General features: G+C 32.4%; 1 protein-coding gene across 4 annotated transcripts; it reads left to right on the top strand.

Moving 5' to 3' along the window:
- The first annotated feature begins 25,477 nt into the window (after positions 1–25,477).
- Positions 25,478–63,481, top strand: LOC130445931 (synaptic vesicle glycoprotein 2B-like). 4 transcript variants are annotated; one of them, XM_056781838.1, is made up of 11 exons: positions 25,478–25,758; positions 30,191–30,394; positions 33,538–33,700; positions 43,951–44,129; positions 48,514–48,698; positions 52,847–53,004; positions 55,882–56,029; positions 60,901–61,015; positions 62,954–63,113; positions 63,197–63,324; positions 63,380–63,481. In XM_056781838.1, exons 1-11 carry the CDS (start codon positions 25,740–25,742, stop codon positions 63,433–63,435), a joined length of 1,515 nt encoding a protein of 504 aa, XP_056637816.1. In that variant the 5' UTR covers positions 25,478–25,739; the 3' UTR covers positions 63,436–63,481. The 4 variants fall into 4 exon arrangements, with proteins under 4 accessions (XP_056637816.1, XP_056637818.1, XP_056637817.1 ...); XM_056781840.1 differs by having other exon boundaries at positions 25,535–25,758; positions 30,272–30,394; XM_056781839.1 differs by having other exon boundaries at positions 25,543–25,758; positions 62,978–63,113; positions 63,380–63,478.
- Positions 63,482–72,089: the final 8,608 nt, after the last annotated feature.

Here is a 72,089-nt window from a genome sequence, read left to right as displayed (position 1 = left end):
GTGCTCATTCCATTTTATCTTTCTATCCAGTACCCAGTCATTGATATTATCTATCCCGCATGTTCGTCTTATGTTTTCACTCCTTTCTCTATCCAGTAGTGTTCTTCCCGCTATTTCCCGAACTATTTTCATTTCTGTAGTCTCCAATATCCGTTTCGTTTTAGAGGTCTCAGGTCGGGTCTCTGCTGCATAGGATAATAAAGGTATGATTGTGGTCTTGTAAATGCGGGCTTTTACTTCAATTCGAATGTATTTATTTCGTCAGATTGTGTCATTTAGGTATGCTGCTGCTCTTGATGCTCTTGTAGCTTGGTTTCTTACTTCCGTCTCCACGTCCCCGTGTCCAGATATTTCGATTCCCAGATATTTAAATTTCAAGATTCAAGGTTTGTTTAGGAATATTCCAAAGATGGACGAATCTGGGCCTTGTAGAGGATCCGAAGCTATTGCGGAAAATATAGCTTTTTAGTCTTAAAGTTTTGTGATATAGCTAATTCAGCCAAGTGACTATGGAGGGATAAATTGCTTCCAACCTTAATACCCAACAAGCGAAAGGACCAAATCTTGAACTGCAATGCGAGCCGCATATGTAAAAACAACAGTTTGATTCTTTGCTACATTGAAAGTTATCAGTTTCTTCCACCCTACTACACAGTGTTTCCACGATCGGTATTGATGGTGGTTAGTTGTTGTTGCCTGCAGATTTTGGTGCTAACCGAGTTTATTTGGGCAGTGCTATATCAGTGTGCTCTAAATCGGGTTTCCAGTTCTGTTGAGAATATTGTAGATCTAGGTGATCCCTGCAGAGCTCCAGAAATGAATTCAAACCTTTCTGAGGAATGTACTAAGCCAGTCGATAAGTGAGAACAACAAACCGTACGATTTTGATTTATTTAAAAGGTTGGCATATCAAACTTGGTAAAAAGCCTTCAATATGTCTAGTGGGATTGCTCTGCTTAGTAGGTTAAAGATATCTCAAGATTTGCTTGTTTAAAATTTTCTCAATGACATTAGCAACGGTTGGGACTATAGCAATCGGACCGTAGTTGTTAGGAATATTTTTTGCATAGGTTACTTTTTAGTTTAGCTGTGCATTTCTTCAATGTGATATTCCATCTGGTCCAGTGGCTTCTTTGATGTCCAAGCTTTGAAGTTTGCAACATTTTGGTGTCGAATTTGTGTTTCTGTCATCAAGGTACCAACACTAGTTAAACTGGATGGTAGTTTTCCTCACGAATCAAGAGTTAGCGTTGAAGAAAACATGCAACCTAACAAGTCCGCATTTTCTTTGTAGTCACTGTGATCGATCCGTCTTTTCCAACCAAAGGTGGAATTTTTGACTTAAAAAAGCCTTTATTATAAGCTCATATACAAAGTGCGCAATTCTTCACATACATGACTTATACCTTGAATAAGTTTGATTTATGTATTTTTTTCTGAAATTCGATATGTTAGTTATTCAAATATACCTAGAACATAATTTTGATTTGAATTTATCTTGGATATTATTGTTCATCGTATATTTGACTCTTCTCTTACGTATAAATCTAACAAAATATAAATTATGCTTAAGCTCATACTTAAGTGGAAAGGCAATGGAAGAATGTAAAATTCATATTAATTGAAAGCTAGCAAGTACGTTAGATTGACTTGAAGTATTATAACGTCTAAACTACAAATCGATTACTGCATGACAAACCCATTATTGCTCATATAACATAGTTTACTTCATAAAAAATATTATTGCCTGTTATTAACTGATTGAATATATAATTGCATCGCATTGATTTTTTTCTTAATGGAATTAATATACCGTATCACGGACGTTTATTGTTAATCTCAATTAGGTGCGAGATAATAATATTGTACCAATACTGCGATTTTTATTTGATTTTAATTTAATCGCCATTTTGTTCGATTTGCTCCACTTCAGAAGCTCATTATATTTACTGTGGCGTGTCTACGGAACATTTAAAATTCAACTAAATGTTAATAGTTGTCACGATTACAATAAAATTCTCATTATTTGAACAACAAAATGATTCGGTTTACTGTTAGATTAATTGTGGGGCTCGTACGCAATACTCGTCCCCGATGCCAAGCTTGTGGAAAATGGCAATAAATAAATACGCTTTACTACTTTTAGATTCTGCTATTGTTGAGAATGGTTTTCGGTAACTTTTGATGATTTTTTCTAAAACCTTTTTTCAATTATATAATTGTATGGTCTCTTTTATGCACGCGTTTTTTGTCGTTGGTCGCGGGGCGACAAGAAACTTGCGTTATTTTATGAAACAATATCCAAGCGTTTCTTATCGCGTGCTAGTGGACCACTCAACGGCAGTGATTAAAAATGGATCCGTTTGTTTTTACGTATTTGATATGTAAAAATTTCATTGAAAAAATACACCAGACACGTTAGGATGTGCATTCAATCAATAGTACTAGAATTCTCAAAGGAAGGCACCTAAAATATTCCAAAACCACAGGAAGTAGCAGGTACAACACTGCCATATGTAATCATTGACGATGAGGCTTTTGAACTGACAAATAACTTAATGCGACCATATCCTGGAAAAGGATTAACAAAAAAAGAAGTAACAAGTAAATTTATGTTTTTTTTTGATCTTTCGTGGTTCGTTAATGCAGTTTTATTTTTTTTTATCGTATTGATAACCTTTAAATCTATTTCCTAAATACTGAAATGTCTGCTCTATGTAGACAGCGTCACAATTAGTACAAGGCATATTAGTACATACAAGAAATATTCAGTTAATGTATTGTGTCCTTTATGACTTATACTAATATAATATTTATTAAAATATTTTACCCAGCCAAGGATTTATCTGAGGAATACGCAGTAGCAATCATAAAATCATGTTGCGCATGATACAATTCTGTTCGTGTAAGGGATGGCTTCAAATTTGAGGATATTTTAATAATAAAAGGTTTTTCTGATAATCAAAAGACTCAACAAGATAACCGTGAACATAAGTCTGTTCACAAATATAGAGACCGACCATTTTAGTAGCCCTGCAGGAGCTGTTTCATGGCTGGACAACAAAATATAATTATATGTATATATTTTTATACTGTACTAATTTTAATTTCAATTTCTAATTTTGTATTATATATAATGTGTTGTTAAAATACAACCCTAGCGAATAGACTAATAAAATACAATGTTTTTCTTTCTCACGCACTTTTTTCAATTGCCTGTTGTTGTAATTTTCTGATGATGAATCCCACAAACATGTTTTTTTCTATTGCGTCAATAAAAAATTCAACGTCCAGATTTTCCATGGTATTTGTTCACACATCAATACAACTCTGGAAACTGACTGTTCAAAGTGACAACGACAAACGATAAAAAACGAGCTGCATAAAAGCACCAATTGAAATCGATGTACTTTTGAAACGCCTGTCGCGACGCGTTTTGTAATTCCACGCGACAAAATTTCAGTACGCCGCGACACAGGCGGCGGCCGACTGATTTAGGTCGATGCATAAAACCGCACATTTAACAACGTGCGACAATAAACGCGTGCATAAAAGAGGTCTACAAGTTTTGTGTCAAATATTAGAATAATTAGCGTGTATTATTTTGCCAATAAAAGAATTTCTTCGATATTTTACTAATAAAAAAAATGAGTGCTACATCGCAAAAACGTCACTGGAAATACGCTAAAGCAAACACAAGTTTTATAAGTTTCTTTTTCCATATTGTGGCATATCTAGAAGATCTTATACCAAGCCAACACGTAACAATTCAATAACTGTTTAAAGTTGTAGAATATACCAATGAAGACTTTGATAATAAGAAATATTCCTCTGCATTTTCCCTAAACATTGGCTAGGCTTTTGACAAAGTCTGGTATAAATGCCTATTATGTGAACTAAAATCTTGAAATCCTATATTAAACATACACCCAATAAATTTTAGCAAGATAAATCTGTTACTAGTCGAAGATCGGGTTTATAGAACAATTTATTCATTGGTTTATATAAACCAACAGGAAACGGGCAGATACTGATAATAGTACACATAGACAGCTCAAACTGTTTTTTTGCAGGTGGTTTAATGCCTTTTGAATCTACTCTAATATTAATATCCAGAACCATTAGACAATAATGAATTCTGATTTTTCGTATTATATTTTCTAAATTATGGTTTAGGTTTAGGATCCTGAGCTTCACTTTATTCAGTTTAGAGTGTGGAATTTTTTAAACAGTGAAGCCATTTCTTTTCATGAATAGATCTTCTAAACCAGATTTATTCCTTTTATGTCAAATTTACGCAAAATAGGTACTAGATATATAAAGTGGCGGAAATTTGTATTGTTATCCAAGCTTAATGTTAACACTATTATACTCACCTATAGTTATTGAAGATGTACAAATAATTGGTACTTACAGTTTTTGTACTAGTGATAATGCGATATTTTTTGACGCATTCCTTGATTATATATTTTTTGTTATTTTCATCTTCATAATCAAGAATTCAAGAATCTAACAGCAAATATTTAGAATTGGATATGGGTTAACTGCTATCCAACATATTCTCCATTATCAATACACTTTGTCATGCGTTTGATTTGTCGAAGCATATCTTCCATTCTGATTAAGGTACCTCCAAACAACTACTGTACAGCGTATGAACCCCTTAATTCGATGTTTTGACTGTTCAGAAACGTTTTTGTCTAAGCTGATGTGTGAGAGCTCGAATTGTCGTGGTAGAAAATGACTCGTCTTCTGCGATTGGTTTCCCTGATCTAATGGAATGGTGGCGATATATCAAATCAATAAATTATACAATTTGATATTCGTCTAGTACGCCAGTCAGATCAGTTTGCTAAATAAATTGTTTTTAAATGTTTTAAACAAGTTGGTGATTTGAGTTATTTAATAATATTGTAAGATGAAACATTGAGATTCTTTTCAAATGAGGTGTTATACGATATCCAATAGTATTTTATCACTAGATCGCTACATCATAGCTGATTACGTGATTATTGCCGAATGTAATCTAAGACATACTACGTGATTTTCACAAAAATGATTCCGTTTCTTGAATATCTATTACATTCTTCACATCAAACGTTCACTGTATAATCCGCAGGAACTTGTTTGTCAGTAATAACAGAGAATACCGTGGATTTGAAGTCTGAATAATAAGAAGCAATAAATTTTTATTATTATCTCATTTTACTTTTTTCGTTAACGTTTAAAATATCCTCACGACGTATACATCCAATATGTATAGCTAGTATTTGCGTGTGACTTATGGCCAAATGTTCGGTATTTTACAGACTCTTCATCTAGCGTACTGGCACTGGCAGGAATTAAAAATGAACATGGGTGCAGTACCGACGTACCACTGTACCATCGATTTATTAGATTAAGTGCGGAATGAATCTTCGCGTAATAGTCATGTTCGAGTAAGGAAACGACAACAATTTCTGATATATACAAATTGCCTACAAAACCAAGAGTGGATTTCTGGTGAGAGAAGATTATGTTGTGATGACATTCAATTGATAAAATATACAGAGTAAGTCATGAGGAACTTTACATACTTTGCCATATGTAGATCTCCTAAGGGAGGATATCATGAGGCTACTAAAAACTGCCAATTCATCTTCTTTATTAATTTATAGGGTGATTTGTGAAATTGACAATTTTAATTGGCTATAATGTTTACACAGATTATTTGATTTTTTGAATTTTTTCATGATGTAGTAGTACACTACTATCAAGCATTCGACTGGTATTATCTAAACCAAGAAATTACAATACTGTATAATATATTTTTCAATGTGATAAGTGATTTTCGAACTAAATAAATAAATAATGAAAACTACATATGCGACAAACTTGTCGCATTTTGATTAATTTTTTCTTCGCTCATCTGTGTAAAATCAAAAATCGATACTCTAAACTTAAGATTCTAAAACGAAAACGAGACGTTCATTTGTAGTACCAAAAACATTTTATACCATATTTCAAAAATACATGAATTTGCGTGCTGCTGAAATGGAATTTCTGGATATTTCTTAATTATAGAAATGGGCAATGCATAAAACAGGTTGTGGGGATAAACACAATCGGTTATATACCACGTAAAATTTTTAGTTTATGCAGGAAGTGATATGACATCATTAAAACCACTTGGTGGCTGGCAATCTTCAACAGTAGCGGAAGGCTGTGTGAATCAATCTCTTAAAAATAAAAATGACAACGCATTGCGAATATCGGAGGCAATTATCAATCTTCGTCTTCTGATGTACCCAGCAGTACTACAAATATTATAAATAACCGTTCATCACCATTAAATAATAAGGCACAATAGGTTTACAATAATTGTTCTATTGTTATTAACAACTATTATAATGAAGTTTAAATAATTGCGATGTATTTAATGGAAAAAATGAATGAGCTTAGAAAAAGCATAGTATGTTACACGAGTGCATAAAATTTCTCACTTTGTGCGTAATGGGTTACTTACAACTCTTGTTACGTAATATACTATTTAGTGAAGGGTCAAATCTTATCAAACATAGAACAATTGTAATGATGATGACGTATCAAACAATAATGTTTAATTTAAACAAATGTTATAAATTTTGAGTATTTCAAATGAAACGAGTACCTATAACATAATCAAATATGTATATATGTATTGAATTATTGATGAATTGAACTACACTTTTGCAAATACAGGAATTAATGTAAAATAGTCACGCTCGGCAATGCGCGTTACTAGATGATGGTAGTAGGGATTAGTACAGTCCCTCAAGCAGGCATACTTGACTACTATTGTCAGTTCTATTGTATCTGTTAAATAGTGAAGAGCACTACCTTTGTATTATCTCTAAAGCAAAATCATTAATTTCGATTTTTTAGACAAAAATCAAATTGGAGCATACCTCATGACTCATCCTATATACTCTGGATCAGAGTTATTAAATATTGAAATTAGATTCAATTATACAAGGTATTTCAAAGAAAGTGGAATTGGTCTCTACGAAACGTAACTCAAAAGGGGTTCGATCCGTAGAAAAATTTCGAAACGCTATATGTATTTAAGATAAGTGCGATTTATTCTTTCATATTCTTTTTATTTCATACACTTCCTTTTTATAGATAATACTCACTCATCTACGTTCAAATCTTCTTCATAGGAGGAAAGCATTCTAATTTCGTGTCCTTTGTGTTAAAATTATATTGAATGTACATAAACCAATTCGCGATTATTCAAATATTGAGAAAGACCACCCGCTCTTTCTACAGAAGTAACGTTCAGTATTGATATTCCTCTTGTTACTTTTACGATGACTCCTAAATCGAAGGTTGATTGTAAACTAGAGGCCAGTTTGTCATAAGTCCAGCAATCATGATTATCATTATCATCAGCATTCGAAGGTTATGGAATAATATCATTAATTATAAGAGAACCCGTACTGCTCCGTATAATTGAGTATGTTGATAATTACAGCGTCGTCTCAAAATCAATCAATACCAATGTCGTCAAAGGGATACAAAAAAGTATCAAGGCACAGTAAAAAATCAATCATCTTGTTTGATGTCCGCGCTTAACATTCCTTAGACTCAAACACTTCACTTATACTATATCTCAAATAAAAGTGCTTGATTTTCTGAGTACTCTTAGACCAAAACGAACATTCAACCTCAATTAAAACTCGAAATATGCAGCAAAAATCACAGAAAAATTTAAATGTGAAGTGGAATGTCCGCGTTTAACTCTCCTCATACTCAACAAATTTCAGTTATATCTCAAATGAAAGGCCTCGATTTGCTTAGTGTTCTTAGATCAAAACGAACAACTTACTTCAATCGGAACTTAAGATACGGAAAAAGAATTTAAGAATAACTTAAGGAGGGCATAAGTTGAGTGATTTCAAATGCTTGATGACAAATGTAGGCATAAATAACATGGAGTCAAGAAATAAATGGAAATCGGCAAGATAGAATGGCCAAGAGAACTACCATAAGATGACAATGAATTTCCGTAATATATAGATAATATACAGTTCGATAAAGACCGACTGGTCAATACGTCATCAATTCACCTTCTCCTTATTCTTCCTTTTTTTCCATAAAAGGTCTAACGTCTGTTCCTTCTTCGATATCTTTACTTATTCTGGCTCTAGATTGTCCATCTCTTTCGTGGTCGACCTCTACTTTATTTGTAACAAGTACTCTAGCAGTGGTAAGTATCAAAATAAGTGTCAAAATCTTATGAATTTTAGACCTCTAGGTCAAAAAACAAGTGCTATCAGACGGCAGTACCACCATCTACATTCTCTTTGTTAAACTAAGTCGATACATCGGTTTAATACAATTATAGTTACATTGGCGAGATGGATGCGAAAGTAGGGTTTAACAGCCTCACGTTAATAAAAAATAATTTTAATATGAAAAATCACCAGTATATGTAGAACCACTTCTTACAAATTCAAATCAGAATTAGAAGATAAACTGTCGCAACCAATATTCACAATAAGTGAATTGATCCTTTCATCAGTAATATTGTCCAAGTTCCTCATTTTCTTTTCTTCTTTAATCGTATTATTAACTGCCTTTTTCAGTTTTCTGGCTTCACTTATTTGCAGCGTCCAAAAATAACTATTTCACATCACTCATTCCAAAAGAATTATTTATTCTTCTTCTTCCTTTATCTGTGCCGGTTGCAGTTGTATCGGGTTTAGTTCGCAATAATGTGGTGGATATCAAAGAATATATTTATGTTTTCTCAGAGCCGGATGAAACTTAATATTGTTTGAATTGAGGTAATTCTGTAAATTTTTTTCAACCACTTGGTTATGGACAATTTTTTTTGAAGTCCTAAGTGATCATTTGCATTATCAATTGCTATTATACAGTTCGAAGCTCTCTTTGAAAATATCAGCATTCTTTTGTCTGGAACGAGTAGATTCAAAAGTCAATAAATCATCTCCAATAAAACCGTTTGATATACCGATATATGATACCATTTTCCCTGTACGTGGAATTAAACTAGTGGATTATGTTATTTACGTAACTAGTTATGAAAAGAGCAATATTATTCAACAAGATTAATATTTGCCAAAACGAGCGTCAGTGTCATAATGTGTTTATGTACAACGTTCACGCTTTTATAACGTTTGATAGAATCTTCAAATACAATGAAAATATTAATGTGGTATTAAATGGTGCTAGAAGTGTTGTTACTATGGAAGTAGGTCTTTTCAAAATAAGTCAAATTGAGTAATTACTTGAAATATCTTTAGATAGCGAATCAGATATTCCATTTGAAGTAAACATATACTGCAGAAAAATTAAGAAGTAGATACTCCCTATCTGAAATTTGAAAAATATGAAGAAAATCAACAAAAAGGTACTACTTGCTTATTTTGAAAAATTAAAAACATTAAAGGCGTCTATTTTGTCGACTATATATTCATTGTTGGGATCTGAACTCACCGTGCGCAAAAATTTACAGTATGCTTTTGGCTCGGTCGAAGAGCCAATTAGCGGGATACCATGCAAAAAAATCGGAGATTTTGACAGAGGAGAATGTATAAAGATTTATAAAAGATACTGGAGACGATATCTATTTGCAAAAATACGACTTAATTTACGATATATTCATAGTTTACTAGGATGTATTGATATATAGTTAGCCTAGACCATTTCCATGCATAAATAAAATAATGCGTAACCATAGCAACGAACAATAACTTACTGGAAGTGTCAGTGTGAAGTTTGACGTCAAAAAAGTAAACCAGAGCTACGCAATAAATCAAAAGAAAAAAGTTGTCCACCGAAATTGGGAAAATCGAAAAATTGGAGTATCGAGCCATCATCAAGTATCTGTATTTAAAAGGGTTAAGAGGTAAGCAGATTTACGAAGATACGCTTAATACCCTTGTTGATCATTTTCCTTCGTATGCGACTTTGGAAAATTGTTTGAATGTTGACCAAAAGCGTGCAAGGGTAGAAGCATCGCGTTCGATCTGTGCTCGACGTGAAAACGATGTAGACATCTTAAACCGAATTGTTACTATGGATGAGTCTTGCTTACATTTCCACGATCCAGAAACAAAGCAACAATCGATGGAATGGCGACACTCTGGTTCTCCAAGACCTAAGAATTTTCGAGTCCAAAAATCTGCTGGAAAAGTTCTTGCTTTAGCTTTTTGGAATTGCCATGGAGTAATTATGATTGATTTTTTGGATAAGGGTAGAACAATAACTGGAGATTACTATTCGACATTACTGACCACTCTACGGGAAAAAGTTAAAGAGAAAAGACGCGGAAAGCTGTCCAAAGGTGTTTTGTTTTTGCAGGACACCGCCCTTGCACACAAATTTCATGTTGCCATGCCAAAAATTCGTGATTTAGGGTTTGAATTACTAGAACATGCCCTTATTCACCAAATTTGGCTCCGTCCGACTATCATCTCTTTCCTCAACTGAAAAAAAGTTTGAAAGGTCGTAAGTTTTCTTCTAACGAGGAGGTAATAAAAGCTGCGGAGGTCTGGTTTGCAGTGTAAGAAGAAACATTTTTTTTTGTTGCAGGTTCGCTGTAATAAATGTATCCAATTAAGAGGAGAATATGTTAAGTAATCAAATATTTTGACATTGAAATTTTGTTTGGTTCTATAGTAGGTTAATAATTTTCCAATATATCCTCGTAGTATTGAATAAATTTGTTCCTTAGGTTGCAATAATGAAAGGGGTTGCGGGAGCCTGCAAGAATACTGAACTGACGTTCCTACGAGAGGGAGACGTATTTGATTTTTAAAATCACAATACCAGAAAAATTTTAATTTGTTGACATTGCTTGAAATATTGCTGGTGTCAATCTTGTTGATCTCAAAAAGTATTGAAATATTAGATCTCTTGCTGTAAAGCACGACATATTTTTTGTGCGATATTACAATGGAAAATGTGGCATGCAGCCCGTGAACATAAATACCATTGAAAAATTACCAGCAAAGACTACTCAGTAACTGGGTTTACCTAATGTTAAAGGATACACAAGATATTATTTCATATGCTCGTCAGCGTCTTTTCTGGCAGACTCAGGAGCAGACATTCTAAAAAACAACACAGAGGATGGATATCCATTCTGGGCCAAGCCCTTGGCATATACTTGTATGTAGATATTACAGCTTCAAATGAAACTAACATTAGTCAAGAAGTTCAAGAGAATATTTATCTAAAAAATGAACCTATTTCAAACAACTGTGTCTTCAGTAATGTGGTTTTCTACGTTTATATATCTCAAAATACTATTGAAACAAAATAATAAGTTAATTGTCAGTATACATAATGAAATAATTGTCAGTAATTAATAAATTATTCTTTGAAACTTATACAGTTAAGTAAAATTTTTCCACAACTACTTTTCATAATTAATATTTAACGATTATGAAAAATTTGACGTTTCGTAATGTCAAAGAGTGACTTTTGATAGCGGAATTAAATAAAGGAATTAAATAAATTATATAAAAAAGCTTTTATATTGCCATACTTATATGCAATACTTTTTCAGGCGAAAACCTATTTCTTTTAAAAGCTTCCATAGTGTATTACACCTCAGTCCAGACCAACAAAAGGTTGTATTAGCTCAGATACAATCCTGAAAAATTTAGGAAATATTTAGATTATTCTGTGATAAAATTTGAAAGTTTTGGAATAGTAAGTAGGTTTTTTTTCTCTCTCGTACATTAAAATAGACTATAGTAACCTTCACAGAGACTTGAACATGAAAACGGTTAGTAAAATCATTAAGAGTTTGCAGGGAGCTAAGAGCAGTTACTACGTTACTTTATCAACATGAACGTGATTCAAGACCATATGAATTTGAATATCATATTCAAAAGTACCAAACCCTTTAACTAAGTAAATGTATAACATAAATAAGAAAGGGGAACAAAGTGCAGCCGGTTCACGAGTTTAAATTGTTATAATTATTCCTAGAGATTAAGAATTCAAGCAGTTAAATTATAATATAATATAAATGTATGTTAAATATTCGTGAAAATTTGTTGTTAGAAAATATGTTAAATTGATAGATACTATACAGAAATTGTCTGTTCACTTATATCCTTTAGAAAGGTAAAATCTTTTAGAAGTAAAATAATCATCGATTACGAGTGATACTCCTTATAGCGTTGTTCTAAATAACCATTTAATAATTCTGTTATAAATATTTTTTCTAAATGTATCTGAGTCATTGTTATTTCTGTCAGATAGTCGATGAGAATTGTAAGATAAAAATTGAAATTCAAACGTAAAAATACCGTTAAAAAATTGTAAATCAGAAAACTCAAAAACTGGCTCAAGTAATACCGATTCCGGTTGAAATTTATTACGTTAGCAGTTTTTCGGACAAGAAACAAAAACGATAACGTCTGCCGCTACCAAATCACAGCTGAGATGATTCGGTTGAACAAAAACTTAGCAAAGCCACTTAGTGTCAGATATAAAACATCGAGGAGAGTAAAAACATTACAGATTTCAAAAATTATAACGCTCAGTGCGCGCGAAGTTCATTGTACTCGAATGAACACGGATGAAAGCAACGGGAATATCATTCAGAATCTTTTGTTTCTAATTTTCAGTATTGTGGAATAAGAATATATAGTAATCATTAATAAAGTATTAAATTGGTTTGTATATAATTGTTTATTCTTGTTAATTATTTCTAATCTGATTAATATGGGTCTGTGCCTTTTCAATTTCTAAATTTAATTGTATGAATTAAAATAAATGAAACGTGGCTCGGGAAAGTTATGATCGAATACGGGTTAAACGGAAATTAAACACGGAAACAGGAAGCAAGCTGCAACCCTCCAATTTCCTCTTCAGCTTTCATCCTAGCCCGAATATAATTTAAAAACCTAGTTTTTTATTCATTTTTAACGTGCTCGGCTACTATGGCCACTTACACAGGTGCGATTACAACTACAATAGGTAATATTATATGCATACATACATTAACGCATTATCAATATACAATTTTTCTATATTGTATGGTAAAGTTTCACATCCGTAAGGAATTGAAGTACGAAAGAGATTTGCTCCGAGTTATTTGGAGTGTCTTTGTGCTTAGGTTTGAACTGAAACTGTAATCTTTGGAGGGCATATTTGTGACATTCAGTCAAAATGTGCTTTATAGTCCAATTGGAACAACAGCTGGTACTAATGGGTATGGCTATAACAGTCATTAGTGAGTCTTGAATGGCCGATTCTTATTCTTCTTACAATGATTAAGTTTTGCCTGGAGAAGCCTCCAAGGTTATTTGGTTGAGTATAGAGTTTTTCTTTTGAAATAAGATTTTTTTATGGATAGTTAAATTGTCGGTGATAGTATAAGTTAAAGCATATTTGACTTGTTGGTCTGCTAGTTTGTTACCTACGATGCCAATGTGGAAAGTTAACCAGATGATAGTAACTTATTTTTTGGGATGTGAGAGGTTGGTAGGAGTCATGTATAGAATGAAAAATAGGGTGATCGTAAATATATTTTTCATAGATGAGCGAATGAGTTTGTACATATTACAATCTGCTTATAAGGGGAGGCGATGAAATTGATAGCTGTTTGAAAATAATACACCTATATGAACGATGGAAGTTGATGGAATTAGGAATGATTTGATTAAAATTTGTGACGTTGTAACTGCACAACCTACTCCTGTTTCACTCTTGGAAGCAATATATTTCATATTTCTGCGTTTTCATTAATTAAAGTATTGTTATACATGAGGCATGGGATTTTTATATTGGTTTCGTCTCTTGAATTTGCCTAATCTTATTCCAAACTTGGGTGAAATTCGAATTCACATTTATGGAAGACAAATAATTTCTCTACTAAAATACTTTACTTTGAAACAATCCTATTTAATTGTGAGATAAAATTATCATATATATTATCACATTATCATCCGTTATTTAGCCTGTTTATCGAGCTCCCATTTCCATAAATGGAAAGTCTTAGATGATTCAGTTGCATCAGACATAATTGAATCAGGGAAATGTGGTGAGAAATTGTTATCGTTCATGTCGAGAATCAAATTATTTCACAGTACCCACGTCGTCAACTGAAGGAGAAACTCGATTTGATACTTCTTCCTCCGTTTTCATTATCTTTGTCTATATTTCGAAAATATTGGCATGTGTTCTTTATACATAATACATACTTCTTCATATGTAAAGCCCCTCAGGGAGGATATCATGTGGCTACTAAGAAATGTCAACTTCTCTTCTCTATTAATTTACAGGGTGATTTGGGAAATGGTGTTTATTCATTTGTTTTTTTTTCAGAATGTGGAGACGTAGAGAACGAAGTAAGAGAGAAAACAACTAAGGCCTTAAGAATAGCAGCATGTTTGAACGAAACCATATGGAGAAATAAACATATCGGAATAGATGCCAAATCGAGAATATACAATGCCACGGTAACACTCATAATGACCTACACCACAGAGGCACGGCCAGAAACGGCGAAAACCAAAAGAATGATGAAAACAGCAGAGTTGAAAGTGCTACGCAGGATAGTCGGAAAAACCTTACTGAACAGGGAAAGAAGTGAGAACGTCAAAAGATTGTGCAATATAGATGAATTCAACCAATGGGTTCTATCAAGAAAGAAAGAATGGAGCAGGATAGGAGGCAAGGATGTTAAAGATGAAGCAGGTGACTACACCTAATACACGGAAGAAGAAGAAGAAGATAAACCACAAATAATATCCAATATGATTTTTGTATTGTAACATTTTCGTATTAATCCTTTATCTATTATGCAATTGTAATATTTTTTTCACTGTCCAACTAGAAGTGTCGAGCCAAGTTAAACTAGAATAGGAAAAAATCTTTTATATTATCTCTTATTAGTACTGGTTTTAAAATTGCACTGTTTCTTAGTGTATATCTACAGCTATTCAATAAAATTTTTAAAAGAAAAGTTGGAAATTCATTACAAACAACTCCAAACAGTTGTCTGGCATTTGAAGAAATGGCATTTATGGTAGTTCCCATCAACTCGAAACATTATAGAATAGATCTATATCTTATGGAATTCTAAATCGGTTTTAACTGAATTGGAGACCATTTTAGAATTTCATGGGTCTTCTATACGACGCAGCCAGTTAATTAATAATTCCTATCTGTCAAGAGTCAAACATGATACAAGGCAATTGAATTAATATGTCTTTTATTCGATACATTTAGTTTCAAATTCTTTTTAGTTTATTCTTATTCAAGTAATACGAATGCATGGAGTGAAATAGAAACAAAATGAACACAAGTTATACAAACAACTTCTGATACGGAAAAGATCTTATCATATATTTATCCAATTCACTTGCAAATTCTGTTACTGTAAGTTTGGCTTTGTTAAATATGCAGCGGTTTTCGATGAGAACAGTTATTATTCCTCTTTATTAGAATCTAATTTGACAACATTAATAAAATTAACAATTTACGTCCTCATTTTTTTCTGCTTGAATAGAATGAAAGTCACGCTAGGTCTTATAAATCATTTCTTGCTCAGTTAAAAGATTGACATATTTGTTTCAAAGCAGATCTAATACTTCTCTTCAACTACACACTTCTCCTAGAGAGTATTCATCTAAGAATGTTGTTTCAAACTATAAAAGAGAGCTGTTAGATATTTACCCGGACAAAACAGCAGGGCTCACTGCAGGGACTTCCTTAAGAGATCAAAAATTCTTCTTCTCTCTCTTCCTTCGTTATCAATATTCGAATCCGTTTGCCTTATTCGTAAGCACGCTTCTTCAATTTCAGAAAAATACACCTAGGAACGCGGAGCACGACCTTTACCTACCTACTCCACGTTAAGAATTAGTTAAGTGCTGAATATTTTACAACGTAAAAAATTTACAATCACTTGCCAATTGAAATTAAATCGATATCATCTTTTTCCGCATTCCGCAATAGTTTGAGGGCATATTAACTGGAAAGTGCCTTCTAGTATGGAAACGACTTCTATCCTAATAATAATACTCAATTCCGGCCATGCTACATACTGGCTTAATTTTTGCTTATATACCAATTATCACCTGATAATATTATCAATAATTATGTTACTCATTGTAGCCTTATTTTGTATATTGAAATTTTATTGTATTTTTATCTTTATTTAGTTATTTTTATGTTTGTTTCTAGTTTTTACAATCTTTTGTCCATAAATTGTAACAATTTTTTGAGAATAAGCATGTCTCTTCCTCTCTCTATTTTCTATGAGAAGGGAAAACCTATCAAAGATACCACGCTCTAGAGATGATGATCGGTATTTTCGCTTACTAAAAAACATCCTTTGTTCCGTACGAATATACGGGAATAATTGGATCGGACTATGTTAGCATTACAGTTCATGCGGCGTCTATCATCTGCTCTTTTTTCAGTGATCCCTCTCTTAAATTTTGTTATTCAGAATACGCCGCGCGTATGCTACGATTTCACTTCAGTATAATCTCTAGTCTTGCCCATAGTTGCTTCGGTGGTGGTTCCATGATTCTTCCACAGTTTGCATTCGAAAGCAAAGTAATAATTGGACATTAATATCTTGTATAGGATCATCGACGTTTAACGAGCCACAGTCTGTTAACAGTTGGGTTATGAATAAATCTGTCTAACCGTGATTTGGGGTAAGCCCAGTTTTGATGTTCATTATCCGGGAATTTCTCCATCTACCCTTGACGCAGTTATTTAATATGTCTTTCGAAACATAGTTTGTTTGACTTTGAGGTTGCATAGTTTCTCCCTTATATTACTAGAATGTCTATAAGTGGAGCACTATCTATAACAAATGTAGCTACTTCCGACACTTGGTACTTCCGTAATATTAACTCAATAGGTTCATTAGAAGAAGATGAAGAATGGCTTTTTCAATTAAAATTAAAATTATTTTTTAAGAACTTAAACTTGTTTAAAAATAAAAGTTTAACCGTTTATACCTATGTAACCAGTATCACATAATGTTCTTCATGCCATGTGAAGAAATGGAACATTTTATAAAAAAATGCACTTTTTCATATTCAGCTTTTTGGAAATTATACTGAAAGTATAACTTGAAAAAATATTTTAACTGTCCACTAAGAGAAGTGAAAAGCCTATGAATTATGAATACTTCATCATTCTATTACTCTCTTATTCATAAAAATAGACTATAATGCTCGCTATTTGCTTAATTTAAGAAGAGGGTCTATTTCAAGTTAACAAAAGGTAAATAGAGTGTTAAAATGCTCACATGTGAGCTTGGACACGCCAATAAAAGGTGTTACTTCTTTGAAGTTCTTTGAATAAGAAGTTATACAAGAACGAAGTTTTTTGTTAACCGTATAGAATAGGATACTTTTCAAAGAGGAGCTATCGGAGGACTCTTCTAATCAATCCATATATTTCTGTACTTAGTTTTGCTATAAAGTGACAGACTTTTTAACCTTCCTTCCGTCTACTTTATTTTTCGTAGTACATAAATATTTGATATTCATTTGCATGTAATTTTTTTTCTGCCTTTTCGGCATTTTCGTTTCTATTATTCTCAGTTTTTCTTCATCTTTCTGTGTTTAACTCATTACTTCAGCTGCAAGTTATTGCTGTTCTCATTATTGTATTGTAAAATTTCACTCTAGTATTTTCACTGAGATTTCTATCTTTCAATACCTGATATTTCCAGTACACTGCTCAATACCATTTTAATTCTCACATATCTTTTTACTTCTATCGTTTTTTCCGTTAACCATTACTGCAAGGTATTTTAGTGTATTTCTATTTCTGTCTTATTTGCTATATTCCATCTCGTACTCAACTATATTTTGTTTTATTTTGGTGAAAGTTCAATCCTCTACTTTCTACTTTCCTTGTCTTTTGTCATCAAAACTAGGTTGTCTTCATATTCATTTGTCCAGTTGATAGTATTAAGTAATTGTTTTTGTATCGCTGTTTCCAGTACCAGGTTTGATAAGTAATGTTGACAATTGTCTTACTCAACTTTCTAGGTTGAGTACTCCTTTCATTTGTTCTTTTTACCGCTGTTGATTTTGCAATAATCATTTTAGTCATATCAATTACTTTTTCTGGAATTTGATTTTTCCCCATTTCTTTTACCGTGGATGCTGTCGAAAGTAACGGGCGCTCATATCATTACCTCCAGATGACAATGTGTAAATATACCATTTGTTATTCGCTATACACCCACATTTCTATGGTATTATTGTAATATATTATTAATTCAACGTGAGATTATGAATTCATTCATTAACATATTATAAAAAATTTGTGTGATTTAATCCACAATTATTTCCACCAAAACAAAATAATATATTGATGGACATAAAAGATCTTTAAGCCTTGAGCAATATTGTGAGTGTAAATGATTAGATAATATTAATTAACCATATCTCACTGACGTAAGAATGTTATTTAAGTATGGTGTCTTATTTTATTTAACAATGTTAAATAGAATGTATTGTCTAAATTAATTAAATGTATATTATGGTTATATAAACAAATATAATATAATGTTATTCTTATACATATAATGGCTTCTCTATATCTTTCAATTCGTTGAATAGCTACGTCATAGAGTGATTGTTTGATAAATGAAGATAATATCCTTGGATTTTATTCACAGAATGACAATTGCGATGGTTCTATAAATGAGTTTGTTAATTTTAATAACATTATGCGTTAATCAATTCATTGTGGATGGTATGAATCACTTTTTTGTGATAATAGAAACTTCTCAGTAAATAGAAATTTTTTAAATACGAGAGAGATTCAGAAAATGAGGAACGTTTTGGGATGAAAGGAAAACTAAATACAAAAAAAAATCTATGTGTTGAAAATAACACATTTCTTTTTAGCACAGATGGCCTTTGCTGATGGAGAAATATATCATTTTTTCACTTGTCGTACACTGTACTTTTGCTACGGATGAGTGGTTGTCTTGTGTGCAAAACGAGGTCAGAATTAAAATGAATGAATAATTTTTGAAATTAATTACCAGTGTAATAAGTGATCTTGGACTTTATTTTGGTCTTATGGCCTTGCAAGTTCACAATTTTTTGCCGACCCCATAGCTCATTGATTGAATTTTGAGATGACACATTCTAACAAATTTCCCTTTAATATTGTCAAGCGAAGGTCGTTAAGGTGTCTTGCAAATCAAAAATAATAGACAAATTAAAACTTGAGATATCGGCTGAACCGATTGTGGTCTTTATGATTGTAGTTTAATTCTAGTAGTCACTGAAGATGAACATATAGTATCGATCAGTTAACATGATCAACGACTCACAAATCCAGAGATAACAGCTCAGATTAATGAATCTAGAAATCTGGTACTTCTACATTGAGAAGATGGCAATGAAGAAAACTCTTTTAAAACGTCAAAATGAAATCACAGTAGGCTGAGGAACATAAAAATTGGAGGCACGAAGTGTAATCTCGACTGTAAATCACAGCGGAGGCTCTGTGATGGTTTGTGGAGGCTTTGGAGAAAGGGCGACTGGAGACCTGGTAAGAATTGAAAAGATTATGAAGAAAGAATACTATGAAAAATATTGAAGGAAAATGTAGTACGTTCAGGTAAGCGCTTGATCGGCATAAAATTTATCTTTCAGCATGATAACCAAGCATTCCTCGAAGCTATGTAAAGAGTATTTGAAAAAATTGGAGAGAAAGAATGTATTGAAAGTAATGATTTAGCCGTCATAGTCGCCCGACCTCAATCTGATTGAGTTGTTGCGGGGAAAATTGGGGAAATCATACAGCAGTTTCCTACTTCCACTTCACTTCTTTGGAATATCCTGAAAAACGAATAGAATCAAATAGATTCAATTATTTTTCGAAATTGTTACAGAAAATGACCGAATTGTGCTCCGAAATAATAAAATCGAAATACGAGGATGCTCCCAGAAGTACTTGACCTTATCTAGAGATGGTGGTAGTTGCTTGAAGTCTATTAGAAAGTATACAATCTACACACACCTCCAAAAGTCTTAGCACCCCTTGTTTATTTGTCACATGTTTATTTTAATTTCAGCATTTTTTGTTTACAAATACCTTCTTATCTTATCATATAAATAACAGCAATTAGAAAGCAAAAACTTGTTTTCGTATGAGAATATTCAGAATTTTGTAAAAGGAGTCAGTTCTGAATTGTAGTGTGTATAGAAAGAATTCGTTGTCTAAGATGCCAGGAAATCCGATCTCTCAATTTGATCGAGCAAGAATTGTGGCCCTACACCAAGAGGGTTTCTCAAATCATGAGATTGCTAGGCGTATAAATATGCCGCAAACTTCGATAAGGCGGGTAGTGGCCCTTTTTGAAGAAACTGGTTGCGTTGCATGAAGGCCGGTGTCTGGTCGAACTAGAGTGACTTCAGAGAGAGATCAGTATATGGCTAATTTCACTCGAAGAAACCTAAGAATAACGGTAAGAAGGAGGCGCCAATGGGCCGAAGAGCATCGGAATTGGCTTTTACCCCAAATGGCGCAACGTCTTATTTTCTGACGAGTCACGATTTGGCCTACAGAGTGATAGTCGCCGGGAAAGAATTTGGAGACGCCCAGTTAGGCGAGAGCGACTAATTTTTGCAAGAGGCATTGTCCCTTATCAAGGTGGATCAGTTATGTTTTGGGGGGGTATAATGTATAGTCACCGTACTCCACTTATTCTTATTGAGCCAACAATATACGCTCAAAACATTATCCAAGCAATCGTGCAACCTTTGTGCAACGAATATGGAGCAAACTTCATTTTTCAAGATGATAATGCCAGACCACATCGCGTAACAAAGGTACAGAATATGCTACAAGAGGGAAATATCCAAAGATTAAACTGACCAGCAAACTCGCCAGACATGAATCCCATCGAACACGTATGGGATTATCTTGGCAGAGCAATATCCAATAGAGAAAACCCCCCTCTAACTCTCCGGGACCTAACTGCAGCTGTTCAAGAAGAGTGGAACAATATACCCAATAATGTTATGGATGAGCCAATTCGTGGCATGTCAAGACGCGTTGGAGAATTAATTACAAGAAGAGGTGGAAACATAAGTTATTAAGTTATGTTATTTTCAGTATTCACTTTTTTTTCTTTGTTTTTTTTTCGGATTTATTTTACAAAATTCTGCTTATTTTTAAGCGAATACAAGTTTTTGCTTTGTAATTGTTTTTATTTATATGGTAAGATAAACAAGTATTTGGAAACAAAAAATCCTAAAATTAAAATAAACTTGCGAAAAATTACCAAGGGGGTCCAAGACTTTTTAAGATGTATATATATACAGCATAGGTTTCAAGTTTGAAGACGTCACGTTGCTGGCAGCCATCAATAGTGAATGTTTTCAGTGAATTTGTAAACATGGAAAAAATTGTTAATCGTTTTGTGATACAATACTTTTATTTGAAAGGCATTGGCCTAGCCAATATAAAAGCTGAACTAGAATTCTACTCTGGGTGAGACTGCTTCTTTGTTATCAACAGTAAAATATTGGGGAATAGCGTGTAAACGAGGCCGTATGACCGGCGAGGACCAGCATCGCAGTGTTCGACCAAATGAGGTGACGAAATGTTGATAAAAATCCACAAAGCGGTACTGGATAATCGTCGACTGAAAGTGGGCGAGCTAGCAAGCATAGTAGAAATTTTAAAAAGATATGGTACAATCCATATTAACTGAAAATTTGGACATGAGAAAGCTGTCCGTTTGCTTACAATGGAACAAAAATAGCGTCGTCAAGATGTTTCTATCAATTGCTTGACAACAGAAATAAAGGCAAATTATTGTGTCGTTTCATAACTATGGATGAAACGTGAGTCCATCACTTTGCACACGAAGCAAAAAAACAATCAAAACAATGAACTGAAAATGGGGAACAGGCTCTAAAGAAGGCTAAGACCGTTCCATCTGCAGGCAAAGTCATGGCGTAGGTTTTTTGGAATGCACGAGGGATAATTTTCATTGACTATATTGAAAAAGAAAAAACTATCAATGTTGATTATTATGCGAACTTATTACAACGTTTGAGCAAAGAAATCAAGCAAAAATGACCGCATTTGGCTAAGAAAAATGTATTGTTCCATCAAGACAATGCACTAGTCACATATTAGTTATTTCAATGGCCAAAATTAATAATTTGAATCTTAAATTGCCCTCATCTAATTTTTTCACCAACGGTAAACGTATCTTCACAAATAGAAATGTAGAATAGCAAACAGATAACAGAAAATAAAATTCGTGAATTAACAACTTGAACAGTTTCCTCAAAAGATAAACCTTTTGGCAGCCTGCCAAATTGTGGTGGTTTTTGATCACTCACTCCATCACTATTAAACAGAATTATAAATAAAAATACAAGAATTTATTCGTCTGGAACCGAGGTTTGGTTTATTTGCAAAAACAGTGATATCAATTATAATAGCGGGCTACCTAGCGCTTTGGGTATCTAAGCAGTGTTAAAATAAACGTGTTTCTATGAGTACCAAAAATATGTTAATTTGAGTATAGAGAAGCTGAAAGTATTAATCTATCTGAGTATAGATATAATTTGTCTACATCAATCTTGCCATTCATTTGTTCAAAATAGTATAGCAAAACGCAACTGATTGCTAGACGTAATGTCAATTATTTATGGTTAAGGATAATCGAAAATTTAATAATCTCAAGAATTTTTATGTTGACCGATGGATTTGTTAGTTTCTAGTTTCTATTAGCTTATCGTGCCTATATTATGATTATCAATGGCCCCGATCAAAACAGTTATTCGGATGTGCCTGGCTTATCAGCACACTGGGTTGGGTTCGTAGTAATAATGCTTCGAAATTTAAACTATTCAAAACTATTCGGAACGCATTGTAAATTAAGTAAATGTGTAAGTAAATTGTTGAACAACGTAATTTATGTGACGATACTCGAAGAAAAATGCGAAACTGAAGAAGTTCTCGTTCCGAGGATTTCGATTATCCCAATCGTTTGAGTTCCAACAACTTCAATTTCAGATATGACTTGCTTTCATCATTACTATAAAAAAATCTCGAGGCTAATCTTTGAAAATTTGTGGTCTGAATCTAGAAAATTGATATTTTCCCCAATGTTAATATATAATATATTATTAATTATATATATAGTTAAACAAGAAATTGAATGCAATAAGATATAAAATCTGCTCATTTATTGCTTCTAAGGCGAAACAAAGGGAACGCATTTAAATGTTTTACAGTTTGGTTGGATCGTCCTGGGTCCTTATTACTTTACAATTGGTCCATCTAATTTTTTTCCTTGATTTTCAACTTGTAAAACAAAAACCTAAATTTTCCCTTTTTTTGCTTTTTTCAGCTTAATTCTAAAAATAATTTGATCAAATTTTCATTTTGTGCTACCTTCACATTTTCTCTATATATTTTTGGTAATCTTGTTTTTAAGGGTATAAAAAAATGACAAATAAAAAAAAAACGCAATTTGTATCATAAAATATTGATAAATATGAAAACAACAACCAAAAATTGTTGTTATAACCACATTTATTTATGTTTTTCCACAAAACACTGACAATGAAGTGCTCTCAAAACCACAAAGTTATCATTTCTTCAACTTTGGATCTTACAATAATTTTTTCACCTTGTTAGTTGGGTCTTCTTTCTTCACCAGGCAATGGTTTTTTTTTGTTTTGGCGTCAATTGATCAGCAGCATTCGTAGTTTCTTTCTCCAGTGACACCTTTGCTACACTGATTTGGTAATTTTTTATTGGCATTTACCAATGGTGTACCAAATAACAACTCAATAGCAATTTTTCTATACCACTTCAATGTCCTTCAAGTGTTCTAGCTTGCCATTTGACTAGACAGATCTATAGATGTTATAGTCGACCACGGTTTGAGGCTTTACATTCACTCCTGATCGTCTGTCAATGTTTACTGTCTCATAAGCATACTTTGTAGAAAGCATTAACACGTCGCGCTTATCTTCTATTTTTGATGCACTATTGTTGAGTCAACGGAAAAGCTTATTTTTGGTTTTGGTTGGGGTTCAACATGTTAACTATTTTTTTTTTCTCTTACTTTGTGATGTCCTAAATACCTACATTTCTATTCTTTTCAAGAATTTTTTGTGCAAAGAACCCAGGCCAGGATGGAGCTCCCATTAATAAATTTTTTAAAAACGTTAAAAAAAATCCCTCTATTGTTATTAATTAATATTTGAACGCATGAAAATTGTGAGAAGACGCAAGACCATAACAATTTTGAAATCAAACTTTATTACTGAGATGTTAAAGATCCAACTTAACTGTTAGCTACTATTAAAATATTACACTGAGAGAATGTGTTAAACCTGCAATTGAATAATATATATAGGGATTTGATAGTAATGCCCAAAATTCATGAAAGGTTCATTTGTAAAAATGTAAAAGCCCCTCAAGCAGTTCATTTCATTCTGCGTTTTTTGGCGTAAATCCAAAAGTCATATTTTACGTTTATGACGCCATTAAATTTTTTTTCAAATAGGTTTCTACAACATTATTTTACAAAACTCGTTTTTTGAATTATGAAAAAAAAATTTAGACAAAAGAAGAGAAAAATACAGCCTAGTAAAACCAAAACTATACCTCACAGGAATTGTTCAAACTCTGTTTTTCTAATGTACCCAAAACAAATTCGTGGGAGATAACATGAGGTCACAAATTGGTTATTGAGAAAGCTTTGTACTTGAAATCCATAATGTGGTGGGGCACCATTTGTTGGAACCAAATTAGGTTCGGATTCACAGTTATACGAAGATGTTCCACACATAGTTCAACCGTACATTTTTTGACGGCGCTGAGTGTCTTGGATCTGAATCTATAGGGGTTTATATGGGCCAAATAGCGAGCGTTTTGTCCATTAAACATCGCCTCGTCAAAAATACCACACTAATAAGAAAACTCGAATTTTCAACATAATGCTTCATGGATATGTCCTGAAACTCCAAACGTTTGTCTGAATCATCAACTACTCCAAAAGACTGAGTTTACAGGCAAATTATGTTGTAGTTCCATGAAATGTTTAGACACTTATTACTGATCTTCGAAAGTTAGGAAACATTCTTCACGCTTACCGCTTCATTAAATTTTGTAACAATTCTGTTTTCAAAATGTGTAGTTAACTATGGCACATACATTAGAAAACAAAGAACACAATACAAACACATAACAAAAACAAAGAAAACAATAGCAGTTTTCAGAATTTTCTGTTTTTTTCTTGTCACGTGTTTTTCAATTTCTTTTCTCGAAAATAAACCTTGTACGTTTGAAAAATTTTGTGCATCACTCTATTCTGTATAAAAATAATGGATCTTTTATTCTCCAAACATATTAATTCAACCGTTAGCTCAGCTCCGAGGAATACATTTATTGAGCTGTCCTCGTACAAGCTGTAGCTTGATTTATAAAATACATCGTAGTACACGATAATTTTATAGAGACTGGAAGGTTTTTAACATATTTTAATACCAACGTGTTGTAATTGTGCTTCTGTAAACATTAGAACGCTTAGTTAATTTAAATTTACCAGTTCATTTCAATGAATTGCCGTTACATAAACGATTAGGTTAATTTATTTTAATATTAAGCAGAGAACTTTAATAAAATTCCCCAGATAATATGAAAAATAGTTGAGTTTAAATCATTGTGGTCGTAGATAGAGTTGGTTACTATATAATATGGAGCTCCAAAGAAAAGGTAAGTAACACATGTTGTCTCACTCACATTTATTCATATTATCTTAATTCAACACTTGGTAGCAACTCCATATTTTTAATATGTCATCGAGTTATCAAGTTTATACATTAACAAACAGAATGATTCACAGGTATAGTCAGTTTTTATTTTCATGAAACAAACTTTAACAGTATCTGATTCTTCTATTCCGCTTCCGCAAATATATCGTATATTGTTTATTCTGAGAAAGGGTTTATTTTTTATATCTAAAGCTCCTTCCACTTGCTTGAGTAGATTGTGTTTTTTATTTCCTTCTAGTGCTGTATCAACTTAGTACATCCATGTCTTCACCAGCTTTCCAGTAATCAAAATGTATGATAAAATTTTACATTGTGGTAAATACAAATTCATTTGATATTTTGATTGCATTTTTAGTTTTTGGCTGTCCCGAACGCTCAATTCAAACGTAGCTGATAACAGCTACGTTTGAATTGAGTTACCCTGTATTTTACGGTCTCAAATTATGGTGCAGAATCTTCGATAGGTCTAACGCCTGTCCCTTCTTCGATTATCACTTGACCTCTTTCGTGGTCGACCTCTACTCCGTATTACAATTGGGGATTCATCCTCTGTTATTTTTACCAATCTATTGGACTCATAATTGTCTTATTTTTTCGCTTTTTCCTTGGTCTAATAGTGCTTTTCACGAAATCCGTCTAAGAATTTTAATTTCTCCAACGTTTTGTTTCGTTGATGTTTCTGGTCTTGTTTCTGATGTATAGGTTTAATTTTCGCATTGTAAATTCAAGCATTTGTTTCTTACCTCGTCATATGACCATAACTGGTTACATCAATTCCAAGGTACTTGTATTTCATTCTCTCTTCACATTATTTGATTTTCTAACTCTAAATAGCATAAAATGAGCTTTTTTGATCTTATCATGCATATGGTTTTTTCATTCGAGATAGTATTATTACACTGTTTTCCTATTAGATTGAAGGTAATTAATAATCTTTGAAGATTATCTTGATTGTCGGCACTTATGGCGTCATCGGCATAGCGCAGGATTTTGATTTCTCTATCACCCATTCCGTAACCTTTGCCTAGCCGCACTATTCACATGATTTCATCCATTATTATTATGAATAACATGGGACTAAGCGAGTCTCTATGTCTGATAGGGCCGTTGTCTGGTATGTTATAAAAATGTTGAACAGAAACTAAGAGTCCAAGATGGCTGGGCTTTTAGTGAGAATCTCTCAAAATATAATTCTCAATTTGATTTATATGTGCTGACATCTATTCTACGTTCATTCATCTACGATTGACGCCGGGTATGAACAAAGGTAACCCCCTCAAAAACAACCTTACAGAAGAAACTCTTCATGCCATCTTAAACAAAAGCATATCTCACATTAGATATTCGTCATATAACCAAAATATTAAGTAAACTATTTCTATCTCCTTTTTTTGTGTCAAACAATACATTCCTTGGAGAATTATGACTATACAGGCCAAAACAAAGTAGTAATAAGTCAAAGAGTCCTTCCAGATAAGTCAATGGTCGCATTCAACTTTCGAAACATTTAGCAAATGTTTTAAACTAATGTGTTCTGCTATGAAACAGTTAAGTTGTAGCCTTTCTTATGAAAAGAATGATCGAACTTGTTATGAGGTTAATATTTTCTATATATTCGTACCACTTCATAATGTAACACTTGTTAAGTGTTATAAATAAAATATAAGTAATTTCGTTTGAATCAACTAAATACAACAAAAAGCAACCAAAATAGCCTTTAAGTTCCAAATCCTCCTGACGAAAACTAAGAATGGACAGAAAACAAAAATGAATGCTACGTTTTTGAAATCAGTTTCTTCTCCTCAAACTTGATGAGTTTGATATCATATTATCCTTGATTTGCTGATCCTAGTCGAAACATATTATATCTTCACCTAGTGCTGTTATTTTCTGCCATATTTTTCCACACTATTTATTTATGTAATCATACTTGAACTTACGGAAGTTTCTTCTGTAGCTTATTCTGCACTGTGAGAATTTACCTATTTCATTTCAGCATTGATCGCCTGAATACTGAATAATTGGTTGTGTGGTTTTACTTCTTTTCAAATTATTCTCCATTAAAACCAATACACTATTACATGCGTTTGAACCAATTGTCCAAGCGTTTTTTCCATTCCGAAGAATGATTCGTCTTCTGCGATTGGTTTTTCTGATTCTTTCAAACACTTCTGGCAAACAAATGCTGCTGTATCATTCAGATTTGACCATTCTCGCTACTCTAATAGATCGGTGGCAACATGTCCGAAAACACAGGCGACCATTTGTTTCGAAAGGCTTCGTGCGCGAACAACTTCAACTTTTGTTGGATTTGGCTCGTCTCTAAAGATCCATACAGTCGACAGTTGTTCAGTTTTGGGTTCATATGCACAGATCCATCATTCATCACCTGTCATGATCTTATTGGCGTCTTTTGAAGTACTACGAGTGAATTTTTTAACAAATCCATGCACCAACCGACGCGAGCACCTGTCAAGGTATGCAGCATCAATCGTGAACAAATATTTTTGACAGCCAAATATTTGTACAATATTGAATGTATGATGATAACATTACGATTTTGGACAACAGCCGAACTTCACGGAATTCATCCTTTAGCGAAGGGCGACCACGAGTGAATTCCGCAGGTTGTTGAAATTATGGAAGCACGTTGACTTGATTTGGTACTTCATCGCCAAAAGTCGAAGCAAGCTGATAGGCGCACTGCTGTTCGTTAAATACACGTCTTAATTCATAGAAAATCATCAGTCGAAAATATTGACGATTTATTTCCTTTTTTGACCAAGATAAATGTTTCAAGTATCTGTAAACAAATCAAATTGCACTTGTATGATAACACTTTTTGAGCAAATTCACCATTAAAAATGTATTTGTAAATTTTGATGGCAAATTTAACATATTCACATCAATGTTGCCATTTTCAAATCAAAGTATCAAGCCCCGTACACAGTCAATATGAGCCAAATTATCGTAAATGTCAAGTTTATATTGGTACACTTTTTCTTCTTCATCTTTTACTTTGATCATTGAAATAAGTAGCTCCAATAAAGACTTACAACTTCTTCTTTGTGAAGGCCGATTCGTTAACTGTTACATCGTACATATATTCTAACAAACGTTATTACTAAGCAAAATTTTACGTACAGTAATATGAATAGGACAAATCCAAAGGGAGACTAATTATTGACGTATTTTACTTTCCTATGAATTCTATAGAATTTTATATGGCTTAGTATTCCACGTTAATATAGCATTTTTCGTCATTTTTAAGATATCCAAGAATTTTCATATTATGATTATGAATGAATATCCTATCATTAATGTTGTAAGCAAATATTTCTTGGGCATGTAATAATGTACTTTTAAAGCAAATAACGCTTGTTCACCTATAACAGTAATAATTGAAGGGGAAGAATAAAGCTATTTTCACAGAAAAATCAAAGAATATAATATGACGTAGCCAACAGAACAGATGTTTCTATAGATTGTTTTAGAAATTTCTATGAAAAAAATCAAAATCCGGTTTGTCCTATTCCATCATTCCACTTTCTTATGTAGTCGGCATACACCGCTATGTAAATCGGACTCTGTTGTATCTTATGTGTGTTTCCTTTCATTCATTGCTAAATTGATTGGATTTCCACCATGATTCATAAGAATTATACCGAGTTTTAAAAGCTTCCTTGTTGCACTCTACTGGCAATTACAAAACTATTTGTCATCTTCCAGCTACTCATACTACAGTCCATGTTTTCATATATTCTCAACCACGTTTATCAATTGTTAACTATTTTATCTATTTTTTATTATTTTCCATATTTCTTGTGTTTATACTCCTCAAGGCTTTCTTCAAATCTTTTAATCACCCATTGTATATATTCTTGTTCTCTCTTCGATTAATCTGAAGTATCTACATGGTCCAAGTGTGTCATTTAATAAATTGTCTATCTCTTGTCTTACTATATCTTCAAATCTAGGTTCATATATCTTGTGAAAATCTATAATTTTTGCAAACGGTTGGAATGATGCGTGCCATTATTGTTATTTTTCACTCCTTTGGATTCCATTCCATATTCAATTTGAATTCCACATCCTCACTTTCTAAGTAATCTAGTATTTACTTCTTCATTTTAGTTATTTTCAGTATTTTCTATATCTTTAATAACCTCGTTTATTTTTATTTCTGCTACAGGTTCTTCTCGTATTGCACTTGTTCCTGTTTTATCCCGTCTTCTCTTTCTGACTGTTCTCAATCTCTTTCTGCTATATACTCCACTGTCTACTTAAAAAACGAGGCAGAACCTCAAACTAGGGAGAAAAATTTCGTTCATTTGTTGTTCAGTTCGTCTTATTATTTTACTATTTTATTTCAGGTAAACCTGGAACTACTTTTGAGGATAGTATAACAGCTACCGAGTTCGGTAAATATAATTTTGTATTGATACTTATGATAGCAGGTCCTTGTATAGCACAGATGTTAAACACTGTTGATCTCTCGTATGTTCTACCAATTGCGGAATGTGATTTGGGGCTAACATTAGAAGACAAAGGAATACTAAATGTTGTAACTTTTGCCGGTGAGTTAAAATATGTTAATCTATTGTAATTTTTGTCTATAGCGTAAGGTTCATGAAATATTGTAATTCAAACATCACAGAGAACTTGTTGGAGGCAGCAGTCATATCATTTTGTAGTTGAGAGAAAGTGGATGTTGTACAGGATTGGGCAGTGTGTCCACTCTGGAAACACACTAGTCTGTCGGTAGAAATAAATATACGGTAGTGAGTGTTTTCATGAGTAATTAGAAGTGAGGTGTTTATACTGAAGTTGTCGTTATCTTGAATAAAGTAAGTAATTCTGCGGAAACTCATAACATGGGCATATTCATTCCCATGAGCATCACATGTTACAAATGAAATAGCAGAAGCTATTTGCCGTTTGATGTCCTTGAGCGCTTTTTCTATAACAGAATGAGGAATGGTAGGGGATACATTCTAAATTGGAATACGTTTGGATGGGAATTGTTGTGCAATTGATATATGTTTTGGTGGTTTCTAAGGAGTTCGTCTATAATTGCAGTTGAAAATAGATATATACAGATATAGTTGTTGGAAATTCTTAATGAAAATGTGATATTTCTCGAGCAAACGATATCTTCTATAGCTTTGATGTAATCAAATAGAACGGTATTTGGAATGGAATGCATGACAATTGCTTGCTCACATTCTGAAAATGTAGGGGCAGGGAGCTTTGTTGGAGTTGCATCAACATAAGATTTTGTGTTATGAAGAAGGTTTTGTTGTGATAAGGATGTTGGGCTTTGGTTGTTTATAGTAGTCATTTTTGTGGGTAGTTCTGGATGCCAAGACTACAATGTTGAAAGTGTAGGAAGGATCAGGAGTCTGCGAATTATATTGTAGGAAAGGAAGATAGACAAAATGCGTGTGCACTCCTGTACTTGTTATCAGAAAATTTATATTTTGTTCATTAATTTCTAACTGACCTTATAGATAAGTATCCTTTTTTCCTAACACCTATAGAGTAAGTTAAGAGTAAAATGACTAGTTTTAAGAATCCAGAATCTGGGATTTTATGGGACAAAAATACAATGTATGCTTCGTCGGAATTTTTCTTTGAGGTTATTTAAATAACAGAAAATTGAAAGGTCCGTTGGATTATTATTTCAATTGAGTGAATAAGAAAAGCCTGTACACATTAATTTTAAATAGGTTTGGCAATAAAGAAGCATTTAGTTCAACACTTGCTGAAAGAAACTGATTCCATTGGTAAATGATCTTGAATTTGTTGCAACTTATAAATTCTTCCAGATCTTCCTGAAAAGTTTTAACTTTAGGTCGCTGGCGACTATGTCCAATATTTCAGTCACTTTCTAAATATAGAACAATTTTTATAGCAAAGTAACATTTTTTTGCTGTCAAGGCATCGAGTCGTGATAATCATGCATTGAATTAATCTCACTAGGTTGTAATTTTTCAGTAATAAATAGATTTTACAATAAAATAGACGATAAATAAAAAATTAGTTTCAATCCTACAACCATAACGTAGAATAACTGGAACAAGAACCGTAACATGGGGTCACTGATGATCAATTACCAAGTCACTTTTCTCAAGAGGATAAAAATAAAGTAACCATTTCAAATAGGCTTTTGAATTCAGTTAAACTTTTATATAAAGATGAACGATGAGATAAAAATATTCATGAACGACAATATAAGAAACAAATTTTTTTAAATAAAAAGTCAATTTTTGGATAAAAACTTAAGATTAAGCTGTACAAAAAATGTTGAATCGATGCCCTGAACACATATTTCTTGAACGAAATCTTGGGCAGAAGTTACAACGGCGTTATGAATTTGAGGGTTGTTGTGGTAGAGCATCTTCTGAATATCCATATTCTGAATATCATGAAGATATTGTTGCAATTGCTTGGGAAAACTTTGAGATTTTCTGCTCTTCTCTCCATTTGACTCTCTACCAAAGCTTCAACTACATTTTTTAAGAAGTTTGTTCGAGTATCATCATTGTGCGATGTTTGAAATCCCCGCAGTACAAAAAAATGATACCAGCAGCGTCTAGCATATCGTAGAAAATTTCTCGTGTTTCAACTGTTTCTGTATACTAATTAATAATAGACTATGATATAAAAGTAATAGTGTTTTGTTGATAAATTATCTTAATTTTAAGTTTTTTTTTTTTTTCAATTGAAATTTCGTTTAAAAGCATATAATATTGACGTTTCGACCTACTTTGAACGAAATTTTAATTGAAACGAGAAATTTAAGAAGTGAGAAATTGAAGATATGTATTGTATACATGTTAGATGAAGAAACACAACATGATATCAGTGCAAGCTAATTCTTTGGAAACTAAATAAATTGAATTAAGTAACGTGAGTTGCCTCCTTGACCTGTAATCATATTACGATAACGCCCTCACATATTTTCGATCAAGTCCTCCAAGTAATTTTTGCCCAAATTTTCCCAATTATTCATTAATGCCTCTTGCAGTTGTTGAAGGTTACTTGGTATCAAATCTATGGTTCGCACATTTCGCCCAATTTTGTCTTACGAATACTCAATAAGGTTTAAATCCAAGCTACTCGCAGGTAAGTCTAAAGCTACAATATTTAAGTCTTAAAGTTACTTGTACTAGTATCAAGGTTCGTCTTTTCCGAGCAACTGTTTTTGATTGACACAGTTTCGGCATCATTTTACATTCTCCCCTTTATAAGTTCAATGTTCATGACTTCCTCGTTATTTGTTATCTTTCCTTCTATAAGTGATATATTCATGGCATCAGAGCCTTCAACTTTCTCACTATTTGCTATTTCAATGTAATTTGATCAGGCACTAAATTTTTGGCTAGAAAACTGTCTTCATCTTCGCTATTCTCTCCACCCAAACTCTATTTTTACTATGTATTTTCATTCTCGGTGAAATAGTTTGATGATACCGTGAAAACAATTACACGTAAACCGCAACGCGGAGTCAAAATCTATCACCCCAGGAATATCTGGAGCAAGTAGAGCCTTGTACCTTTCACGCATTTAAGCGTATTGTAAAAATCAATACGAATGGGTCAAGGGGTGACTCCACGTTGTGGTTCTAGGCTTGAGAAATAATTATGGAAAAGTTTTGGAAGTTAGGAACTCATATAAATATATAGTAATATGGACAATTTATTTTTACAACTTTTAGGGATGATCACTACTGGCATATACTGGGGTTATTTATGTGACGCCTTAGGTAGGAGGACTATTATTGTTTATGGTTACCTAGCTTCAGGTTTATTCGCTTTAGTTGCTGCTTTATCTACTAATAAATTTGTAATGATAACTGCCAGATTTTTAGCCGGTGCAATGTAAGTACCTTTTTGATTTTTTTTATTCATTTACTGAAAGAATAATAAATTTCCATACAGAGGACTTGTTACCATAATTTCATAAGTATTACGAAAGAAAACACTGTAGTTTTTATATATGCTAATCATCAACCATGTTTTACTTCAATTTTTTCTTTATCTTCTGCCTATTATTGTCCTTTTTAGAACTTATTCGTGATATTTTTATCTTGATCTTTTTCAGTTCCTTGAATGTATTCTAAAAAAAAATCTGTTTCTGCATTTGTGAATACGACGTACTTAACTCCTTTGTCTCCCTTCTTTCACTTTTTTTATCGCCTCAACTATAAATTGTGTTATAATCATATCATTTTTAGATCAATCTCTTTACCTTTCAACAATTCTCGCTCACCAAAAATATGTCGTGAGATTAACTATTTCCATTTGCATTCCTTGAATACTTTCTAAAATATATGATCCTTCTAAATTCTATACGAAAATGAAATTACATTCTGAAAGATAAAGCAGTTGAAAATAACCTCAACTGCCAACGTTCTCGCATGCATATAGAAACGTTTAAGTAATAAAATAATTGTTAAGGACTATAATCGAGCCACTATTGAAGAAGATGCTGATGTTGTCATCATTCTGATACTATTCCACAAGCTTACGTTGAATAACAATCCAGATATCACATAGAGTGATAGAGTACGAGGCCCACTCCATATATTTTGAGATCCTACGCAACTAGGGGAGCAAGAGCTAGCAACACTTCATTTTCAAATACCAAGTAGTAAGCTTTGAATGCATTTGAGTCGCCGATGTCGTTTAGTGATGAGAAACGTACTGGTAAGCTTTGTTCCTCGGTGATTGCTGAGAACATTGAGAGAAATGGGCCGAAATCCAAGAAGATACAAGATACACCTATCAAACGATTAAAGCAATTCTTGGTGTTAAATCAACTACAGAAAATTGGATTTTACATCAACATCTTCATGTGAAGAAATTGTTACTTGTTCACGCCACATACCCTTAACAAATTCCAAATGGCGTAGTAATTAAGCATTACGCGAATAACGATATTCTGAAATAGTGATAGTGTTAAAATTAATCTTTAAAATAATTTTTTATTATGTTAAAATAAAACGTGGCAACGCCGCCCAACATAAAGTTTTTTCTATTTTTTTGTATTAATTAGAAATGTGTTGTTGATATATCGCCATTAAAACCCAACTAACACATGTTTTAATATTATTAATAAATAATACAGTCCGCACATCAACAATTAGTTTATTAGAACCAGCAAAGAATTTTAAACATTTTGGTCTTGGATCCAGATAAATATAAGATAGAAAAATATCTAAACAGTGTAAAAACTATCTGGAATTTAACAACAATCGAGTGTGTCCAGTGGTCCAGAGAAGAGGCGAAGAAAAATATCGAGCGAAGTAACAAGCGATAGTGACTAACTGACTGAACGACTGCAATTCAGGTACTTTTTCCATACAATTCCTATTTTATTCTATTTTTTCCTTTATCTTAGGATCATTTGTTCTATTTAATCAGAAAATGGTCGAACCTCTTCAATAAACTATTGAAAATTGATTCAATTATTTCAATAAAAATTACAATTTAAATGTGTTAAGACAATTTTAGCGGTATTTTACGTCGCAACAAGATATGCGACGTATTTTTTCTTACAATTTTCAATTGAACAGTTTATAATAATACAATTTATTTTCTATTCAGTCTAGGCAATTTATAATACAATTTCATTAGTTTGATTTATAAAAATCACATGCAATTATTTTAAAAGATACAAATTACTACTTTACTTACAATCTTAAGCCTAGTAAGAAGGTACAATCAATGTTAAGCAATTGAAGTAGCTATTTCATCACAATTAAGGTGCAATTTTCTGTCGTAGGTTATTTTTTGATAATAAATTACAATTTAAACTGCAATAATGCCCCCAATAGAGAATATTGACCTCACAATTTTATACCGTAAAAGAGGTACAATTAAACAAAAACTTACATTATTAGAAAAATTCATAGATAAAATTAACGAATCAGTTCCAGGATTTAATAAAATACAAATGCGATACGACAATCACTTAAATTTATTAGATGAATTTGACAAAATCCAATCGATTATAGAGTCTGAATGTAAAGAGGATGACTTAGATGAACAATTCAATGAATGCGATACATTTCAAGATAGATATTATGCTGCTTTTGATTTTTTGAAACAATTTATACAAACTTTACAACCACGTCTAGATGAACAAAATTCAAATTCAGTTAACAACATTTCGTCGAATAATTTTGATTCTCTTCAGAATGTTTTATTACCAAAGTTAAAATTACCTAACTTTGATGGAGAGTTTCATCATTGGCTTCAATTTAGAACCAATTTTAAAACTATCATATGTGACAATACAAATTTGAATGAGAATCAGAAATTTCAGTTTTTAAAGGCGTCTCTAGAAGGGTACGCTTCTCGATTTATTGAAGGTTTAGACAGTACAGACAAACCATTTGAAAGAGCTTGAAACCTTTTAGGTGAAAAATTTGATAAAAAACAATTCTTAATCGATAGCCATTTCAAGTCTATTCTAAGTGTGCAAAATATTGTTAGAGAAAATTATATACAATTCCGTAAGTTATTAGATGAAATTTCTAAACATTTAACATCGCTAGAAGGCTTACAGTTAACTAAAGATATTTTATACGACTCCTTTATTATTTATATTGTGTCCAATAAATTGGACAAAAATACGATTTGTGACTGGAAAGAAATGAAATATAATTCTGAATTACCAACTTTGGACGAATTTATGAATTTCTTGAAAGACAAATCTGACATTTTACAATGTTTGGACGAGTCTAAACAATCAACTAAATCCATAGGCAATTCAAGTAAGAATAAGAACAATCCAGTATATATGCTTTTATCAATAAATAAATCATTGTCCTGTAATTATTGTAAAAAAGCTCATACAATTTATAAGTGTCCTCAGTTTTTAGCTTTAAATGTTGATACAAGAATTCATAAAATTAAAAATTTGCACTTATGCGAAAATTGTTTACTTGCAGGTCATGATAAACAAAATTGTAAACACGGCAAATGTACAATAGGCAAAAGGAAGCACAATACACTGCTTCACAAACAATATAATGTAGTACCCCCGGCAAATAATTCTTCTAATGAACCAACAACTTCGATGAATGTAGTTGTAAACCACAATAAATCAAACACGATTTTAAAAGCGGAAACTTCCACCAATTCACTGTTATCTACCGTCTCATGTCAAATTAAAGACAACCAAGGCAATTTTCATCAAATAAGAGCACTGCTGGATTGTGGAGCTCAATCCAATATAATAACTGAAAGGCTATGTAGTTTACTAAATATACCATTGTTACCTATCAATGTCTCAATTTCTGGAATAGGTAAATCTGTATCTTATATAAATAAAAAATGTTCTATTTCTCTTTATTCTTGCGTTAATGATCATGAATATACAATTTCATGTTTAGTCGTCCCTGTAATAACTGGTAATATTCCATTTGTTTATTTTGATCCTAGTACATTAAAGTCATATTCCTGAAGATGACCAGTTAAAGAAATTCTGGGAAATTGAAGAAATAAAAGGTAGTAATCAATTTTTATCTCAAGACGATATTGTGTGTGAGTCTTTATTTAACGAAAATACTTTCCGCATAGAAAACGGTCAGTTTGTAGTAAAATTCCCGTTAAAACAATCCCCAGAACTATTGGGCAGGTCTAAACCCGAAGCAATTAGAAGATTTAAGACATTAGAAAAACGGTTCGCGGATGTTCAATTTAAACAATTATACACCGATTTTATTCAAGAATATGAAATTTTAGGTCATATGACTAAATTAACTATTGAACCCGATGGAATTAAATACTTTTTACCACATCATGGTATTTTAAAAGAAATGAGTACGACAACTCGTTTACGCGTAGTTTTTGATGGAAGCTGTAAGACGTCTACAGGGTGGTCGCTTAACGATCTACAATATATCGGCCCTAAAGTTCAGCATGACATTATAAACATTCTTTTACGATTCAGAACATATAAATTCGTGGTTTCCGTTGACATATCAAAAATGTATCGTCAAATTCTCATAGATTGAGAGCATAGACCTTTACAACAGATACTATGGCGTGATAACCCCAAAAGTAACTTTTGCACTTATCACTTGAATACAGTTACATATGGAACTCGATCCGCTCCATATCTGGCTATCAAGTGTATTAAGACGCTAGCGGAACACAATATGAATCAATACCCCCAAGCCTGTGAAACAATACTAAAGGACATGTACGTGGACGATTTGTTGACCGGTTCTAACGATTTAATAGAATTACAAAAATTATGCAAAGACATATATGATGTCTTATCATCCGCTAATTTCATTTTAAGAAAGTGGATTTCTAATAATTTTCAAGTAGTTTGTGGCTTCAAAGATAACAATATCTCAAATGCAATTTTAGATATAGGTGATAAAGAAAGTTGTAAAACTTTGGGAATCCAATGGGACAATAAAAATGACATTCTGAAATATACAATTAAACAATTTACCCATCGAAACACAATTACTAAACGTCACATTCTTTCAATTATTGCTCAAATTTACGATCCTTTAGGGTTATTGAGCCCTTAAATAGTTATTGCAAAATTAATAATACAGAAATTATGGTCCCTACACATTAGATGGGATGAGCCTATTCCACAAGATATAGAACAAACTTGGTATCGATTTCAGAATGAACTTGGCAGTTTAAATCAATTATCTATTCCTAGAAATGCTATTTATTTAAACTATGTACTTACAGATCTCCATTGCTTCTGCGATGCATCGAGAGATGCATATTCATGTTGCATATACTTACGTAGTGTTGACGATAGCGGAAATTATAACGTTCAATTACTATGTGCCAAAACCAAAGTGTCGCCACTGAAGACAGTAACAATTCCAAAACTTGAATTTAATTCAATTTAAAAAATATTCATTATTGTTTGTGGTCCGATTCTCAAGTCGCCCTATGTTGGATTAACACGGAACCCAATTTATTACAGACCTTTGTTGCTAATCGCGTATCTAAAATACAATCTCTCACGAACATTGAAAATTGGAGGTATGTTAGTACTAAGGAAAACCCTGCAGATTTAGCATCTCGAGGTATAATGCCTAAAATGCTGATGTCAAGTGCAATTTGGTGGAAAGGACCTCAATTTTTATTGTTACAATCATCAGATTGGCCAATTACTAATTTTTCAATTTCTAAACACGATCTCCCAGAACTAAGAAAATCTAAAACTATTTTGGTCATATCACAACATACAAAAATTTGTGATTTATTTACAAAATTCTCTTGTTTACAACGATTAAAAAGAGTCACAGCATATTGTATGCGTTTTATCAATAACGCACGAAAATCTGATACCAAAGTTATTGGCCCATTATCAGCTGAAGAATTGGAAAACACCAATACTATTTTAATTAAATTATCTCAAATGGAATCATTTTCCGAGGAGCTAGAATTACTTCGTAAAAACAAGCAATTAGATGCTAAACATAAATTTGCCTCATTAGCGCTCTTTATTGATGAGAAAGGAATCATCAGAGTTGGGGGACGATTAAAAAATACTTACTTACCATTTAACATCAAACATCCAATCTTACTCTCAAGTAAACACAATTTTACCAAACTAATTTTTAATCATAAACATAGTCAATTGTTACACCCAGGACCACAACTACTATTAAGTTCGGTTCGACAATTCTACTGGCCTGTTGGTGGTTCTATATTAGCCAAAAAAACAGTGAGAAATTGCGTGAATTGTTTCAAGTTCAATCCTATTCCATTTTCCTGTCCAATGTCAAACCTACCGAATGAAAGAATTAGGCCTACGCTTCCATTTGAAGTGACCGGAGTTGATTATGCCGGCCCATTCTATATTTTGAACAAACCAGGTAAAGGAACTAAACTTAAATGTTATTTGGCTATTTTCGTTTGCTTTTGCACTAAGGCAATACATTGCGAAATAGTAACTGATTTAACTTCCAACAATTTCTTAGCATGCTTAAAACGCTTTGTATCTAGACGAGGTGTTCCCAAAATAATATATTCCGATAACGGAACTACATTTCACGGCACTAACAACTTATTGAAAGATCTTAGTAAATTTTTATTTAACAATCAGGCCTCTATTGTCAATTCTACCAGTCAATATAATATACAATGGAAGTTTATTCCTCCGTACACCCCAAATCATGGCGGATTGTGGGAAGCAGCCGTTAAAAGTTTCAAATTTCATTTGAAGCGAGCTCTTATTAATAATAATGTGACTTACGAAGAAATGTGCACCTTAGTGATACAAATCGAAGGTATATTAAACTCTCGACCATTGTTTGCGCAATCAAATGACCCTAATGACTTGTCACCCATTACACCATCCCATTTCTTAATAGGTCGAGTTCTGACCTCCATTCCCAACATTGACTATACTAATACCAACAAGTATCGTTTGACTCGATTAGAACACATCTAGAAACTCTACCAACAATTTTGGCGAAGATTTTCAAGACAATATATTTCTCAGCTACATCAGCAGTACAAGTGGAAAGACGCCCCATCAACTATAAGGGACTAATTATTCGTTCCATCAGACATTTGTGTCCATTACCGAGACAAGAAGACATAGACAATTAAATCGATTTATTGCAATCTTAATACAGTGATAGACTTTGTAAACATAGGTATATATTATCAAGTATATTTCTACAATAAGCTGTATCCCTTCAAAGAGGGGGCTATTATGTTAAAATTAATCTTTAAAATAATTTTTTATTATGTTAAAATAAGTCGAAAACGTGGCAACGCCGCCCAACATAAAGTTTTTTCTATTTTTTTGTATTAATTAGAAATGTGTTGTTGATATATCGCCATTAAAACCCAACTAACACATGTTTTAATATTATTAATAAATAATACAGTCCACAAATCAACAATTAGTTTATGTGAACCAGCAAAGAATTTTAAACAGATAGGTTATAAAAGATAAAAACCATTTTATGAAATTCCTACCCGCCACTACAGTCTTTTGTGGATCTACAGATTCGTCAATACTAACAATGGGAAGAAACAAAATTTTGTGAAGAAAGTTGCAATTTTATTCCGTAATACACATTGGAAAAAACAAATAAGCTTGAAGATGAATGTAAAGTTACAGCAAACTGGTACACCACAAAATGTTTACCTGCAGTTCTTGACTTAATCGTGAGTTGTTGTTGTATCACAATAATGCATCATCACATAATGCACAGCAGACAGTTGAATTTTTAGGTGAAAATAACAGTCATAGAAGCTTCGCCGTTTTCGCCTGAATTAGTTATGTGTGACTTGTAGTTATTGTTTATCCTATTGAAATATTGACGTAATCAACGTACTGAATACACTGTTACACCACCACTACATCAACACTCACAATTATATTGTCTGACGCGGTGAACTTTCAATCTCTGAAGACGATAACTTGGTTATCGAAACGCGCTTCAGTGATAGTGTAAACAGGATATTCAGAGGATAAGATAGACGAAGAAATTCATCAATTTTTTTGGACTTTTTAGAAGAAGACTGTTTTCATACTGTAGAAACGGTTTTGTAGAAACATGAATAAAAATCATGTGTTTGAATAGCTCCACCCTAGTATTAAAATAGAACAAAAATAAATCTGCATAAATCGTTATTGTATCAAGATTTTAGTTTCCTCATTTTAGACAAGACTCTTGTCTTTATTTCCATACCGTAAATGGTATTTCTGTTTCGAGTTACACCTTTCTGTTTTTCCGGAATTAATTTAAGGCATGTTTTTGAAGATTCTATACTGTTCTTTTGTAATTTTCCGTTACTACAATTTGTTTGGAACAAGTACCATCTTCTCAACACACTTTATTAAACTCACACTGTCTGATTGGATGATACAATATTTGAGTAGCTTTCCTTTGAACAATAAACTTGAAATTTCACTCTCTATTACAATACATAAATCTATTAGAAGATCTATGAATTAATAAACCAATTGGTGGTAATTGAAATCATATTTCATATGAAGAAATTTGTTCATTATTTCACCAATAGATGGTAATAATATAATTTCTATATAAATTGCAATAGATGGCGCTATTAATACTAAGAATTAAAAAACAAATTCTCAATAATTCCTTTTGATACAAGGTCTTCTTCCTTCTTGTATGGTAGGTTTAAAACCTGTTTCTTCTTTAGTTTCAGCCTCTCGGATCCAAGATTGTCACACCATCTCTTTCTCGGTCGACCATTACTTCTTCTGTCTGTTATTGATTTATCCCTTGCGATACGCACTAGTCCTATGCTTGTCATTCTGCTAATGTGACTATTCCATTCTTATTTTCATTTTAGTACCCAGTCAATTACATTTTCTACCTTGCACGTATTTTTTATGTTTTCACTTCTTTCTCCTTCTTAAAGTGTTTTCTCTGGTATTTTCCTGAGTACTTTCATTTCCGTTGTCTCTAGTAGTCTTTTTGTCTTAGTTGTATCGGTTCTTTTCTCTGCTGTGTATGTCATTATAGGTTTAATTGTTGTTTTATATATTCCGCTTTTTGTTTCTTTTGTAAGATTATTTTTCCAAATAGTGCTGTTGAGGCATCCTGCTACTTTATTTTTTTTGACAACTTGCTGTCGCACCTTATTCTCGACATCTTCATAGCTCGTTATGTCTATTCCTAAATATCTAAATTTTAGTACTTGTCAATTTCTATTTTGCAGCGTAGAGGTTCCTTAGACGTGGTCATGTCGTACTTTTTTTATAACTTCGTCCATTATTATATTGAATAAAAGGGGGTTTAATTAGTCACCTTGTCTGATGACGGTATTTACAGGTACAGAATTTGTCAACTTGTTATCAATTCTGGCTTGGACTTGGTTATGGAAATAGATGTTCTCGATGATCTGAGCTATATTTATTGGGATGTCTCTATTATATAGCAGGTGTATAACATCTTCAAGTTGAATGCAGTCAAACGCTTTCTGAAGGTCTATGAAACACATATATGCTGGTTTGTTATATTCTATAGATCTCTCAACTACTTGTCTCAATACAGTGTCCACGCATGACCCTCCGGATCTAAAGCCTTGTTGTTCTTCCGACAAAGATGTAATTGCGTTAATTTTGTTTGTTATTGCTATTGTGACTAGTTTCAAAGTTGTGACTAGTAAGTTTATGCCCCTATAGTTATTTGGGCACTTTTCATTTCATTTTTTAAACATAGGAATCATTGTACTAGTTCTCCACCTGTTAGGTATCTTGCAGTACAGTATAATTTTTTGGTCAGATTGGTAAGTGCTGTTGTTAAACTGTCTCCTTCGTATCTTAGTAGCTCGTTTGGTATACCATATTGCCCGAATGACTTCATATTTTTCAGAGCTTCAAGGGGAGTCTGTACTTCTTGCTCACTGATATATAATTTTTCTCTTATTTTTGGTATATTAGTAAGTTTATGGTTGTCATTTCCTTTAAATAATTCTGTCAGATATCTTTCTCATTCTTCTTGAGGTATTTTGTTAGTTTCTGCAAATTCTGTTATTTCTTTTCCAAACAACAAGGGGCAGGTGTGGGTTCGAGAGCGGCTACAATAAGATAAGATTGTCGATTTACACTTTTACAATTTGTTCTCATTTTCGGGGAAATTGCAAATCAGTGACAAATGGCACTTTCATCTGAGGATTTGCGAGGATTAGGCGATGGTGAAAAATTGACGCGAATGAACACGGGATCTTCAGTTTGATGGGAAATGCCATATGTACGATACTGTTGGCGTTAAGGCATTGAAAGGTGGAATGCTATTTGATATTGTAGAAGTTCGCTATTAATTTTCTTTCAAAATAATATGGTAGCCAGCGACACATGTAGCGTAGTTGAGCTACTCTTTATTCTGGGTACAAAGATTGTCCGATCTATCTGCAATTAAACATGTTGGGTCGCAGGTTGCTCAAGAATTTACAGCATCCTCCACAGTCTTCAACAGCACTTTCTTAGGTTGGTTCGGGTTAAGGACCCCAAGAAATTATCAACCACCCTTTCTAACTTAGACGTATAAGAAGTGTCATAACACATTAATAATCTAACTCTTCTAAATGGAAACTACTTGTTAAAATCATCCATTTATTCTCTTAGTAACTTAAATAATTTTTAGCATTAACGGTCCATTTGCTGCTGCAACCTCTCATATTACAGAATTTCATTCCAACAAATACAGAGGGAGAGTAAATATAATAAGAGGAATATTTCTGAGTGGAGGGAGCTTGTTATTGCCCATATTAGCATGGGCTATTTTACCAAGAAAATGGGACATTAACGTGTTTGGATTATTTGGTAACGTATTATAATTGTTATATGATTACAATTAATATTTCATTAGATTAGCAAATATCTAAATTATTAATAAAAAGTGAGTTCCGTTCGGTTATTTAAAAAGAACTTGTACGAATAGAGAAATAATATTCATTGTACAAAAATCTACGACTGTTGAATAAATTTTCTATATAGCTTTGGAATTTTTGTAGGCACTTATCGTAGCGTGATACACGTTTTGTATGCCTTTTTCTGTTGCCGTCTGTGCTTTCAAATATGTGGTAACATGTTCTTTTAACTCCTGAAGTTTTGACTTCATAAGAAATATTTTAAATGTAAGAAGAGATTAAAGTCACTAGGAGCAAGGTCTGGGTTGTGTGGAGAATACTCAAATACCTCCCAGTTAAAGGAATATTGTTTATCCCATTCGCATTGTGAAAGAGCGCATTATCGTGAAACAAATATTACATGTCTGTAATCTTCCGCTCTTCTTCTGTATTGTTCTTGAAGTAAGCATGCATTGTGAGAAATCGATAAAAAAATGCTTTTTCTGTTCCAAAAACCTATAACCTATGAGTTTCAGAGGTTTCAAGATTTGCTTAGACTTTATTTTAGTTCGGGACGAAGTGAGCCTTAATTCCATCGATTGCCATTTATTTTCTGACTTTTGTAACTACTCATCCACTTGTTTTTGTGTTGCTCAATAAGAGCTTTACTTCTGGTATTGCTTAAGCATTTCTTCAATTGTTAGAACCAGTTCATCAATAACGAAAGACGGACGTCTCCATCGTGGAGCACTTGCTCAAGTCCTTGTTTGAAACATGTGACCCATTTGCTAATTGTTGAATCACTCATAACGTAAACCTTGCAGATTTGCAGATAACTTTCATCTGATTAGTTTTTGCTTGCATTTAGAAACCCAATCACAGATTTCACAATCCGCAGCATTTTCAATAAATGCTGACTTGATGAAGGTATAAAGATACTGATGAAAGAAATAAAAAGATATAACGTAGATATTATAGAAACGGAACAATTAGGATCGGAAATGGAGGATGTAGTTTTTTGTAAAAGTGGAGGTAGAAACAGAATGTTGGGGACATGCTTTGTTCTGAATAACAAATGGAAAAAATATATATTAGTGTTTAAACCGATTTCTAAAAGACTCTGCACCCTGAGACTCTAAGGGAAGAACAGAAATATAAGCATTATTGATATACATGCCTCTTCCGAAGAAAAAGAAGAAGAAGTGAAGGATGAGTTCTATGAACAGCTGGGCTACGAAAATGAAAACTTACCTAAACATGATGTCAAAATAGTAATAGGAGGCGGAATACGAAGATCCGAAAAGAAAATATATACTTTCCAATAATAGGTAAACACAGCAAGCACCAAGAAACAAATGACAATGGACAAAGACTGATAAACTTCCCTTGTGAAAAGGACATAGTAGTAAGAAGTACATAAGTAGAAAGAAAAAATATATATATATATATATATATATAAAGGCATATGGGTATCTCATCTCCGGTTGGAAAAACAGTGAAATAGACCATGTATTAATAAAAGCCAAATGCAAAAAAACTCATGAAAAAGAGCAAGGAGATGATCTAAATATAAAGAAAAAATTTCAATATGATGTAGAAAGTCTTAAGAACTTAAAAATACAAAAAAGATAGCAAGAAGAAATAAGAAATCGATCAACAAGAACAAGATTTACAAATCAAAAATAAATCTAAGAAGAAAAACCAAAGAAATGGAAAATAAGAAATGGTTTGATGAAGAATGTATACAAGCAATGAATATTAAGCGAAAATTGAGGAACCTGAAGGTAACAAATAGGGATGAGCGTATCGACTTTAAAGTATAACAAAGCGAGATGAGAAATGAAAAGGATATGTAGGAGAAAAAGATGGCAATATAACGAAGAAAAATTGATACAAATCAAGAAACGAAAAAAAAATGCAAAGAGGGTACCAAACAAAAACCAGCTACCTTAAAACAGAAGAAGGGACAATGGTGTATGAGTGCAGAATGCAGAATGCAGAAATGGAAAGAGCACTTTCAGAAATTAATAAACGGAAATGAAGCAGAAACAGCAAGGGAAATAGAAGAAAGTGATCTAGAGGAAGACGGCATTAAAGTAGAAGTACCAAGTGAAGAAGAAGTAAAATCCATAATAGCAGAACAAGAAAAACAAGAAACCAGGGGAAAGTGAAATAACAGCTGAAATGTTAAAATACGGAGGAGAAAAAAATGCAGATAGAATTATACGAATTAATTCAAATAATATAAGAAGAAGAGAGCATGGCCAAGAACGGAGGAAAGTACTAATATGTCCAATTCCAAAAAAGGTGATAAACTGTTTTGCGAAAACAGATACCTGTTATGGAGTGCTAACGAAAATAATAATGAACAGACTAGAAGAATATGTCGAGAAAATACTAATGGAATATCAAGCGGGCTTTAGAGCTAATAGGTCAACAAAGGACCAGATTTTCTCCCTAAAAGAATTAAAGAATTACTAACCACCTGCTATGAATATAAGATATCACTTCACTCCTTGTTTAGAGATTTTAAGCAGGCATTTGACAAAATAAATAGTAACATGTTACAACAACAGGCAGCACTAAGCAAATTAGAACTACCGACAAAAATAATCAGATTAGCTAGACTAACCTTAGATAAAACAAAAAATGAAGTGATTTGGAAAGAGTATAAGTCTGAAAAATTTCATGTCAATAGAGGACTCGGACAAGGTGACTCTCTCTCCATTGTATCATTTAATACGGTCTTAGAAGTAATTATTCAAAATTCTAAATTAAAAACCGATAAGACAATTTTCAATAACGAATGCCAATGTCTAGCTTTCGCAGATTACGTAGCGTTCATAGCAAAATCCAAGGAGCACTTACAGAAAGCAGTAATAAAATTGAAAGGAGAAGTCAAAAATTTTGGACTTGAAATAAATCAAGAGAAGGCAAAATATATGATCATGGGACATACACAGAGAGAAACAGAAGATTACTTGTCCTTCAGGACAACCAGAAACAAAGAGTACAATTTCGAAAGAGTTTCCAACTTTGTGTATGTATGAGTAGTAATAGAAGACAAGGGAGTAGAAGAATTAGAACTGGAAGCCAGAATAACTAAAGGAACATAAAAATTCGGGAGTATTAGGTCACTGATGAAGTCAAAATACGTATCAATAAAAACAAAAATAAGAATATGTATGAAACGGTAATAAGACCCACCGCAACATAATCATGTGAAACATGGATATTACAAAAGGCAGATGAAGCCATGTTGGAAAAATGGGAGAGGAAGATACTGAGTGGAATCTATGGAGGAGTACCCACAGAAGAGGGCTGGAGGAGAAGAACTAATAAAGAATTGGAAGAACTTTATGGAGAAGCTACAATAAGCTGGTGCATTAAGGGGCAGAGAGTGAGATGATTGGGACATGTTGAGAGACTACATAGAGAACGGATGCCAAAATTAGTACTGCAAAGAAGACCAATAGGGAAAAAGAGAAAGGTGTGACCAAGTTGGTATGACTGTAATGGAAGACCTAAAAAATAATGTGAAAGCTGTGAACAGGAAGGAATGGAGAAATATTATGTGGAAAGTTCAAAATAGAGGACTTTGTTATATAATATATAAAACTGTGTAATATTACCATTCTTGCCCTAGGTCTACATGGCCTGTAGAGCATATTAAAATATATACTTGATTTAACTCTTAAGAAGTCGTGATCAACGTTTGTTTAGAAAGTCATTTTGGTATTATAACCTATTTCAAAAATCCTAAATTTTGTTGTTATTATAACCTATTTTAAAACTCCTAAATTTTGTTCTAAAACTATTGCGACACATGTGACTCGGAGCTATGGATCTTTCTTTAATCAATAGAAAGTAAACTAGACATTTGTAAGCTAGCTGTTTTTTATTACATGTATTGTCACTCTATTTGACACCGTGTGTGACTTGTAGAGTTGGGGCCTCATAAATGATGATATATATATGTCTCCACTAAAAGCTGACTCTCTGAACTAAGCATAACATATATCGTCTTGATAGGTGTGAGAAATGATGCTCACATTGAACTCTTATTGGCTTTTACGTGAAACCGATTGAGCTGCTCTTTCGTTTTATGTGTGATAAATATCACGAAACGTTGAAAAGTACTATTAATTCTAAAACTGGTACCCAATCCTACAAGTTTTAATAGAGTTATTTCCAATGTGGCAGAATCATTTATCTGTTAATCGTGAGCTTTTGAAAAAATAAACTCAAGACAATCTTGTGTCGTAATATGCTCATTTTAATACGCGTTTTTAAAATTCGGATACATAATATTTTTCACTTATCACAAATTTTCTCAGTAGCGCTTACTTATATTACAGATCTCCATTCTTGGAACATGTTTCTGGTGTTATGTTCAATATCGACTATATTCAGCGGAATTGTATATATTTTTATACCAGAGAGTCCTAAGTATCTTATGTCTACAGGACGAAACAGCGAAGCTCTAAGAATAATGGAAACTATGTACTGTGTTAATACAGGTAAAAGAAAGGAAGATTTTCCGGTGAGTGCAGCTTGACATATTAAACGAAGGTGTTTCAGTAAATGTATTCAATAAAATAATTCACTCATTCTTCTAATTATCGAATTCATGATAGATGGATAGATTGAATTTACGGGGTTCGCACATGTACGGTGATCTAAAATATAGATTGTATCCCTCCTTTCCTAGAGTTAGGAATTTTCACCACATCACTTTATTTAGTATTTTCAGATAACCTAAGGCAAATACACTCTAGTCTCTTCACCCTGCTCAACTGTCAAGTTTTCTCTGTCAGGTGATTTCCCTATTGGTAAATTTATTTTTAAGTTAACAAAGGCGCATGCGTGTATCAACTTGCCCGTCTAGGTATTCCTCAAGCTTCAGTCTACACATAGATTTCTTAACGTTAGCACTTATTTACCCAGTTAGTTTTTCGGCGAATCACCCTTTTAGGTCTTTCACACCAAGGTTACAGTTTGTGCACGATTTTTAGGTAAGATCAAAAAATTTATAAATTCTGAATAAGTTATAATTAGTAGTATTTTTCGATTTGCGAATATGATATACGAGGAAGCCCATGCATGGCACCAGAAATTTGTAGATGAAATGTTGATGGAAGAAGATGATGAAACAGTCCCCTTAGATGGCGATGAGAGTTTCTCTGACAATGAAACAGAGCAGTAACTTGAAAATACCTATTCAGAGCAAGACATCGATAATGAAGATGTCGGAAATAGTACAGAATTCCGTATTTTGTTTCTAAAGATGGCTCAAAGTGGCGAAAACATATTGTCTACAAAACAAATGTGAAGACACGCTGAACAAATGAACATAGTGCCTCATTTACCAAAGGGCGAAATTAAATTGGAAAAAAAGCACTATATTAGAAAAAATAGTTTCTTACACGAATGAGTACATCTGATCTAAATCATATGACACTAAGGACTTAAGGACTCATAACACCACCTATCCAAGAGAACTGAAAGCCTTTATTGGTCTACTCTACATTTCTGGTGCTAACAAAAGTGGCCGTCAAAATATTGAAGATTTATTCAGAGGCAATGGGATGGCGATAAAAATATTCAGATTAACAATGTGCCAAAGAAGATTTCAGTTTCTCTTGGTCCACATCTGTTTTGACAAAAAAAAACACAAGAACAGAAATACAAAGTTTTGACAAATTTGCTGCATTTCGTGAAATTTTTGACGAGTTTGTATCAAATTTACCCAAGAATTATAATCCTTCAGCTTATCTAACTATAGATGAAATCTTAGCTTCATTTAGAAGTCGTTGTGCATTCAAGGTATACATACCAAGCAAGCCATTTTGGTACGGTATAAAAATTTATGCTTTAGTTGATGCTAAATTATTTTATGTAATCAAATTGGAAGTATACTTGGGAAAACAACCACAAGGACCTTTTGCTGTTGACAATACGAATCTTGCACTAGTTTGTCGATTATGTGAAACAAGGAAAGTTGTTGCCGACACACGACACAACACAAGCTTACAACTGTGCACGAGCAACTCATAGATGGCCACTTGTTGTTATTTATGAACTTTTGAATGTGGCAGGTATTAATTCATGCATAGTATTCAAGAGCAACAACCTAACATCAATTCGACGCCGAAAATTTTTAGAGCAGTTAGGATATGAGCTTGTTCAGGATCATATTTCAAGAAGATCTACAAATAAGAGACTTCCACGTACAATTCGACTGCGCCTTCATTAAATATGTGGAAAAGAAGCTGAAAATGTTTGCAAACCAAAATCAAATTTATGGCCGATGTCTGATATGTTCGTCCAAGAAAAATAGAAAAACCAGGTACAAATGCCTAAAATGTAACCGGTTCCTTTGCTTGGAACACATCAATGGAATTTGTCATGACTGTTATACAGGGGAACTGGAACTAGAGTAGTTCCAATTATGAATGTTAGTATAAATGTACTTATATGAATAAAACATTTTTTCTGTTTAGTTTGTACATTAAATTAATTCCCCTAGAAGTTTTTTAACTGAAAAATATTATTTTGTTTTATGCATGCCCATTATCAAATATAATGCTGTTCTATGGTATGTATGATTACATATGGTTATTTTGTGCCACAAAAGTATAATAGAATATATTACCGCAAAAAAATAACAACTGACAATATTATTTGACTTTTTTAGATATCGGCCTCTCAGACCGACGTTGCAAAAATTTTACTTCTACAACACGTTGCAGGTGGAGGGTTAAACAAAATGAGACACTACAAAATGTTCACATGCAGCTCTTGACTCAATTAAAGCAGTATCACACAATGCACAGGAGACAATTGAATTTTTAGATGAAAATAATGTAATAGTCATTGAAGTTCCACCATTTTCGACTGATTGAAACATGTGTGACTTGTAATTATTCTTTATCCTAATGAAATATTCATGTAGTCAACATTTCACGACGTTTCTAAGAAAATTCTTATACCGTACCAAGAAGTTGAAATGTGTTACACCTTTCTGTTTTTTGGGAAAGAAATTAAGGAATGTTTTTGAAGATTCTATACTGTACTTTTGTATTGGTCTTACAATAACAGTGTACATTAATCGCAGTACGTAGAGGCTACATCCGCAACTTTTGTCTGCTTCAGCTCATTATTATGAATGATGTAGCTTTGATGTGCCATAGAAGTCTACTGTTCATGATATGTTCCCCACGTTTGACTTCCTGATTTGAAATACCATCAACGTGGTGTACCATAACCAATTTTCGTTGGATCTTAGTCCGTCGAAGAGTTATGGAATTTGCTGCTTTCATCATGGCATGTTACTTCAGCCACATCTTTGACTTCTGGGGTAGTTGAATGTATGAGTCAACCGTTGCTACATTAAGTGTGTATCTAAATTTTCTTATTAGCTCATCTACTACTCGGCTCAACAGTATTGAAGATGTTATACCGAATTGTGGGATATCTCTTTTGGTGGTTTCATTGCTAATCTGATTTTGTAGGGTTTTTATTGATAGCACCATCAGAAGTAACGAATTTTAGTTCCATTAACAATTCTCATCTTCAATCTCCAAACGCGTCTGAGATTTTCAACAAAGCGCAGGTGAAATGTACCTCTTTCTGTGGGACTATATGTAAGCTAACCTTTAGATATATGTCTTCAATATGATTTTTCGGAATATTTTTGATCGTTTTCGAGGCAAAAAATTATGGTTCATGTGTACAAATGTTTTCGGAGATTATTTTCGCTCATCTTCAGATTAGTAATATTTGACGCCATGCCATTACTAAGATGTTATCATTTATATGCACTAAGTGATGTATCAAATGTTCAGAATTCCATTATAAGTGTATGGGGGTTCTAGCTATGAATAGGTTATTTTCACATTATCGGCCACTTTCTAATGTTCTCTATGGAGATGATATGAATCTGAAATTACTTTGCATGTTTCTTTCTATACACTACCTGTAAATTGTGGAGTGAGTAGAGGAGTGTTTCCTCCTTCACCTTTACGTGAAGGTTCCATCATATCTTTTAGATGGCATGATTGAGATCAGGCAATCGTTTTGTATTTGGTTGTTTGTTAAAGCAGGGTGCTGATGTTACAGAAAGATCGAAAGTCCGACCTTCTCACTCTGCTTATCTTCTTATCGTACTCTGCTAGTTCCCATGGTATACCACCATTAGTTTTCGGTGGATATTTATCTGTTTCCGTGCATCTGTTTTTGAGCTTGACAGTTTATTGCTTCCATCAAGACGTATCACTTTTTCCACGGCTTTTACTCCTGAGGCAGCTGAATGTTTGAGTTCATCATTTGCTACATTGATTGCGTTCACCTCCCAATTGAGCTCCAAGGGGCATTGTATGAATTTCGAATTCTTATTCCGTAGGGTAATTACCTTGAAGATTGGTGATTCAAATATATTTTTACAAATGACTGAATGTTTGTACCATCTTTAATTATATATTAGGTAATTGAAGTGCAACAGCAAGCTTCACAGTATTCTCATTGTGTTACTTGTTTTTCTATACGGACTCTATAAAAAAAGAAACTGCTTTAAAAAATATATTCCCCAAGATTCTTCATTAATTTTCTTACTGAAAGTGTGAAATTTCTAGTGATAATCTACAGGTAGGATTATATTCACTCGGATAATAAGACACTTTTCCATTTTAGATAAAAGAACTAATAGAAGAAGTGGATAATAAACAAGTAGTAGGAAACGTTGGAGGAGCCTTAAAAAAAACTTTCATTGAAATAAAATATCTTCTGCGCCAACCTCATAATACGAATTTATTACTAGCATGTTTCAACGTTTTTTCATTGTTAGTAAGGTAAATAAATTATCTTCAATATTATTATTCATTCAGGATAGAACTCGGTATTAACAGGATATCTAGGATGTCACATATACATGGTAATTAAGCTATATGTCAAAGTATGAAACTAAATACTAAACACACTGTTCACACCACCACTAACTTAGGTGTGAAGAATATGCCCATGCTGTTAATATGCCCATCCGCTGCCATGCTGAATAGTTTAGCTTGTCTGCTAATAGTCTGCCGAGAGGTTATAAGTGATTCACATGTAATTTGCTTACAATCATTGTAAGTACAACATCATAAAATAGTTCTTTTTGCCATTATTTTAGTAATATACTCAAATAAAAATATGTTCAAAATAACCCAAAATAATTGAAAAAAGTATTAATTATCTATGTTGTTAATATGCCCACTGTCTATTAGAGCCAATATGGGCATGTTATCTCCGTTTATTAATTAAATGTTTATTTCTCTACCAGCTTGTCTTGAAGATGTCACCTTATCAAACAAAAAAAATTCGTTCTCAGTGGACAGAAGATGACCTTAAATTGGACTTAGTAGCAGACAATATAAAATACCTCGCAGGACTCTTAATTGTTATATTAATCAAAATATTATACATCTAAAATGTTACGAAGATTTGTATATAATTATTGTGAACGAAATGGTCTTTGTAACCTGTTCTCATAAGAAAAACGTCTTGCTGGCCGTCACTGGTTGAAAGCATTCTTAAATAGACACCCAGAAATTTCTCCTAGACGAGCTCAAAATATGAACCCTGCTAGAGCACAGAAGCTCAATAAATATATTGTTTCTGATTATTTTAAAAAATTTAAAACAGTTTTTCTAGAACTTGACTTAATGGATAAACCTGAGAGAATATACAATATGGATGAAAAGGGATGTAGGTTAACTCTACATCACCAGCAAACGATTCTAGCTAAAAAGGTCCACTTAGTGGCGCCAGAACACGCCGAAAATTTCACTGTCGTTGCTTGTGGCAACGAATAATTATTCCCCCGGCAATTTTATTTAAAGGTCAAAGAAAGAAACAAGAGTGGCGTGACAACTCACCATCGGGAACTATGGTCACCATGACGAAGAAAGCAAGTATGACCATTCAGACATTCAACGAATGGATAAAACACAAATTTAAGCTTCCAATAAAATACGACACATGAGCTGCAGCCAATGAACAAGGCTGTATATAAATCATTCGAGCATCATTGGGATGAACACGTTTTTTGTATTAGACTCGTCACAAAGACAAAGACCTAATTATAACTAAACAAAAGTTTGGGGAACTATTCTCTATCATTTGGGGTAAAGCAGTAACCCCACAAAATATAATAACAGGTTTCTCTTCAACAGGTATCTATCCGTATAATCCAAATGCTATTGCAGAAGTAGCTTTTGCGCCTAGTGTTTTAACAGAAAGAAATCTAGAAGATTACAATAATATCGAAAAAAATTGCGGAGTAGAAGAAAACCAAGAGTTTGGAAAGGAGGCCTGGACATTTCAGTTGTCAACCGAAGAAAAACATATCGCAGATTTCTGGTTGTCATCAATTTGAATCGAAGCGTCACAGTAATCGAAAATGGTCGTCATCATATAGTTCTTCATCGGCAGATGAAGATATTTCTTTATACAGCGAAACTTTAACAGTAACCTTTTCTTCGAAAGATGAAACAAAACACAAAAACAATAAGAGAACATCGGATGAAAATAAGATGAAGATAAATCTCAGAATTCCAACTTGGAATAGAAAACAATAAGAGGAAGACAAGTAGTCATAAAGATGAAAGCTTCCTGGACGTTAGTTTTACCGAACTGTTGGAGACACCCTTTAAGGATAACCCAAAACCAATCAGAAAAAAAATTATAAACAGTAAAGCCCTTATTCTGAAGAAAGCAGTTTTTTCTACCGAAAGAGTTGTAAAAGTTACCAAAGCGCCAGTAAAAGTCACCAAAATAGAAAAAAACGTGTCAAAGATCTAGGAGAAAAAAATAGGCACAAAGAATCATGGTACTGCAAAGCTTGCCAAGAAGATGTTAAAAAAGTTTATGCGATTGTGGTCGGTGTGTTCGGTACACTTTCACGAAGTATGCGTATTGTGTATAGGTATATTTTTTGTTTTGTTGTGATACATTTTACTTATTTTTTCAGAGCGTGTTTACGCACGAATGAAAATTTATATTCAGTTTTTCAGAAGTATTATTTAGTTTAGTTTATTAGTTTGTTGTCATCATAAATTTGATTTTTGAAATATATTCAATTAACGATAGATTTAGGTTTTTGACCAAATAAATCAATCTTTATATCATGAACATGCCCTGGGCATATTAGACATCTCCGATGGGCATATTAACGACTGGGCTGGTAAAAAAAACAATATAATGAAAAAATAAAGACCAAATAATCGTGTTCATGTCCATAAATTATATCTTCAAGAATGATGGTTCGCTTTCTATAAAATATCAATGTACATATTTACTTTTTTCTAATTTGTATCAAGGTTTCTGCTTAACATGTGCATCTGCATCTACCTTACACCAACACTCACAGTTACACAATTACTTTAGACTTTGAAGACGATAATTTAATTTTAGAAACTCATGTCATACAGTGTAATTGTGAGTGTTGGTGTAGTGGTAGTGTGAACAGTGTGTTCAGTATTCATATATCGATGGTTCCAGAAATTCTAACTCAGTTATACAGTTATAATATTCCAGTCACCTTTTTCTCTGATTTCGGATCTAATAAATAATAAATCACTAAGGAAAAGTATTTAAGATATAGACATATAAGTGTTAATGTTTAATCTTCAAGTACAAAATAATATTTGCTATTATCAGGAATCAAATCATGATTTATAAATTTCCAGCGTGAACACTTTGAAATTATGGCTTCCGGGAATTTTTCAGTCCATAAGCGATTACCAAAATATCCATAATGGAAGTAGCACTCATTTATGTATCATGCTAGAACAAATGTCACCTAACGAAGAAACAACCGTGGATAACTGTGATGTTGTATGTAAATTATTATTGACATTTTAACATAAGGGCTTTTCGGAAAATAAGATTTAATGTCAGGTAAATAATCTATCAGCTGATTTTGTATCCGAACCCAGAACCAGATTTTTATCGTAGTTTCCGAATGTTGCATTCAGGTTTCCGTGGAAATTTCATATTTTAAGCATCGCCTACGAATACTTTTGATTTTTATAATTTTTGTGTACTTTAATTCTTCTAAGATATTTATTTTAGTCGTAATATATTCTTCATGTTCAATAATTCAACAGTTATTGAATAGTTTGATACTAATAAGTAGAAATAGTAAGCTATCAATTACGCTGCTAATAAGAAGTAATAATATACAGCCATTTAAAGGGAATAAATATTTTCAAAATTCAAAAAACCATAGACAAATGGAACAATTAGTCATACTGACCTACCATGGTAAAAGGGTCATTTCTTATAACGACGACCCCATTAATTCAATTAGTTTTTGAATAGTCTAAGAGCTGGTCGCCACTTCGACTAAGGTACTTTCAAAAGACTGAAACTTTTTCTATATCTTTTTCAATATATTTAAAGTAGAAAAATCAACTTCTGGTAGGGTTAGCCCACTGTTTTTTGCAAATTGCAAATTTTTTATTTAAAAAAATGTATCTACACAAATCTGGCTTTTGAGTAGATTTTTAATTAGATAATTTTGAGTATAAAAAAATTTTCCAGATGATTTCCTTGGTTGCAAGTATCTGTAAAATAGATCGAAAGCTGCTAATTCCTAAAGAAAATACCTTGTGGACTATTTTGTAAAGTTAGGCATTTATAATAAAATATTATGATACAGGTAATTTCATATATATTTTTCTTCAATTAAAAAAGCTTCAATGCAATTGCAATACTTAAGAATTTTTTTTCCAATCATTGATCATTCATGAGCAATAATCTAATTTATATATTTATATTTATCTAATAAATAATTGAATTTTCATTCTGTTAATCTTTTATGTTCTTTTGCTTTATCTAGTTGGAACTCTCTTATTTTATAAAAACAATTTATTTTAATATTCGATCAGAGAGATAAGTGGTATTTTTTATTTTACGGTATTGTAAATGAACAAATTTACTAATAGTATTTTATGACAAAATTTTTATTAAACACTAAACGAAGAACATTAAAATAAATAATACTTTTCAAATCAAAGCTTTTAGATAACAATTTTAAACATAATTTTTGGTTAAGAGGACCAGAAAGTGTTTCACACTTTAAATAAAACAAAATTTTTAGGACGCTAGGTGCCCGAGAGCTACAAAAAAGAAAACAGTTTCAAGCTATTAATCAGACCTGTCATTTGTTAAAGTTGTTCCATTTTTTTTAATTCAAAAACCAAAATAAATGTAATTTCATAGCGTTTAATAAAATAGCATTAAGAAGATAAAAAATTCAAGTAGAAAGACTGACTCGTAAAGGTTGGCGGTCGACCGCCTCCCCGGAGCGAGAAGGGTCTGGCCCCGCAGGTAGGCGACACGAAGTTAACATGAAGTTTAAATGGTAACTGGGAAATCCTATGGCCGGTTTCTTCAGAAACATACTGTATATGGAGTCCGTAAAAGTCGCTTCGTTTTCGAGATATCGATACTTAAGCTATAATCAAACGTTAGCTGAAAATTCGCTTTATTGAACAGATGGTGATCAATACTTCGTATCAAATGAATATTTCATCACTTCACATTCAATAGCAATCTTGTAATTCAATGAAAAAAAAATTTTTGGCTAATTTTTATATTATTTACTCTGATCCTCCAAAATTATATTGAAAAAACAGATTTTTATAGCAAAATGAGCCATTTTTGATAACTTTCATCACTCTGTAATGAATATAAATAACTCAACATTCGATAAATACATGAATAATTCGATGTTTTTCATAAAGAATTGTCGGTTGTTTTCCATTATTTATAAAATAAAAAAAAACTATTGTATTTCACAATTATCCTCAAGTTCTCTAGCAATTATTTTTACATCATTTATCCTATTTTTAACGACAAAATCAACCGAATAAAAAAATGACTGAAAAATCTTTCCAAACTCACCCGTTCCTCGCGGCCTGTGGTTTTTGGGCAAACCAGGGTCCGGGGTCCAGGGGCGGAGATAAAAATAGTAATAATAAAATAAAACTAAAATAATGCTCACGCGAAGAAAATCTTTTTTAGACAATTTTGACTGTAAAAAATTTTGTTCTTCATTTTCGACTTACAAAATGGCATAGTCAAATACAGGCGCACGGAAATCGTACTCGTTTCCAAGGTTCATTTTCATCATTTGCATTGTGTGTTGAGGTGAATTTGAAGTATCAGACTTCCCTACCTAAGAATGTATTCTGTATGTCAACCTTATATTCGGGTAAAAATAATTTAGCTGGAGGGTCGTCAGGGTCGGTAGACTTGTCATAAAAATATTGTACTATCTGTCTTAGCAACTGTCGATCCATTTTACAGATAATTGTAACCGAGCAAATCATCTGGCAATTTTTTTTTATACTCAAAATTGTCTAATCAAAAATATACTCGAAAACCAGATTTGTGAAGATACATTTTTTTTAATAAGAAAATTTGCAATATGCAAAAAACAGTGGATGTTGTTACAACCGCGCTAACCTTGCCAGAAGTTGATTTTTTCACTTTAAATATATAAAAAAACATATAGAAAAAGTTTTGGCCTTGTCTTAGACGAAGTGGCGACCAGGTCTCCGACTAGAACTACAATGAACGCCATCTAGGTTAGTTTCCGTACATTCAAAGCATGACTGAGTTATTCTGATTATAGTTTCCGAAAAGTCCTATTACATATATAGATATAATCCAATTATAATTAGACATTTAATTTTAATTTTTAATTCACTTTTTCCTCTTTCTATACAGTGTGATTCATTAAGAATGTCCAATATCTGAACTGTAGATTCTAGACCTCAAAATATGATGATTCTGCTCAACATGCCTTATGCAAATATTGCTAATTTCCGAAATACGGGGTGAAATCTCCCTGTATAATATTTTATGATAAACGACAACACTAAGTGCTCATTGTTATTATATTGTGCAATATCGTTAGAATATAAAAGTTGATTGTTAAGATTTCACCGTACTTTAATTTACTCAAGCCGGTACTAAACGATGCGTCCAACATTTGCGCCAATATTCACCTTCCAACGTTGGTTGACTATTAGTCGAAGGCTGTACCTTACTTAAACTTACCTAAAGAAATGAAAACGTCGCACAAAAGTGATGAACAGCATACAACAGATATAAATTATTTTAAAATAAACTTTCAAATATAAAACAAGTAGCATTAACGCGCAAGAGAACAAGAAGTGTGCTTAGTTGTACCACAAGTGTTGGTTCCAACTTCGTTCCAATGTTGGGTACTCGTTTGATGCGGACGAAAACAATCACCAACATTGGAAGCAAAACTTTTGTCGAAAGATGATTAAATTGTAAAGAAATTTTATCTTATCTACTTAAGCTGGAACCATACGGAAAATGTTTTTATTAGTGGTTTTATGAAAAAAAGTTATTCTTGATGAAAAGTTCTGCATGGTACGTAAGTTGAAATGCAACCATAAGATATCAATTTTTTAATTAATTAATTTTCAATTAATTAATTAATATTCAAATATGCAATTACACCCATTCATTATGTGATTTTTGTGATTATATACTAATCATTCCGTATTAATTTTTTTTACAAGAATAATAATATTTTCCGATGAGGCAACATTTCCTTCAAACAGAACCATATTATCACAAAATTGTCGCCGGTGGTCTAACAGTAATCCAAACTATGTAATAAAAACTCGGAACCAATATTCTTTTAAAACGAACGTATAGTGTGGTGTGTACAAAAATAAATAAGTTGGACCTTTTTTTTCAACATTCCTGAAATGCCGCACAATACTTACAATTATTAGCAGCAGGTTTCTCAGCGAGGACCATTTGATAATGTAGACCATTTGGAGAGGATTATTTCTAAAGAATGCCAAAAAATTACTCTAAATATGATACGGAAAGTAATACAAGAATTTGACAAAAGAACAATTAAATGTTCACAAAGAGAAGGTGGATATGTTGAAGCTGTAGGACATTGAATTAAAATTTAATTATGTTTGTTTCTGTTGAATAAATGTTCTTTGTATGGATTTTTCAATTTCTACAATAAATAATTATTATGCAATCATTACGTATATAAATTTCAAGGTTGTTGAAAAACAGTAATAAATAGAAATTTTTAACAGGTAGGAGAAATTGTATCCAGCCAGAATAATTAATACTGAATGATCAGTAAACAACTTCGCTTCAAAGCATTTTTCTGAATTGTGGACAATAAAGATATTTTACTCTTGCACAAAATTCAAATTTTTTGACAAACCTCGTTTACTGCTTTAAAAAATTGACATCTGATGGTTGCATTTTAACTTTTGGACCATGCAGAACTTTTTGTCAAGAATAATTTTTTTTATAAAACTACTAATAAAAAAGTTTTCCATATGGTTCCAGCAACAGAGGGTGATATTAATAATAAGAAGGTAGGTAATAATTAATAAGATTCATTAAAATCTGAGCATTTATATTATATAACTGTTGCTACTTTGACTTCAGTTTTTGTTCAAATATGACACTACTTCACACCTAGTTACAATGAATTTACAAAATGTCAATTTATGGGTTTTTCAATTTATTACGAAAGATGTTTTGAATCGAATCTATTCTAATCATATATAAAATCATCATAACAACAATATTCTTTCATATTATCAATAATTGAGGAACGAAACGTGGTTAAATTCATGCAAAAAAATGTGGTCTATGTTATGCCCCTGATGTTATTTTTTCAGGACCTGGATAACCTATCAGTTTACGTCAATACATTTATAGTGTCAGTAACTCGAATTGTCGTGTTTGCATTTACTGGAATTTGCATAAGATTGTTAGGACTGAAGAGATTAACCAGTGAGTAAATATAATAATAAAAATTATTTGTTTACTTATAATAATAGTAATTTAATTTATGCATAAACAAAGGGATAAAACTATTAGTCATCATAAATGTAAGAGTTGAAGAAATGTTAGTATCAAATAATTTAAACATTTTCTATAAATAGATATTCATACTGAACACACTGTTTACACTACTACTACACCAACACTCACAATTAAATTGTCTGACAAGCGTTTCGATAACCATGTCATCGTCTTCAGGGACTGAGGGTAAATAATTTACTACTAATAATGAAAAGAACACAAAACGGAATACTCCATTTAGCTATCAAAGAGAGAAATATACTGGAGAGTAAAACTATATCTATGATGAATGGAATATAAATACTGTTAATGACGAATGAAATGGACCTCCGAAGAAGACCAGACAAGTCCAGAAAAGACAGGATAAGAAATTAGAGAATAAGGAAAATAACGAGAGTCACAAATACATTAATTGATGACATTGAAACCAAACAACTCATTTGATATTGCCTTGTACAAAGAAAACAAGACAACAGAATACTTATATAAGTTCTAAAGTAGACATCACAGCTTTTGTTACTTTTCGAACATAAAATATGCTGACATAATTTTTGTTTATGGGTTCTGTAACGGTAATGGTAAAGCGTCAGGTAGAAAATATTAGTGGAGATTTTGTGATCGTCGAATTTCCTTTCATCCAATGCTTAGGTGAGTTTTTAATCATTTGTGAGAAAATGGTTCAAGATAACATTATTAACGCTGTTACTATGAACCCTTCAATAAGAACTAGACATTTTCTGTACCATATTCTATATCATATTCACATGAGTCAGCAACTACATCCTGGAGGTCAAATCCGTAGGCTACAAGAATTAATAATAATCGACCAACATTATACACGACATTATTTATAAAAGAAACCCAATTTGAAAGATACGGGATGAATTGTTTCCGTAATTCTGTATGAACAGAATGCTATTCGAGAATGTCATTTCCCCTTGAGGTTTTCTGTTAACGTGTAGATGGGTGTCAAAAATGATGAATTAATACTTCCCTCACATTTTTTAATGATCCTGTAAGAAGACAGGTCTATTTGAACAAAATATACTGTCGAATTTGCTTGCTAATGAGAATTTTGTTTTCCAGTGGATGTATTTTCAGTATGAAGGGGCCTTCCCCTACTTTTAATTGGCAGTGAGATAACATCTAAATAATTTTTATGGTTACAGGTGAATAAGACGTGAAGGTACTATTTCATGGCCGTCAAGGTACCATGATTTCAATCCCGTTGATTACTATATTTGGGATTGGAACAAATAGTTTACACAGATAATATTAATGACCGATAACAATTAATTGATTGAATTATACTTTAATACTATTAGAAACGATCCCCAGAGTTTTCGTAATTCAATAAGGCAATTAACAATTCGGCAATAAAAATTTCTGGTACTATTATTTTATTTCGGCCAGTTCTTACTTATGCGTCTTAACCACATAATTTCAGTTATTATTATTAAATTGCTGATCTTTATTGTTGTTAGTTACTGTTTGTTGTTGTTTGATGTTTCTTGGTATTATACGTAACTCGGTACAGGTTATAATTTTAGTTGAAATACTCGAAATTTATAAAATTTGTTTAAATAAAAACCCCGTTATGTGATACGTCATTATGGGTGTTCTATTTTTGATAGTAACGAAACAATTTCAAAAATCCAAAGAACTGTGTAAACACTATAGCTAAATGAAATTCATACTTAATTTCACAAATTAATAAAGAAGAGGAGTTGAAGCTTTTATGTAGAGACATGATAATATCCCTGAGGGGTTCTACATATAATAGAAGTATGTAAAATTCCTCAAGACTCACCCTGTATTGATTTGACCTGTTAGACCAAACTAATTCAATTCAAATATTTATTACAGTTGTTTTATCTTTTTTGACGGCAGCTTTCATGTTTTGTATCTACTTCGCTAGAGATTCGACAACAGTTACAGTATTATCAGCAGCTGGTACATCGATTGGGAGTGTAGCAGAAAATTTATTAGTTTCTTTAACATTAGAGTTATTCCCAACTACTTTGAGGTAATATTAAAATATTGTACGAAATGAGAAACTCCTCGTTTGAAGACACTATATGTATATTCATACATAAATTCATTTTCCAGGACTATAGCTCTATCCATTCATTTAACGTCAGGACGTGCAGGCACTTTAATAGGTAATATCGTATTCCCGTATTTACTTCATTGGGGATGTTTACCACCGTTCCTTTTCATCGGATTATTTACATTTGGTAAGACTTGTAATTTGCTATGTTTATTATTATACCAAAAAAATTTTTATTTCAGCATGTGGGTTATTCTCCTTTTGTTATCCTAATGTAGAGAATAGAGCCTTACAGTGATTTTTTTATATCTACAGACACCTGTGATAAACTTTTACGTATTGAACTTTAGTTTTATTTAACACTTATACTAGAGGTCAAAAGGTTTGCATACCCCCATAAACCATTCATTAAATTTCAATACACATTAACAAATTTCTCTTTCATATTATCAAGCGAAGGTCGGAATGGTGTCTAATAATAATAATAGTGTCCGTTATTTGTCAGATACCAAAGATATCAAAAAAAAAAATTCAATTATAAAGATGCAAAAATTCTTGGAACGGAATCTAATACACGGGAAAGAGAATTTTTAGAAATGATTGACATTTATAAGAACGAAAAGCTATAAATGATAAAAAGACCTAAATATTCTAAGTAAAATTTATAGCTCTATTTTGTAAATTAGAATACAACTATAGTAATTTAATTGATGACTGATACGTCTTTGAGTTGTAAAATTGAGGAAAAATTAATCTTTCTTTTTAAAATAAATTTCTACTTTGATTTTAACCTTACTTTACTGATATTCACGATGTAAGTGATCTATTAATATAAATACGCTGCGTAGTCTTCATAGTCTAGGTTAAAATAGCCGTATAATTGCCGCTGAATTAAAAAGACATCCACATACAATGGACTATTACGTAAAAAAATAGGCATCCACCAGGAGCTTTGACGATAGAAAATGTTCAAGGCGGTTTCGAAAATCTACATCCGCTGAAAATAAACGGATTGTATCGATCAGTGAACGTGAACAACGACTCAGAGGCCCAGAGATAGCAGAACAGGCTTATGAACTTTGTAAATGAGAAAATTATCTGACATGTTAGATATTTTAACGATTTCGACTATTTCTTTTGTGAAGGATCCATAGAACCTTCTCAAACATATAACACGTACCAAAAATGGATGTCCTTTTCGTTTCTATCACTCTACTCTTAACTCACTTTAGCTATAATAATTGCTTTAAAAAGATCTCATAATTTGATCGTAAAATCAATATTTTTTGCACAAATAGATACTTTTTATTTGTTATTGAAACTTTTAGATGTGACATTCAATATATATCATATATTTAAAATTTATTTCACTCACAAACTTTTCCTTTTCAATAAATTTTACAAGTTTTTATTTGTCTGTGAAGGTATATTCAACAATAAATAATAATAGCGTACGATAAAGCTTTTAAAAGGAGTGGGATTGATCTGCTGAGAACTCTGGGTTTTCCAGTATCGCAGCAAGAAAGGGTGACACAAGAGATCCTTTGGGTAGCAGGGTATACGAGACCCCAAATCCATACATACATACACATATATAACTTTATCGTGTCCAACTGTCAACAATGCCATCAGTTTTTGATGTTGAGGATGTAAGAACAAAAAATCCGTACAAACTGTTCTCCACAATGTCTGACCATAACACAAAATTTTCTTCAGTATGCTATTTAGCTATTTACTGCATTAATTTAAATCTAATAATTTAAATCTAATACACTTTTTTTCATACACTTTCGAGGTTACAGAGTTTCCAGAAGGGCTGAAGAAATAAATATTACTCGCCGTCGATAATGATTTTCAAACCTTTAGCATGCAAAAACTCGTTGTCACTGAGACTTCTAAGGTTGATTTTTGTTCCAACTGTTTCTCAAAATATCTTAATACCGTTTTCCTTGATTTGTGAACTAGATGTTGGTAATTTAGAATGTAATTTCTTATCTATTTTGAATTTTCTATCCATTTTCCGTGAGCAGCTTCAATCCAAGCTTTCCTCTTCTTTTTTTAACATTTTTTGCTTTTCTGCTCATTGTAGTATGAATTTTTTGACCCTATACCCATAGGTACTTCAAATAATTTCATTTCATTTCATTTTTATTAAAGTGTTATTAAAGATATAACTGGAATCTTCTAGCAATTTATGGGTTACTTTAACAAGTATTATGAAAAATTGAAAGAGACAACGTGTATAAATGTAATAAATAATATCCTGTTTGACTTTCCATCATAAAATTATGATACATACACGTTTTAAACATTCAATCGACATAAAACTAACTATTTTTCAACTTGTTCATGTATACGTTTCAAGTTCTAGTTATTGAAATATTCATTCCGATATTTGAATTAAACATGTCAAATGGATAAGAGCTGTTAAATCATATCGATTTCTCGTTGAGCCGCTTTGATTAGAAATACATAATCCAGTTTCATTTTTCGTAATTGTTAAGCAAGCTACTGATCTTAGACAGTATCAATAAATAATTCAGAATTGATAGTTAGGAGTTCTGTAATACAAATACAGACAACTATAATCATATTTCTCGTGTCAGAATAATACGGCGTCACTGTATAAGGATCTATCCAGACGTATAAGGTAATAGTCATTCATTTATTTTAATCGAACCATTAGATTATGGATAATGTATTTGTTTACGATATTGAGAATCAAATATGAATTAATTGAACAGCGTCTATAATAATCCTCTCACTTCGATGTTATATAATAGTACATTATTCACGAGTGTATAATTAAAGTTATTATTCACGAGGTAAAATTCACTCTAACGAGTACTAGCCAGTGGCATAAATCACTGAGTGAATAATAACTCATTATACGCGAATGGAATACTTTATATACGACTACTATATATTTTTGTTGAAGTTTTGTAATAGTTTCACAAATACTGGGTGTCTATTTAATAATAACTTATGTTAGTGCTCTACTTTAGCGTTTGTCACGTGATACTGATCACATTGATGTAACTTTAGATGCAAGTAGTACGTGAGTTTTATTGAAGCTATTAGTTGTGGGTTAATTTTAAATGCAGCTCACACAGAAATATGTGAAGTTTGTGGTGCTGATTGCTTAACATATCTCACGTGTCAAAATTGGTATAAAAAATTCCATTGTGGAGATTTTTTCTTCAAAAATGAGCAACGTTCTGGTCGGCCTACATAAGTTGATAATGACTAAATCAAAGTCATAATTGAAGAGGATAGTCATATAACTGTTTAAAGATTGCGAAGAGGCTACATGTATTGCTCACAATAATTGAAAAATACTTAAAACGTCTTGGGCTAGTAAAGAATCTTGATGTTTGGGTACCTCATGAATTGACACAAATTTATTTAACATAAAGAATAAATATTTGCAATAAACACCTAAACAAAATGAAACCGACCCTTTCTTGGAAAGAATCATCACTGGTGATGAAATATGGTCCTGTACAGAAACATAGTTCGAAAACGATCATAGAGCAAACAGTACAAACCACATCGAAAGCTGAAAAACAACAAAAAAGGTCATACTGTGAATTTGGTAGGATTACAAAGGTGATGTGTTTTTTAAGCTGCTTCCAAGGAACCAAACGATCAATTCTGATGTTTAATGTCAACAATTAATGAAACTGGATAAAGCATTCAAAGAAGAACTGCCAGAATTGTCAAATCGGAAAGGTTGAGGCTTCCACCATGATAATGCAAGGCCTCACACATCTTTGGCAATTCGTGGAAAACTATTGGGGCTTGGATGGGAAGTGATGCCACATCCCCCATACAGCCCTGATATGGCACCATCTGATTACCATTTATTTCGAAGTTTGCAGAATTCTTTGAATGGTCAAACTTTCACAAATGACGATGACCTTCAATTGCACCTGGCTCAGTTTTTTGCTGATAAGGACCAGAACTTTTATGAGCGTGGAATCATGAAGCTGAAAGAAATATGGCAAAATATAATTGAGCAAAATGGAAAATATATAATTGATTAAAACTTATATACAATAACTACAAAACCGAAATTATTTTGACGCCAACCAATAATAATTAAAATTTATATTATATTATATAATTTCTCATACTTTTCAGGAAATTAAAATTGGGCAACTTCAGCAATTTCTCTTATTTCTGGTGTCACTTTGATGAATTGATATACTTATAAACAAAATTTAAGAGAAATGAGGCATCAATTGTACTTACAGAACATCGTATATTTGGCAACATTGTTTTTTCAATTTCTTTGTGTAAAATTATCGAAACTAGATTGAAATTATATTTGCTTTGATTGGCCATTGGTACGCAATTAAAAATGCATTTTGGCATCATTACTTGTAACTTTACAACTAAAAAAGTGATTTCACGTTTATCCATTAAATCCGTATATCCCTTTTTAGTTGGTATTAACATAGTATATTAAAGCATTGAGAAATCTAAACACACAATAATGTTAAGTTTGAGCTCAATTGTTTCAATTTATAAATTGTTCCAAAATTCTTGTCGCCGATAGCTCAGTGTTAATGCTCGTGCCTTATTACTACTGGTCTCAGGTTCGAATCTGGTCTAGAAAAATCTACTTTTTCAATTGTTTTTCAAGTGTACACAATTAAATTGGAAATACTGAATAGTGTTTTACTTGAAAAAATAATAATTTTTTTTAGTAAAACCATATAATAGTGCTGAATCAAAAAAGCATTTAACAGTAGTGATGAATAGTTCATTAACACTACCGTATGCGTATTATTAAGGTCAAACAAACAGACGTATAATGGGTAAATTATACAACAGTCCAATGAAAATTACGATTTTCGTGTATTAACTCATGCTCTGTATTGCACTATTTTTGACTCTTGAAATACATTTCGTTTAATGTAATGATTTGATACAAGAAAACTTTGTTATCGCCTTTTTTGAAGTGAATTTATATATACTGCATGGCATTCGAACTGGGTGCGATTGATGCAAATCGTTGGTGAAGTAAAAATGATTCCACCATAAAAATATTTGGCAGAATTGGCAACTGGAAGTCAAGCACTCTTGACCCTTCTCAAAGAAAACATGTCTTCTGTGAACTCACTGCATCCTCACAAAAAATTTCCTTGTCAGCTGAGTTCATTCGTACAGTTAGGAGCAACGCTATAGGACTACTTATTAAATTCAAAGTAACTACACCGTTATCCGACTATCTCCAAACAAAAACCTTCAACTTTACTCAAGCCTGGAGACTAACAGAGTCGGTAATAGTAAAACTGAAAGACATTCGAGACAAGTTAAGTGAGACACTAGAATCAGCAAAGACGTTCGTTGCTAAATTTAATGGAAAGGTTGATGCGTCCTCAAAATTAGAGGATCTGGAAGATTTGTTAATTGACCTTAATTTCAAAATCAAGCTGACAATGAAAGTGAAGAAAATGGCTGGAATTAAATGTCTTTAATTGGATTGTAGACACAAAAATTTAAGGAAAACCGTTTTGACAAGCATCAACTGCTGTATTTGGACTAGGCTGTCTTCGTGTCTAGATGATTCGATCAAATGACGGCAAAATTGATAGAAACTGCCCTGGACAAAGTAAGTGATTGTAGAACAAAGTAACATTGATTACATCTGTCGACAAAAACAAGCTGAGATGAAAAATCATATCGTTTATTAATGTTTGGCCCAATATAAGCAGAAAGTCAATTAAACTAGACTGAAAAATTTGATTCTGCTCTGAAAACATTTGGGGAATTAGAAAAATGGATGACGATTTATGGCTACTTTAAGACAAAAAAGATAAAGAAACAAAATGTAACGATGATGAAGACATCTTCGAATTACGGAACGGTACAAAGAGTACAAATATTAACTAACGATTTCAACTAACACAGGTTACTTGCGAACCAGATTGACAGCAACAATAAGTGATGACAATTTAGAAGTATTTGTTCTGACGCACATGGAAAGAGAATCATATTGATCAATATTGACTAAAGTTTGGTTATTGATAAACTGTTTAAATCAAGTTTTGAAATAAGAAAAATTTTTATTGTCCAAATGAGGAGGTTATTGAGTTAAATTAAGGTTTTACGATTGTGATCTGATTTTATAATTGTCTTCATTAGAATCTTCGATAAATTTGTTAACCCACAGTTTTCCTTTTATGCTCAATAAGTTATAAATTAATTGAAAATGTTGTTTCACATGTGAAATATTTAGAATAAGTTGTCGGAAATATATTATTTAGCGTTTAAATTTTTGAAAAGTTTTAGGTTAAGGTTTAGAAGTACAGTACACACTTACAACATTTAATTCCCGATTTCTTTTGGATGCTTTTTAGAGGTCTTTATAAGTTTTGAACATACAAATGCAAGGTTTTCTAAGTTCTCTTTTTTAATATTTATGAATTCTTATGCATGGGTAAGAGGAACTCCAAACTGAAAATGAAGAGTAAGCAAAAAGCCTAATATCTTCATCACTCCTGTCCCCAACCTTTCGACGTCCAAGCACGAGCCTGAATGTGGTATCAATTGAAATAAACTGTATTAAAACGTTAATATAACGCTAAAAGTTAGCATGGTAGTAAATAATATTGGATTCACATATTGTAGAGAATTATGATGAACCTTGTAACGTTTAATATAGTTTTTATAATTTTATAAAAGAACTATGGATGTTCGTTGTACGATGTTCAATACCAACAAATATATAAACTTTTATAAAACTGAATTCAAAACGTTTCCGTTATCTTATCTCTGAATCATTGGGTGATGATTACTGAAAATTTTCAAAAGGATCTCAAAAAATCTTATCATGACACTGTAGTCCTGGGGTTTTCTAGCGTTCTCCGTAAAATCCTTAGAAATGTTAACGCACCTGAAAAATAGTCCACAGCTACTACAAAATCTACAAAAGAATTTCATAAAACTTATGGGCCGTGTAAAAAGTTTTTCGTAGAAGGAAGCGGCACTATATTTTTAAAGTTAAAATGTTCCATAATTGTTGTCTTAATATTTAATCAGTAATGTGGTATTTGTGTGGTTCTCGAAATACATGCACTTCTCGAAAATGTAAGATCAGAAAGCACAGTTACAAATTGGAAATAACCACATTGAAAAAGTACAGAAATACAAATATCTAGGGACTTGGATTAATTCGAGAATATAAAAGTAAGTATTGAAATTGCTTGCAATGAATAACTTCTTTTGATGTAAAAACTTGAATAACGAATTGAAAAAGAAAATGATAAAATGTTACATATACTCGATCCATCTGTACGTAATGGAGAAAATGGCAACGCAAAGAGAATTATTGACTAGTGTGAAAAATAACCACACACTCGTTTTAAAGCTGATATAAACAAAACCAACATTTAAAAGTGGGGTTTTGTAATTGACATTTGACATTTCTTATTTAAGAACTACTAGCTTTTAATTGGTTTTCCGGTTACTTCTAGTTTCATATCGATAACGAAGGTTTCTATAAATTACTTTTTCGTAACTTATTAAGTATCACGAAAGAACCAAAAGTTTTGTTGTAATAATAGCATCGGTAACACATCAGTAAGTTTTAGAAGTTTTCAATATGTTTATGATTACTTAATGAACACATTTCCAAAAGTCTTGGCCCCCCTTGGTAACTTTTCGCAAGTTTATTTTAATTTAAGGATATTTTGTTTGCAAATACTTGTTTATCTTATCATACAAATAAAAACAATTACAAAGCAAAAACTTGTATTCGTGTAAAAATAAGCAGAATTTTGTAAAATAAATCCGAAAAAAAACAAAATAAAATCTTTTAAGAAAAAAATGTGAATACTGAAAATAACATAACTTAATAACTTGTGTTTCCACCTCTTCTTGTAATTAATTCTCCAGCGCGTCTTGGCATGCCACGAATTAGCTCATCAATAACATTATTGGGCATATTGTCCCACTCTTCTTGAACAGCAGTTAGGTCCCGGAGAGTTAAAGGGGGATTTTCTCTATTGGATATTGCTCTGCCAAGATAATCCCATACATATTCGATGGGATTCGGTATGTATGCAAAAAATGACTTCGAAGGGCTGTGACCGTTAATCTTTGGTTTCTTCGAGTGAAATTAGCCATATACTGATCTTCCCTCTCTGAAGTCACTCTAGGTCGACCAGACACGGGCAACGCCACCAGTTTCTTGAAAAAGGGCCACTACCCGCCTTATCAAAGTTCGCGGCATATTTAAACGCCTAGTAAACTCATGATTTGAGAAACCCTCTTGGTGTAGGGCCACAATTCTTGCTCGATCAAATTGAGCAATCGGATTTCCTGGCATCTTAGACAAACTTCAATGAATACTTTCTATATACACTACAATTCAAAACTGACTTCTTTTACAAAATTCTGAATATTTTCAGACGAAAATAAGTTTTTGCTTCCTAATTGCTGTTATTTTTATGATAAGATAAGAAGGTATTTGTAAACAAAAAATGCTGAAATTAAAATAAACATGTGACAAATAAACAAGGGGTGCTAAGACTTTTGGAGGTGTGTGTATTTAAAAAGGAAAACATGGCATTGTGACATTGTGTTGGAATTGACATAAATAGCCTCACGAAGAAGAAGAATATTGCATTGTAAGCAATATAACTAAAGCTTGGAAACGTATTTCCTTAAAAACATGGGATTAAGTGATATTGGGTAGCTTAAAAATTAGTTGTTAAGGAGACTGAAACTGGAGGAGATGAGGAAGGTTGGGTTTGGGAAGGGTAAAATATAAAAATTACTCGATAAATATTCTATGCCAAATGAAATTGAGTCCTCGTGAAAAAATTTTCAGAGTATTTGAGTTGTTATAATGATTGTTTAATACGCCATTTTCATAGTATTAAGGTGAATGGAATGACAATAGCTTGAAATAGAACACATTGTAAATAACCAATGGAGAAG

The sequence above is a fragment of the Diorhabda sublineata genome, chromosome 6 (genome assembly GCF_026230105.1).
Source record: "Diorhabda sublineata isolate icDioSubl1.1 chromosome 6, icDioSubl1.1, whole genome shotgun sequence".
In the NCBI taxonomy this organism is placed as follows: Eukaryota; Metazoa; Arthropoda; class Insecta; order Coleoptera; family Chrysomelidae; genus Diorhabda; species Diorhabda sublineata.
This window is presented reverse-complemented; position numbering and strand designations above follow the sequence as displayed.

Coding starts and splice junctions, on each gene's coding strand:
- LOC130445931 (XM_056781838.1), top strand. Junction 33,701..43,950: donor AGATTTTTAGCCGGTGCAAT/GTAAGTACCTTT, acceptor AATAATTTTTAG/CATTAACGGTCCATTTGCTG. Junction 63,114..63,196: donor TTATTCCCAACTACTTTGAG/GTAATATTAAAA, acceptor TTCATTTTCCAG/GACTATAGCTCTATCCATTC.